Below are 72089 nucleotides of genomic sequence, written 5' to 3'. Positions count from 1 at the left end.
GATATTTTCTGTGAATTAATTCAAGTGAAGACTTACACACATAAACTTCACATGCTGGTGCATGTTATAACTGTGCTAGATCATGTACACGGTAACTTTATTCTGCTATTCGTGGACTAAAAATCTTAGTGAAGTGCTGGGTGGGGTGACACTGCACATTATCTCACCCATTTTTAGTAGAATGGGAGCAGAAGAACGAAAAGCAAGCAGATAAAAATTATGCAACATGCAAAAAAACCCAAACCCACAGACATTTAATTATATCTTCCTTGACCATAACCCTCCTCTAATAAAATCATGACATGTGTACCACAAGCAGCACTTCAGTCCACCTTGACCACAGCTGCAGAGATCTGGCACATAGGTGTTTGTATCTGCTGGATGAGCAGTCACATATCTTTCATGGAGATTACCCTCAGATGCTTCATACTGAAGTGTTTTTGTGCCCACTGGCCCCAATGACCAAAATAAATCCTCTTCCAAATGACTGACAGCAGCAGAGGCAACACTGGCAAGTCCATCCCCCAAAAGAAGCAATAAGAAAGTTTGTGTTCCCTGTAGGAATTGGAGGCAGCTTGTTTGGACTCGAACTACACAAGCAATAGAAACACAATATCTGCTAATACAGCAAGTGAGTGATTCCCAGAGCTCTTGGTGCAGAGGAGAGTCTTAGGAAAGAAAAGTGTCTCAAATTTTTTTGCTACAAATGCTCTCTTCAGCAAATCATGTCAAACCGTACCAAAATATTGCCTTCATTCAGGTATATTATATGACAAGATGTTCATTAGAAATGAAGTACTCATTACGTGGACAATTTTGAAAACTGCAGTATAAAGCTGCCAAGAGCTGCAGTGATCACAGGAGCCATTTCTGCTTACATTGTTCAAGCACTTTTAGAGCATCCTTTAAAGCAGTTAAGAATTTAGGACTGTCTTTTACTGATTTACAGGTGATGCTTAAGCATCTGAAAAGTTCCCTGATCCCACCATATGTGTTTCAAAGTTCCATTACCAATGACGGACAGAGAAACAACACTAATATTGCTAACTGGATTTCATGACATCTCCAAGTTGTTTTCTAAACTATATCACGCAAATAAACCTGGGTAAAAGTCTCTGAAGTCTATAATAGGGCTAAATGGCTTACGTAAAGAAAAACCCCTAAGATCCATTGCTTTAATTATATTATTTCAAAATGCATCAACAAAATGGATGGTGTTCTGCATGCGAGCACCATATAGGCATAGAGTATAAAATATTTTTGTGCCTTTTTCTTTTACTTATGCAGAATTCAAAAGAACATGAATCTCACACAGTCTTACTTTGATTTAATGCCTTGAAACAAGGGAACTGGCCAGTAGCATTCAATAAGTTAAATGGCTGTGAGTCATCAAGGGATATCAGTTGGAGATTTTCTGATCTAGCACACACAATGAAAAAAAACCAACAACCCAACAAATAAGATAAACAGCTTTTATTGGTTTTTTGTTGCTGTTGTTTGTTGGGGTTGCTTGTTTTGTTTTGCTGCTTGTGTGGTTTTTTTTCTTCTTTCTATCCCCCCCCACCCCCGATAAATTAAATACCTCTAAAATTTGGATTTTACTCAGTTTAGTTTGTGTTTTGTTTTGCTGTTTTTGGTGGTGGTGGTGTCTTTTTTGTTTAGTTTATAACTTTTCAGAAAAAGATGGCTAATCACCATGAGCAGCACTCAGTAGTCAAGAAAGTCTGACTCCTAAATCTATGAGAAATTTTCGTGATTAATATTTCAGCATACAGACCATTTACACTGGTTGCCTAAATATGGATCTAACCGCAAAAGTCAACGACACATCTGAAGTTTTGAAAAGGTATTTATGTTTTCTCTGAACTGGAAACCTACACTGAAAATAATGGTATCATTCTGTGAAGCCATTTATAAACACCATTTCAGCAGCTGCAGAATACTGAGCTTAATTTTACTAACGTTGTAACCAGTAGAAAACATGCAAAAGGCATCCTGAACACAACAAGAAATTAAAGCAGCTAGTTTTGCAAAATATCATGATGGGTTTTAAAATAGATTTTTAAGATGCTAAGAAGGAAGAGCTCATAAATGTGTATATTATTCTAATTTGAAATAAAAATTTCCTTTTAAAATTTAATTATTAATAATTGCTCACAACTAACCTGCTGACAGATAAGCTAAATATTTTTTTGCAAATAACTGGTTAAACAAAGCAAGCAGTTATTCTACATGTTACTGCCATACTTACAAACTTTACTTTAAATTCAATGCTGGCTGTATTTCAAATATAGTTAATTCAGGTAAGCAACATTGTCTACTTTGGTTTATGTCTTTGACATCTGTCTTCTCATTCAGAAATAAATATTACATAATCACAAAAATTAAATTGGTTTTTACAGTTAATATTTGCCCCCGTGGGATACTGTAATAGCAGACTCTGTTTATCAATCCATGTCCATCTGAACTGCTGTGACCTACTGTTTTTCAATAAAAATTTTTTGAATGTCCATGGTACCATGATGATGTATCCACAATTTCTCATGAAGGTGTCAGGAGGACAAGTTTCTACTAGAAATGAGAGAGCCTACAGGGAAATAAAAGGAAATTGAACTGATTTTTACACTAAGCTATTCTTGTTTTTTCTGGTTTTACCGTTCATATTTAAAGGTGATTACACAATCTTGCTACTAGATTGATCTCTGTTGTATATTTGAAATCTTTAGAATTCTGATACAGAATTACTGCACAGATGCTGGGCTGTGATGGAAGTTAATAAAAAAGGAAAACACTGCCTGAAACAGATGTTTGGATTTTGAAGCACAAATATAGCTGATACTTGGCAGATAAGCCCAGATTTCACCAAGTCTAAGGGATAAGAAACAAACATTCTTCCTTTAAACTGATTTGGTTTAACCACTAGTATTCAGATAGCTTAAAAGCATAAAAGATCAAGGTCCTATCTTTTGAACGATTAAACAGTGGCTTTTTATTTTCTTCTACAATACTTGGAGCTTCTGTGTATCCAACAGAAGTCAAAGCTCACATCTAATAGGGATCTAGGATTTACTACCAATTGCTTGTTTAAAAAATATGGTGGCTGGCAACAGTTATACTCAAGGTAGTATATGAATGTAACACTAATTCCACCACTGCCTGCATAGGTACACAGTATAGAATAATCACTGTAAGAGTGAACATTCTTCAAAGTCCGCAGATCATAGCGGATCAATAAAAGAGAATACTGCAGTATTTTCAGTATTTTCTATTCTACAGGGGTGTTTTACAGGAAGCAAACCACAGGATTTTACAGGTCATGAATGTAACTATTTCTTACTGATACATTCCAAAATTCATAAGAGAAATAAGGAAGCACAGAAGTTCGTCAAGAGTGAATTTGGTCAGTATATTACAATGATTACAGTTTCCCAGCCTTTGTGCCATCTGTGCACACTACACAGGAAAACTAAAGAACAGCTGCTGGATTGGAGGCTGCAATGGTTTTTAGCTGGTGGGGCTCCCCTCCCGGTGAGGGTTACTGGCAGATGCAGTGTTTGCTTTTTCTTGGATTGTGGTGCTGGCTACTTTCTTGTGAGAGTCTATGAAAAGATACATAGTGAAATCACAGTATATTTTGTGAAATAAATGGAAAGCAAATCCACTGCTGTTGGTATGGAGCAAATAACAGTCAACCACAACTCTACAGTGAATTACTGCAGTGCTTTTGAATAGAACAGAGTCCTGATTTTCTCAAGTATCTGTTCACAAGCTTTTCTTCCCCATTTCTGCTTCTAAGAAGGTGACAAGTATGAAATCAATGTAAAATCGCAATCATTCTCTGTCTGTGGTCTGACCCAAACTCAGCTATAATACCTAGTTGCTGTTGAACGAACTGCTGTGCTTTAATGAGTAGCTGCCTCTCAGCGGGTTTTGCAGCACAAAGAAGGTGTAAAAGCTGGAGTATCCACTCTCATCTATTCTCTGCTCTGCCTGAGATCACCAACCTAAAGGCCAACATCAGGCTTGTAAATGAGTATTTTACCAGTTCACTGATGTCGTGATCTGTTTTGTATCCACTTTATTTATTTAGGTGCCTCTTGCCAGGATTTCTTGTGTCTATCAAGAGCAGATTACTGACAGACAAGGTCAGTGTCTTATACCACACTGCAAATATCAAAGAAAATAATCTCCTAAAAACCTCAGGGTTTCAGGAGCCCACAAAGGCTTTTTAGTCACTTAATGTCCTATAAAAAATGGAAAGGGAAATGTAAAGATAATGTTCAGTCCATTTAAAAAAAAAAAAAAAAGTAGTACAGACAAAACCAGCAAAAGAGCTGATCTAACAAAAGCATGCTAACAGCTTCCCTAATACTGCCCTACTTCAAACAGAGCTGCTGACAGCATAGACCTCAGGCAACCCCAACAATGTACATAGTTTTTTAGCTTGGCCATTACTCTAGCTAGCCTGCTTGTAATCAAGCACTTTTTGTGGATATCACATTTCCGTGTCACTGGCCTTTTTCATTCCTTCAGTTTTTCTTTTACATATGATTTAATGAGGCAGCATTTTTCTCTTTTAAAAACAAACTAGGTGTTAGAAACTAATCATCCACAACACATCTCCCAGTTGTCAATACTTTGACAAGAAACCTTCAGTCCTTATAAACTTTGATATAAAACCTAACAAGAATTTCCAGGATGTGCAGTTCTCTCCTAGTCTGAATTTTGTTCTCATTTGTATTCCTCTAAAGAAGTCTTATGACATAGTTATTGAGAATAAACAGAAGCGTGTGGCTGAGCAACCTCACACACACTCTCTGGTGGTCCCTCCAGATCATCACCATCCCTGCAGGGATGCTCAAGCTGGACTCAGAGGAGTGGGACAGCCCTGCAGCATGGGGATAGGCTGCACAACACTGGCACCCTCAGTGCCTGGATGGCCGCCTGTTCCCTGCATGGCAGGAAGGGCTGACCCAAGCAACTGCATCGACAGAACATCAGCTGTAAGGTGTGTAGCCACCAACCCAGCAAACGCAAGCCCCAGCAGAGAATGAACAGTTTTAGTTACTTAATACACATTGAGCAAGGAAAATGTTTTATTTTTTAGAGTTATGCTAATATATCATCAGCAGGGATAACTAATAGGTATCTAACACTAACAATGTATTAGTGTTCATACACTAGCAATGTATTCACATACTAACAATGTAACCTGTAATTTTTAAACCTAGGAAGATTCCATATATATTTTACCAATCCCCAGTATGTATATATATGATCCACAGAGATTTTGTAAGTAGAATTAATTACACATTTTAATGGAAATTTCAAATGCAAGCTACGTAATCATATGCAAGATATTACATTAAGGTTCTAATTCAAAGAAAGGCCTAAAAAAAAATAAATCTAAGAAGTCATTCTTTCCTTGTATGGATTTTCCACATTAATTGTGAATTTTCATGTGTCTGTTTTTAGAAGAAACTTAATGAGGCATATTACCTAAATGGAGCTTTTGATGTTGTGTTTCCTTCAAAATGTGATTCGCCAAAGAATGTGCAAATATATTTATTTTTCCTATAGTATATTAAGAACAAGCTCTCAAACTGAGTATTTTTCACTGAAACAGTGATACTAAAATAGAAATATTATTTATTTTTGAAATAAATCAGAAAAATTTTTCTTAATTATATTTCAGTATTGGTGGTTTGCATATGATGAGCAGCCTAAAGGCCATATAGAGAAAACAGGTTAAAATCACAAATATAACATCCTAGACAGCCAAGGCCAAAACTATCTTGGCCAGTGTTTAGAATAATGCAAACTATGACAGACAGGTTAGCCAGATTCAGCATAAAGTATTACATAAAACACATGTACATTAGAAATTAACTGCAAGCATATAATCAAGGGTGTTCTGGTTTTGCTTTTCGTTGTCGTTTCATGTCCGGATGCAAACTTTCGTTGTATATTAGTACATTCAGTGATAGCATTACTTATTTTGACTTCCACTTTGAACCTTATATGAGACAAACCATCCTACAAACTGAAGTTAGCCTCAAGTTCACAAGAAAATAAATAATTAATAAACCTTCACTTAGCTGTCAAAGTTAGTCCTAGTTTCCTATTGTAATCCCTGTCTGACGCTAATCTAAACACTTTAGTTACTTGCTCTGTTAATAGCAGCTTACAGGCTCAGAGCAGTGGACTGTACACTCCAGTATGCAATACTTCCTAAATTAGAAAGCGATCCTCTGATCTGCATGAAATTAAATTTTATTTTAATGAAATTTTAACCAAAATATTTCATCAGGGATCTCATACATTGAATGCTTTAACTTCCTTTTCTCTAGCTTTTCCAGCATACTTGCATTTATCTTTGTCTCATAGAAGAAACATGGTTGCTAAATAACACATATCTGACTGTGTCACCTGAGATCATAGAATCATAGAATCATAGAATCGTAAGGGTTGGAAAGGACCTTAAGATCATCTAGTTCCAACCCCCCTGCCATGGGCAGGGACACCTTGCCCTAAACCACGTGGCTCAAGGCTCTGTCCAACCTGGCCTTGAACACCGCCAGGGTTGGAGCATCCACAACCTCCCTGGGCAACCCATTCCAGTGCTTCACCACCCTCACTGTAAAGAACTTCTTCCTTATATCTAATCTAAACTTCCCCTGTTTAAGTTTGAACCCATTACCCCTTGTCCTACCACTACAGTCCCTAAGGAAGAGTCCCTCCCCAGCATCCTTGTAGACCCCCTTCAGATACTGGAAGGCTGCTATGAGGTCACCACGCAGCCTTCTCTTCTCCAGGCTGAACAGCCCCAACTCTCTCAGCCTGTCTTCATACGGGAGGTGCTCCAGCCCTCTTATCATCCTCGTGGCCCTCCTCTGGACTCGCTCCAACAGCTCCATGTCCTTTTTATGTTGAGGACACCAGAACTGTACGCAGTACTCCAAGTGGGGTCTCACAAGAGCAGAGTAGAGGGGCAGGATCACCTCCCTTGACCTGCTGGTCACGCTTCTTTTGATGCAGCCCAGGATGCGGTTGGCTTTCTGGGCTGCAAGCGCACACTGCCGGCTCATGTTAAGCTTCTCGTCAACCAACACCCCCAAGTCCTTTTCTGCAGGGCTGCTCTGAATCTCTTCTCTGCCCAGCCTGTAGCAGTGCCTGGGGTTGCCCCGACCCAGGTGTAGGACCTTGCACTTGGCTTGGTTAAACTTCATAAGGTTGGCATCGGCCCACCTCACAAGCGTGTCAAGGTCCCTCTGGATGGCATCCCTTCCCTCCAGCATATCAACCGAACCACACAGCTTGGTGTCGTTGGCAAACTTGCTGAGGGTGCATTGAATCCCGCTGTCCATGTCACCGACAAAGATGTTGAACAGGACCGGTCCCAACACCGATCCCTGAGGGACACCACTCGTTACAGGTTTCCAACTGGACATCGAGCCATTTACCACAACTCTTTGCGTGCGGCCAGTTTTTTATCCACCGAGTGGTCCATCTATCAAATTGATCTCTCTCCAATTTAGAGACAAGGATGTCATGTGGGACAGTGTCGAATGCTTTGCACAAGTCCAGGTAGATGACATCAACTGCTCTGCCGCTGTCCATCAGTTCCGTGGCTCCATCATAGAAGGCCACCAAATTGGTCAGGCAGGATTTCCCCTTAGTGAAGCCATGTTGGCTGTCACCAACCACCTCGTTGTTTTTCATGTGCCTTAGCATGTTTTCCAGGAGAAACTGTTCCAAGATTTTGCCAGGCACAGAGGTGAGACTGACTGGTCTGTAGTTCCCCGGGTCTTTCACCTTCCCCTTCTTGAAAATGGGGGTTATATTACCCTTCTTCCAGTCATCGGGAACTTCACCTGACTGCCAGGATTTTTCAAATATGATGGACAGTGGCTTAGCAACTTCATTCGCCAGCTCCTTCAGGACCCGTGGATGGATTTCATCAGGTCCCATGGACTTGTGCACGTTCAGGTTCTTAAGATGGTCTCGAGCCTGATCCTCTCCTACAGTGGGCCTAAGGTCTTCGTTCTCACAGTCCCTGCATTTGCTTTCCAAGACTTGGGTGGTGTGGTCAGAGCATTTGCTGGTGAAGACTGAGGCAAAGAAGTCGTTAAGAACCTCAGCCTTCTCCAAATCCATGGTAGCCAGTTCTCCTGATAGCTTCTGGAGAGGGCCTACATTGTCCCTAGTCTGTCTTTTATTTGCTACGTATCTATAGAATCCTTTCCTGTTATCTTTTACATCCCTTGCCAAACTTAATTCTAGCTGGGCCTTAGCTTTCCTAACCTGGTCCCTAGCTTCTCGGGCAATGCTCCTGTATTCTTCCCAGGCCGCCTGTCCTTGCTTCCACCTTCTATAAGCTTCTTTTTTCCCTCTAAGTTTCCTCAGCAGCTCCTTGTCCATCCATGGAGGTCTCCTGGCCCTCCTGCTGCACTTTCTTCTAGTCGGGATGCAACACTCTTGAGCACGTAGCAGGTGATCCTTGAATACCGACCAGCAGTCTTGGGCCCCCCTGCCCCCTAGGACTGTATCCCATGAAACCTTACTAAGGAGGTTCCTGAAGAGGCCAAAGTCTGCTTTCTTGAAGTCCAGGGCAGTGAGCTTGCTGCACGCTCTTCTCACCGTCCTGAGGATCTCAAACTCAACCATCTCGTGATCACTAGAGCCAAGGCTGCCCTGGAGCGTTACATTTCCAACCAGTCCCTCCCTGTTGGTGAGCACAAGGTCCAGCATGGCACCTCTCCTCGTCGGCTCCTCTACTGCTTGAAAGAGGAAGTTGTCTTCCACACAATCGAGGAACCTCCTGGATTGCTTGTGCCGGGCCGTACCGTCCCTCCAACAGATGTCAGGATAGTTGAAGTCCCCCATGAGGACCAGGGCCTGCGAGCGTGAGGCTGCTCCTATCTGTCTGTAGAGTGCTTCATCCACAGAGTCCTCTTGATCAGGCGGCCTGTAACAGATCCCCACCGTAATGTCCCCCATTCCTGTTTTCCCTTTGATCCTGACCCACAAACACTCTGTTACCTCATCACCCATCCCCAGACAGAGTTCCATACTCTCTAGCCTATCACTGACATAGGTAGCAACACCCCCTCCCCGTCTGCCTGGCGTGTCTTTTCTAAACAGCCTGTAACCTTCCATTCCGACATTCCAGTCATAGGAGCCATCCCACCATGTTTCTGTGATACCAATGACATTATATTCCCGTAGCTTTGCACACATCTCTAATTCCTCTTGCTTGTTCCCCATACTACGGGCATTTGTATAGAGGCACCTTAGCTGAGCTCCAAATGAAGCCGACTCAATGGCTGGGGCAGCTGGAACATCTCTACATCGCTCCAAGCACTTATTACAGATGTTAGATATCTCCTTTCTACTTTATCAAAGCCAAAATTACAGTTCTCGTCTTACCAATCTTAATATATTTGCACCTTGCCACTTATGTTTTCTGCCTCTTCCAATTTCAGAATTAGAACTGCTCCCAGCTTCATCTCCGTTCACATTTTTTTTCCCTTTGTGTAACTTCTTGGTAAACTGAGTCCGCTGCATGGAACTGGTTAATCTCTGCTCCTCTAAGTTTCTCTCCAATACAGCCAGTATAAAACCACTGAAATATAGGTGACATTTTATTCTGCTCCTCTCCTTTTTTTTCCTGACTGCAAACATCAGGATTTATTGGATGTTGCCAAACACATTTTAGGTGCTACTGTAAAACAAAATGAGTCATTGGTTCAGCAAACACTTACAGCAAAATTATTTTTCATAGCATTTTTAAATGGCTGTTTCTCCATCAGGGTGAAGGCATACAAAGAAAAACATTGAAAAAACATAAAAAATACTATATATTGTATGTGCATACACATGTACACAGACATTTTATACTTAGAAAAGCACAGACAATTGCATATCCTCATATGACAGGCTACTGAGGAATGCTGATGTATGACAAGGATAAGGGTCTCAGATTCACATTCCTCCAAGATAAGAATCAGCAGGCCATTTAGAGCATTTTCAGGGACATGCATTCCTAGTTCAACAGGATTGCTGGTGATAAAGCAACATTGTGATGTAGATAGAATTGATCTACTAACTAATAAGTGAGCTAGCTGATATTTCCTTGTAGTGATCATCTTTAGTGTATGAAAATACAGACTGAAGAAGCAAAATATGAAGCAGAGAGCTTAAAGACTTATGTTTTAAAATAAAGCCTCTTGTTTCTTCAGCAGTGTTTGGTACACAGTTTGTGCTCGTGTTAACTTCACTTAAGTTAGCTAGTAAATGACTTTGATAATTGCCATCACAGTCCAATACTGCGCAGAGCAAAACAGGACACGTTGCAAGGGGACAGAACAGAGACGGTGAAGAAGATAGGAATGCGAGTCAAAGGTCATACTTCCAGAACACAAGGAAAGCTTTTGTGTGATCGACTGCAATGATGTACAATTATTTAATCACCAGACAAATAGTTAATAATATTTGCTAAACTATTACCCTTTTTTCACACAGTGTACTACCCTGTAGACAAGGTTACCAATCCTGCAATAGAGCTGCAAACCAGAATTTGTCAGGCCACTTAGCTTGTTGCATTTGTCCATCCACTTTTCCTGCAATAACCAGCAGCTGATTTTCTATTTTTGCTAAATCTGGGTTCAGCCTTCTTTGCAGTGAAGAAGCAGAGCTGGGTGAGCCAGCCTGCAGCCAGCCCTGAAGCAGTGCAGGATGAGCACTGGAGGAGCCAAGAAGGGAACTGAAAGTCACTGCTGCTCCATGCCTGTCAATGAATAAGCACAGCAGGTTAGACTTGGTCCTGTTTCCTGAAATTCACTTACTTTCAGTGAAACAGAATCCAGCATTATAGAAACATTTAGTTAGGCAGTCTTATTTTGTGCTGTAATAAATGATAGACTGATTATTTTCAAGTGTTTCAGAGGAGACTGAGTGAACTTAGAGTGAAAACACAATGAGTCCCAAACCCAGTTTATGTGCGCAGGAATATGAACTACATCAAAATGTCTAATTCAAAGCTGATTCCTTCATAATTCAACTGCACAGTCAAAGAGCTGTTAATAAGTGGTTTATTGGTCATAAAACCCTGGCTATTAACATTGCAGTCATAGATGTTATTAAAGTAATAAATATTCCATTTACAATGCTTATGTCTTGCCAAAGTTTAAGACTGTTTCAAAGATCAGATGTCTCATTCTTCACTAAGCTGTTATAGCAGAAACTTTGTTGTTGTTGGAGTTTGATACAGCGATGAAGGAAAACAAATCATGGATGCTGGCTCCAAAACTGTAGCTGAAAGTAAAAAGCTTTCACTTCTTTCTCTTTGGGAAGCTGCTCTTCTATTGCCCAGTTCTGGGACTCTCTGAAAGTAAAATTAAAAGAGAAGAGCACATAAATTTCAGCTGTACATTGAGTGAAATTTTGGCTTCCCATATCTATCATGGACTTGAGAGGGCAACCACGAACATAAAATATTTTTCTCTCTATGAAGCTACGCCACCGCTATCCTTTCATATGTATGTATATGTATACCATAACAGAGCACTGGAGTTCCCAGGCTGTGTGAGACTTGAATTCGGCTCCTTCTCCAGGGAATTGAAGCTCATGTGTGTTGCAACATACACACATACACATATACAAAAAGCCTTTGAAATGGAACCTAAATGCATAATTAGAAGGTGAGTACTAATCCCCTGCCAATGGTGCAAAAGGGATGTCGATGTCCGTGCAAAGGTGCAAGAGGAAGTGATAATTGTCACTGCTTTCAGTGAAGAGCTCTGTTTTAGAAGACTATGGCATGTAACTGCCAAAAATTCCTATTCAAATCTGTCACTTATTGAAAGTTAAGTTGGAATGACTAGTCTTTTTAATTCAGTTTTGCTTACAGTCTGAGATAGCTGTAGCCTGCCCAGAGGTCCCAAGTCTGTAAGCTCTTGCTACACAAAAACACAACTGCGCCTATCCAGAAAAAAAAAAAGAAAAAAGTTACAAATCCAAGTATTGCCAGCACGTGAAGATTGAATCAATTTTAAAAGTGTTGAGGAATGAGATGGCTAAATTCCCATTCACTTATTTCCGGATCTGATTTTAAATACCTGTACAACAGCAGAAATTGTATAGTTTATGGAACACACCATTAAAGATGGGGAAAATGATGTGTGACAAATACCCAAAGCCTGATCATTTGATCTGATGCAATGTATTTCAGTAACCAAATGCAAGTTGCTCAAGCAGCTGTCTTTCCACCACATTAGACGACTGTGGAGTTCATAGTTCCTAATTTTTAAAGTAGATTACACCTGCCACATTGTTAAAACCTTACAATTATATCCAAACAATAAATTTTATTATTAATAGCATGGTTATGGGCTGTGAGTATTAGATATTGTTGTTTGTGATTTCCACTTAAAGAGAGATTTTAATCAAGTTTACCATTCTCAAAAAGTCTGTTTTGCATTTAAATAAGTATCCTTAAAAATTGATCTGTTTTGCTCAATTATACAGTGCCTCATTCTGAAGCCTAGAAGTAATTTATTATATAGACTCTGTGAGCAGGGAAGATGTATTGCATTGTACTTAATCTTATCAAATTTCTGCTGATTTTTTTATAACAATGTCTGTTTATCACAATTATTATAAGTTGTCTGGGTTAATAAAATTTGAAAAACTATGTGGGAATTAAACTAGTATGGAGTGTTAAACTTGGTATGTATGTAAGGCTATCTGATACCATCTATACTTCATGGGTCTATGAAGCCATTTATTTCAGTGTCATTCCTTGTACCTCTGTTGTTAAGTAGTTCAATTATATAAAACTCCAATTTTTTTGTAATGTATAATTTGTGTTAAGAATTCTTTCAGATAAAAATGTTTTAAGATATCATATTGAAAATTTGGTATAATTTTTCTGTCATATTTGATAGAAAATGAGCTGGTCTTCGTCTGCATCATACTGTAACCTTAACATAACAGCTTTTTTGCTTTAGTGCTCACCCTTAGGTATCTCGTTTATAGTGCAAAGGAGCAATTTTGTTCCTTTAGAATCATAATTAGCTTCTACATTGTAAAAAGTATTTATAAGCACTTTCCAGACTGATTCCAACTATACCATCATTTTTAAGAGGCACTTTCTACTGAAAGTACATTCAGTAGGAAATTATTCCAACAACTACCAAGCAAAAAAAGTTTTAAAAAGGTAAATATTGATTTAATATACCTTTCAGAAGATGAAAAATACAAATGACCATTTTTGATTTGGAAAGAATTTAAAGCACTCACTATTTAAGACTACACCAAGGGTCTTTTGCTATCTGAAGTAAAACTCTGTGTTTACCACATTTTTTGGCGCAGAACTATATTGATTTGCCTTAGAATTAAATCTGCAGGCAGTGAGCAAGTTTTCAGTCCAATACGATGGCAATGACACTCCAAAGCAACAAAAATGCCCACAAAACTGTTCCACAGTAATGAAATATGGACAAAATACACACCAAATATTCCAGCAGAAACAATGAAGGCACAGGAAATTCCAAATTAAAAATGGCAATAAAAAGGTTCAAAGAAGGTTGAAAAAACTATTCTATCAGCAGTGTGTTTCCTCTTTGAATACCTGTTTTATTCCTGAACAGGCTATAGTCCTGCTTCTGCCATTTGTGAGGCTAAAAAGTCTGGGATCCTCTCCTTTTGACTCTGTCTCTGATTATTTTGTGACCATTTTCACATCATTCTTCAGTTCTATGTTTATCAATAATAGCACTGGTCACCTTCAGAGTTCAGGGATGAGCTTTAATTTCCAGGATAAGGCAAATGAGCCTTCTGATAATAAATAGAGTGGAAATGCAACACAGTGTTTCTGCTACAAGAATGACTTTGGAGTTAAAGAAGTGAAGAACAAAAACAGTGTTAAGTACATTCATACTAAAGTCATTAAAATGTATAATGTTGTTCTATTTCACAGTTCAATATAATGTAAGCTTTTGTTGCTTAAATAAGAAACTTCATTGATGTTTACAGATAGATAGACTTTATGGCTAATTCATCACCATGAAAGCCTGGATGTGTCTGTCTCACTTTCTGCTCAGGAATGCCTGGACCATACACAGACTTTTTTTCATATCAAGAAGAAGGGGGGGGGGGGGGGGGGGAAAAGGAAGAAAAGGTCTAAAATTCCAGTACCAAAGCAAATTTAACTTGTTAAGATAATTGTCTTGCAATGATTGATCTAGTCTTGTCAAGATAATAAGGTTTTTATGGTCCTGAGGAGGATTTAATCTAATTTTTGGAGAGATTCTGATCTCACTGTTGCTGCTTTATCACTTTTAATCTCAACACTTTTATTTGAATTTGCTCTGCAAAATTCAATATACTTTTAGACGACAGCTGAAGACATTGAATAGTCTTTTCACACTAAGTTTTCCTGTGTTGCAACTGTGCTTTAAATCTTGTTAACATTACTCTGAACAAATCCAATTACGGAGTTATTTTGCTACTTTAGACAGAGAATATCCAGTATAATTTCTCCAACACAATAAAAGTACCTTTTAAACAAAAAGGAGTAACCTGATTTTGAACAGAAGGTGGCTGGCTAATAGTGTCTTTAATTATTTGGTAAAGAATCATTTGTAATTTAAAGAAAATATATCTAAGACTGTGTTGTTCCTCAATACAATCTACTTATAGTTTTATTGATTCAGTTTTCTAACTATATTACAGTAAAATAAAGTCTGTATTTAAAACCAAAAATGTTTAGCATTGTCTTCCTCAAGTCTCAGTTGTTAATAATGAGATGTTTCTTTTTAAAATTCCCTAAGCCAAAATGGACTATTACCACAAATCTGGTTAGTAGATAACTCATAAACATTTATTTGTTTACACTGATCACAGTGCCTTAGGCACCAAAATATGGTGTGGAGAAAAAGAAAAAGCATCACACAGTTGAACTGAGATGGAAATAAAACCACTGTGTCAATTGAAAACAATTTGTGGCGGGTACTGCCAGTGCTGTTACATGTGCCCTGCATGGTTAGTCCCAGTTCACCAACTGGTGTTGTGGGCAGATGCATATAATTATTTAGAGTCCTAGAATGGTTTGGGTTGGAAGGGACCTTAAAGCTCATCCAGTTACAACCTCCTGCCACAGGCAGGGGCACCTTCCACTAGATCAGGTTGCTCCAAGCCTTGTCCAACCTGGCCTTGACCACTGCCAGGGATGGGGCAGCCACAGCTTTGATGGGCAATCTGTGCCAGTGTCTCACCACCCTTGTAGTGAAGAATTTCCTCCTAATATCTAACCTAAATCTACTCCCTTGAAGTTTAAAGCCATTGTCCCTAGTTCTATCCCTATATTCCCTTGCCAAAAGCGCCTCTCCAGCTTTCTCCCACACCCCTTTAGGTACCGGAAGCTGCTCTAAGGTCTCCCCAGAGCCTTCTCTTCTCCAGGCTGACCAATTCTAACTCTTTCAGCTTGTCTCAGTACGAGAGGTGTTCCAGCCCTCTGATCATCTTTGTGGCCTCCTCTGGACTCATTCTAATGGGTATACTAAATAATTAAATACAATCAATCTGCAATTTACCCATTTCCTTTTGCTCCCAAACACAGCCCCATGGACTGATAAGCTGATTCCCAGAGCTTGACACCCTCCCCACAGAAGTGTGCATTCCTGTAGACAGGCTACTTGTGCATGGCTCTGTTAGTCCGTAGATGTTGCGCTGGGTCTGGCAAAGTCCCCCGTGCTCTGCCTGACAACAAGCTGTATCTTCTCCCCTATAAAGAACTTAGTCTACTCTTCTTCTGGGATTATTTGTTGTATTTTCTTTTTGGCTCTATCCTCTTTGATTATTTTTAGTTCTTAATCTTATTACTTCACACTTCTGTACAACTGAGCTGAATAAGCTACTTACCCAGTTTCTAAGCTGAATCTATCCAGATCATTTTGAATTTATTTGCTCTGTTCTTCTGTATTTACTTTATCCTCCTTCCAAATTCTATGTCATTGTCAAATTTAGGTCAGTAAATTATAAAGTAAACAAAAATGTCCCTAATGCTGTGATTTCTGAAATTCCTTTTAACTCCTTCCTGAACTATTTATTTTTGTTACAATATTTGCTCCTTCAACCAAAAGTAATCACTTGGGAATTCATATGCCTTTCTGTAAAGTAATGCTTCCCTTGTATAACAAACACTTCTAAAATCTGCTTTAGAATAAGTACCACATTCCTCTATTTTTCAACACCTAAATATGTATTGTCGTATTCCTCAGAATATAGAAAAAAGCTAGTAGTCACAGAGCACAACATCCTCAGATGAACTCCAACATGGGCGTTGGGTCTCTTTTTGCGCTGGACAAATCACTTAACCTCCCTTGACAATTTCCCAGGAGAGCAATTCACCATGTTGAGGATTATTTTTCACTAAGCACTTGTGAGGTTCTACACACATTTAACATGTCATGCAGAAAAACAGTCTCTGTAGTCTTCAACCTTCAAATGCATTTGTTAATATATTTTTTGATTCCTGATTTCTCAATATGTTCTCATTTTCATTACTTGGTCATCAATATTCCCTGGCTTGCTCCTTACATAAAACGCTCTCCCCTAGGTGATACAAAATGAGCCAGAAGAAAGATGTTCTTATTTGGCTCACTGTGACATGTTTCAGAGCATTGTTTGTGGAATTCTCTGGAATTTTCAAATAATGTTATATAAAAATATTTTTATGTTTTGAGAGTGCAGCTCTCAAAATACATCAAAATACTTGTTCTAAACGAACATTAATTTTGTTTTCAGTTATCAATAGTCTCTTTTATGTACTGATGTTCTTAATTCTGCCTCCTGATACAGGAGTCAGCACTGAATGCATATTTTTGTGTGTGTGAGCAAATACCCATAAGAGGATCAGGTGTGCAGTCTCTGAAAGGAATTTTTTAAGCCTTATTTCTTCCTTCTAGTGTACTCAGACTCCTTGAAGGAGATCCTTGTACTATTCATAATCTGAAACCTCCAGACTGTACAGACTGTTTTTAAGAATCTTGTATACAGCCATACGGCTTTTTGGCCCAGAAACTTCCAATCAGTCAATACTTACCGGCTTATTTATGAACTTTCTTGGGCACCTGCATGTCAGATAAGCAAGACAGAAGGAGTGCTCTAATGAGGGTTATTCTTGTTTCCAAAGTTCATTCTTAAGGGGAGATCAGTGGCCCCTAATCTGTTGTTCCTGTAGAGTAACAGTGTGACACTTGGCTGATACACAGAGAGACCCGGCTGTGTCTCCCGCTATGCACTGGCAGTTCTGCAGAAGGATGTTGTTCACACCAGAAGACGTGGCTGGTACTTACTTTCTTTTCTGCACAACAGGAAATCATGAACTGGTTCGTTGCTGTCAGTTCATGTTAAGATGTCACTCTTTCCTGCATGGAGTGATAGGTAGAATAGCCTCAAATTCCTGTGCAGGAGCACAGGATCAGCTGGACCCTTTGACTCTTACAATGTGGGTCCTCAGTAGGTTCATTTTACAAATAACTCTAGATAACCGACTTTTTCTTTTACAATTAAATAAAGGATATCTTAAAAGCTATTACATATAAATCCATGCTTTGTGCTTTTATACAGGTTACAGGATTAAACAATGGCAACACAAAAAAATCAGGGTTAGAAATATGAGCAGTTTTGAATGTTCAGTGAGAAAGTACATGCAACTACAGTTAGATAATTCACTGTAGTAACTTGACAGTGCTCCCCATTTACTGTATTTATGTGTGTCTAATCCCTGTGAGATTCAGCAGCAGCACAGACTACATATTCATGTAGGCATTAGCAAAAGCCTGCCCCCTTGTTCCTATTTTTTAAATTATAGCAATACCCCCTGTCTGACTTTTATTGTGTGGAGGTCACTCAGGTACTCCTTTTGGAGTACTGGTACATTTAGATGGTGAGAGCTTTCAGGGGTGTGAGTGGCACATGTGAAAACACAATAATCCCAGCTCTAGTTCAAAATGCTCTCAGTGGAGAAAAAGTCTTGAGGATTTGTTGCTTATATGCAGGGGATTTTTTTTTTTTTTTTTTTTTTTGATGAATACAGTGGAAAATATGGTGGAGAACAGAAGAACTGATGAAGATTGGATGGAATAGAGATGACTTTGTGCAGCAGCTGTGGAGATGTTAGATCTTCTTTTGCTGATTTACACAACCAGGGTAGTGATTCCCCTCCACTGCAAGGCTCTGAATCATTCAGTGCAGAGCAAATGAGGGGGTTCACAGTCTTTTCTTGCCATGCTGCAAACCTACATTCCTTTCCTTTAGCTAATGAATCATTTCTCATTACTTCTTATTCAAGGGTCTGGTTTCTCTCCTGAAGCAGCTATGTACATTTTAAGAGGCAGAGCAGACCCTGGACATGGGAGGCTTTTCACACAAATGACAGGGATTTGGTTGGGTTTATCGTAAAGAAAGTGAAGGTATTTGGTACATAGGGAAGTAAGAAACAGACTTCTGATACTTAAAATGAACAAAGACATTTGTCACAACAAACCCAGAGAAATGTTTCTGGTGAAATTGAACTCCCCACCTTGGTTTCCCCTTCAGCCTGGAGCCCTCATGGTAGCTGTCATTTACTGGATAAGCTCAGGGTTCATCCCTGGTGACTTTTGGTGTCCCACAGCCATCTCTCAGCAGGCCCATGCTGCCAGTGGGACGTTCCAGCAACAACTGAAAGATGCCTCATGTCTCCTGTGCCTGCTCTCTCCAGGCACTGGACAGACTGGCAGCAGATAAATGTGTCAGCCTTGGTAACTTCGCTTCTGGGCACAGCACTGGGCACAGGACATCCATCTGAAACTAATATATTGGGTAGAGGAAAAGGGGGGAAAAATACATCACTGCTGAGTCATAGGCACACTGAGGTGTTTCTAGCTGTTCCATGTTTGTAAAAGTGGGTTTGCTTTGATGAGTTCTCTACAGCTTAAATTACTCTCCTGTTAAAGTTATTATTAAAGTTATCGTTAAAGTTATTTTCACTAAAAAAAGTCACAATATCTGAACCTCAAAGAAAGGCAGAGAAACGAGCTTTCTCCCTGAGAAATATTGTGGGTATTTCTCATGTTTTTAAAATATTTAAACATTAAAATACAATTTTTCATTATTTCTTTCTGAAATACTTTTTACAGATTTTTTTCCAAATTAATTTTTAAATCTTTCTTTTACCAATACCTTTAATAATTGTAGTCCAAAGGAAAACTATCTTTTGAGTTTAAAATGAAAACAGTTTCTGAATTATGAAATGCTGGAAGAAATGTTTCAACAAGGAAGTCAGTAGCTGTATGGGATAATGGAGTCATCAAAAGGGACCTAGCTGGGACCAGGAAAACTGCTTTCACTGAGAAACAAGGTACTTCCAGCTATTCCTCTGGTTTCTAGTTTTTCTTTATGCAGACTTCCATTTTTTTAAAACCTTTAATACAAAGGAAAAGCAAAGTAGAATCCAAAAGAAGTGGAGAGGTAGAAAATACCAAAAACCAGAGCCTAGCTTTTGAAAGCTCACTAAGTATTCTCCTCAGTTCTTTATTACGATGAAACCAAAGGATCTTGCATTTGGGAGTTCAGCTTTCCCAATCTGAGCAGTTGAACCATGTGATGTCCAGCATAAAACTGCATGCATCCAGAGGCAGACCATCAGGAGCTCTGCCCCAGGGTGATGTTCAGGAGGAGGGGATGTTCAGAAAAGACAGTAACTGACATGGTTAGTTGAACCACTGGCCCTAGTTTTAGCAGCCCCACACTTAGAACAAGGGACATGAAGGAGAGGAACACTGGCTACAACCCATACGAATTCACTGATTTCTACAGACAACACTAAGCTGAAGTTCTCCAAACTTTCAGACTTACAGATGGAAACCAAGTGGGATCAGCATATGTGTAACATGGTTTTGCTCTTGAGCACCTCTGGCAAAGCCTGTGTGATCTAGCACAACCAGACAACTAAGCCTTTTTCACAGAAAGCCCTGCTTATGGCCGAAGCAATGTGTCTCATGACAGTCCAGAAGTAATTTATTATTAATTTTAATTGTTTATATATAATATCCTATAAATCTCTGTAAAGAACTAATATGTTGGCCAAACCCAAAATGGATTTTAAAAGAAAGCTCCAGGACTGTCATTAATTGGATGATGAACATCTTCCAATATTAGAGAACGAATAGTAGCTATGAACTTGCTACACCACTGAAACAGCACCAGACATGAGAGGCAGGCACTCTGCACTTCTGAACACAGGAATATTTTGTCACACTGTCATCAGATACAATTTCTGATATACAGTTAGATAACCTTTACTTTCATCCCTCCAGTGTAAAAGAAGAAAATCTTTTAAAAGCAAGAGTCCTAAAGAAATGTAAATACAGTGTATTCACTACTGACATTTCAAAAGATTTTGCCCCACCGCTGGAGACAGCTATTCTCTATTATCAGGTTTCCTGCCAGTCATGTTGATTAAAGTTGATAAATACTGCAAGCCACTTGAAGTAGGCTAAAGGATACAAAAGAAACATGTAACTTATTTGAAAAGGGCCATATTTCTTGGGAGATGAAACACTGACCATATTTGCCTGCATTTCTTAACATAAAGAAAAGTGATTTCCCCTATTTATTAATTTATTTATTTTCTTTTTCCTAAAAATAGTACATACTTCTATAATGTAAGTAATGTAATAGTGCATTGCATGGACATATGTTGCTGAAAAGTTAGCACAGTTTATCTGCATTTACACACTGTAATGCTTATTGAACTCGGGCAATAAATGACAATTCACTAGATCAGTTGTTGAAATCTGGGTCCAGTAACAGTTACATCCTAAAGAAACATGAGTCCAAATGCATCAGGAACATTGTGATGTGTTTTGCAAGACTAAGGTGTCAGTCCTGGAAGCAAACTGCTTTTGAAAGCATGCCGTATACTCTTTATAAATTTTTAAAATGCAAAAGACAGATCAGGTTGATATAATTCATAGCGTCAAATCAGTTATAAAAATTCTTCTGTCTGCTATTGCATATTCATTATTTTTAACCCTCTAAAAGTTTTCAGCAGAAGTGGCTATTAATTTCAGAATTAATATTAGAAACACATTGTTTTCTGTTTGCCACCAAGGCAAGGAAAAGAAGCAACACTCCCACAAATTGAACTATGGATAGGAAAAGGGAACTTTTTTCCTTTTTTTATTTTTTTTTTTTTCTTAGTAAAAACAAGCAAAAAATGGTGTGGTAAAATAGTGAAAAAAGCTGGAAGAACAATAAAGCCCGAATCCAGGAACACTTCATCAATTATGACTTTCCTTTAGGCATCGGTAAAGATACTTACATAAATATAGTGGAGCATGTGAATGTCCAGGAGCAGAAGTTTAAATCAGAAAATATTTCCCATGAGTACTGCTCTCCTTATCTTGTCAAATTTTCCAGAGGAATACTTTTTTAACTTGACTCAATATTGTAACTAGACTAGTAGAAGGCATAAGATTACAGAATCCAAGTTGGATTTCTTTGGGGAAAATAAACAACAAGAAGAAAACAAAAAAATCCCCAAACACTTGAAAGAAAGCTGAAACTCCTGTTAGTTGAATTAGTTTTTTTAGTTAAGAAAATATCTTGTGTTTATAATAAATGATTAATTATATTCACTATGCAGCTATAAAAGTATTTGATGACCCACACATTTTTTGGCTAATACCATGAACTCTACTGCCAGTAGAATATACTGATTTAAACTCATAGGGGTTTTTAAAAAGACCTGCAGAACCTTAAAAAAAAAAAAGTGATGTGAGTTTGGAAATTCTGAACTAAGCACAGTTTGCATTAGTATTTTAAGGACATCATGCATCCATTTACCTTTCTGAACTTATTGTTTAGCTGTATATTTCCTACAGCAGCTGTAGTAGTTGAAAATTTAATGCAATAAAACTACATTAAATTTCTGCCAAACCATAAAAGAAAGAAATCCAGTCGCATTCCTATATTTCTTTGGCACAAAGCTGAGTGGTTTTTGTAATGAGATTCTCTTTTAAAGTGCACAGAGTGCCAAAATAAGTGTGCCATTTTAAGAATCTCTCAGTCTACCACTGCAGAAATCTAGATAACTGAGAAAACTAGCATACCTTTATAGCAATTCTGATACTGCTACCTTGGGTCTAGTTATGTCTTTGGATGCTTATCCATCATAAAAATCATAGTGCAGAGAATCAGATTACAAACCCTGATGAGAATTCTACATATGTGGCTAACTATCATTACAATTTAGTCAGAAAGCCATTATGTATTATCAAAGGAAAAGACATTTTTATGAATTCTGGCATTTTCCTCAGGCTTTAAAGAGTTCTCAATAAAGAAACATACTGTGATGCTGCACATAAAAATGGTCAAGATTGTATGTTGCACAAACTTTTCTTTACTCTCTTTTTAAAATACTTAGATTTTTTTAACACAGTGATTTATAGGTTTTAGAGCTTTTCATATCAGAATGTAGTTCGTGAAGTTGTAATGAGAAACACCTGATGACTATCATGAACTGAAAATTGTAATGGCCTTCTTGCAGGCTGTAGGTGAGGCAAACAGGATAACCCTGTTACTCTTTAAATGAATAGATGCCATGGCAGGAAAAGAAATTACTGCAAGCTACTTGAGCCTAGATTATAACTTTTTTTTTTTTTTTTTAATTATATATATAAAATATTGGGAACTATACTAGCAATGGCAACAAGATTTTATTTGCTCAGGACTTCTAGCAGAAACTGGTAGCTTACACAGCTCTTGATGCTTTATTGTTTATTTGGCAAATTCACTTTGTATAAAAGGTACAGGTTTTTTTTCTAGATTAGAATAAGAAAAAGAATACAATGCTGCAAGCTAGTAGTCTACCAAAATAGTTTAAACCATTCATATCACAGAAGCAATATGAAGAGCACCTTAAGTGTTCAGAAGCAATTGTGACAGTGATAACTGCAGGTGTAATGAAGCAAAATGTGAAAAATTTATCTTCATGTACAGTTTTCTACATAAAAGAATGGCCTCCATTTATCTTACTTCTTTTTCTGTTAGAGTGGCTTCAGAAGCAAAACATGAATGAGCTGACAAATTGTTCCCTTTGACTTTTGCATAGTCCAAGAGTAAATACCAGATTTAACATTTAGTCATTTCAACCAGCTGACGTGGCTACAAGTTAAGATGTGAATAGATTAACCCAAATGTGCTGTCAGAACACAGAAAAGAGTCTTACTTTTTACGTATACTTTAAATGCGTTGCGAGGATAAACAGGTGTCAGCACCTTAATTTTATCCTACATATGACCTCACTAAAACACAGGGAAAAGACAGGAATCCATTTGTTGTTTAACATTAGAAAACAGAGAATTTTAAGGAAGAAAGGAAAACCTCTATGTATGGGGCATAGTAAATGTAAAAATAAAAGCCCACACCTGTGCTCTCTTTATCTTTACCTCCACTAACCTACAACCACTCATATGGATTTTTAAAATACTTAGCCTATCATCACCTGCCTTTATTTTTAAGAACAATCTCTTTCTAGGTTGTCTGCAGACTCTGTGTTTACGTCTATTAGTCATATCTCTGGAAAGAGAAGTTCAAATAAATCCTGTTTATGTCAACAGAAAAATAAATGTCATTGCCTCATGCTGATACCTGACAAGTAGTGGCTGCATCACTTAACATAAAAATCATTAAAAAGGAGCCAGAGTTTGCCAAAGATGGTTTTTGGGAGTTCATGTAATTCATGACAGCTTTAATGGCAGTCTAATTTGTATGTGTTTAATTTTGAGACATCTCAAAAGACCCTATCAGGTAGGGCTCCTAGAAATTCAGATTTTTTCACCAATAGTCTCAAATACAAAGATGTTCAAAATCCTTTCTAGCTTATGAAGATCTTTACCTTTTGTCTAAAGTTATGATACACAGTTTTATAGGCTGCGACGTTTCTCTTGATTTTTTGCGTGTGTTTCAGACATAGAATTGTGTATACTATTATACATCTAAACGTTTTTTGCTTTCCAGCTTTTGACCACAATTTTCAACCTTCTAATTGGTCAGTTGGACATCAAAGATGAACACCTCCTTCCACATGCAGTCTTCAGGAGGTATGAATCCTTAAGTTTGGCGTTGTCTCATAATTTCGGTAGTCTTTCTAATACACCCAAACTACATTTGACTGAATTTCATGGTAGGTTTTATTAGCATATACTCTGATATCCAGATGCTTGGTGACACAGTTCTTTATACATCACCCCTACCACCTGTACTACTGAAGAGTTAAACCTTCTATGACTCATTTCCTGGCTTGCTATGAATTTTTTAAAACAGGTTTTGGTTGCAACCTTATTCCTTCAATCCCTCATGCATTGTCAAAAGAGCTATTAAAAATCTGTTACTGTTATAGAAATCTGTAAGCTATCCTGGAATGCTCTGGAGCTATGCCTTGAATTTAACTTACAAAAGATATGTTCTGGTTTGATTGCTCCAGACTGAGGTTTTCTGTATCATAAACTGAAAATTTTGTTTTTGTTTTAGACATTTTAATCTTGGCTCCTCCAAGAGCACTGGAAACTGGGCTGACCATACAGATATTTTCCAGGCCTGTTAATTTCTTTCCAATGTATCCTGCCTGCCCAACTGCTTCACTTTTAGATATCTTGTTATTTTGATTTACTTCCCTGAAATCCCTTTCCTTGACATTTTTAGTTTCTATAATCTGATATTAAAAAAAAGTGAAACCTGTCTCATGTCTGCTTGTACATATTTGTATATGTATATAAATACATGTGTACAGACCTCTCATTTCCAAGAGGTTCAAAGGGAAACTCTTCAAGAGGCAGTGAGGTCCAGAGGCCACCCACTCAACATGGGGAGAAAGAGGTCGGGGCTCCATTCCATCTGACCTACCCGTCATGTGACCTCTACAAGATGATTTTGTATCCCTCTGACTTCACATGCCTGTCTTGAGAATATTTTTTTGTAAATCTTTAGGGACCTGCACTGTTTGCTTTTTTCCCTTCTCACTTAGAGTTTGTACATTGCTTAGCACAGAGAGCCTATGATCTCAGTTAAGGCCTGTAAGTGTTACTGGGCTGCAGCACTGAGGGAACTATATTGAGGAATACTTTTGTTCCAAGAATGTACCTAATCCAGGTCATATTTTTTCACAAATGATATCTAGTTGAAAAAGTTTATACAACATTACCTCTGGAATAATATCCTCAAAAGAAGGATATTTCAACAAATATGCATGTACGTGTGTTCAAAATATTATTTTTTTTTTCCCTGCTCCCGCCGTTTTTTGTTGTTTTTTTTTTTTTTTTAATTTTAATGAGGGCCTCAGTTTATGCAGATCAGCTTTTTCTTCTGGACTCTACACCACAGCATAAGAAAATTGATTTGCAGGACAGACAGAAATAGATTTCTGTGGAACCCTGAATTCAGCTTCCTGCATTGCCAGCCACTGCCACTGCCACTGCACTCAAGAAGGATACAAGTTCTGTTCACGCACAGGAGACAGCTGTGCTGGAGACCTACTGTAGCAACAAGAGCCTACCATTAGGAGATGACAAAAATACACAGACAGGTGGTGTGGGTAAAACGCAACTGCATCCCGTTCTCCTTTTCCCTCCCTATTTCCCTGTATTTGTGACGAAGTTCCGGGTTATGCCCTCCGCAATATTGATTAAGCATGACATACTAAACTATACTTAACATACATGAGATTCCTACAGCCTATATTTTCACCATAAAAAGCAGACACTTCCATACATATACTGCTATCTCAAACTTCCCCATGAGCTGAACAAGCTCACTACTCTTAAAAACAAGATCACTCTGACAGCTGAGAGACTGGTTGCCTAAATGAAAGCGTAAGTTTAAGTGCAAGATATTTTGTCATATTTGTATATACTTCCAAATTTGTATCTGGAAAGATATACTGCTGACACTATTTGAATAACTCACACTCACTAATGAATTGGCTTGTACTTTGAACTGATTCAGTAAATAACGATGATGATTACAGAGCAAGGGCTGTGTTTATCATACTTTTCCAACGACAGACTCTAATTCAGTCAACAACTGCATTAAGGTCAAACTCAAAAGCCTTCACCACTAAGTTATGCTACTCATAGTGAAGATGCCAAATGAAGTTAAAAGAACAACCAAATAATATACTGTTGGGAGAAGAAAAAGGTTGATTAAAGTAAATTTTTGCATTTTGAGGGAAGTTTTGATGTTTTGAGGGGAAAAAAAAAAAAATCATCCACCCTGACATATGAACCTATCTTGTGTAAGAAACAATCTTCTGTAAGAACTAATCTTTTATACAATCAATGAGGAAATGCCATTCATACTAAATTTTACATCAAAAGATTGATATCATCATAGCTGCTACAAGTTAGGGTTTTTTAATTGTTTCACAAAAATAAACTCAAGTTTTACTGCATAAATTTATTTTCTTATATCAAAATTACTTTTTCTTTGTGCTGCTACAAAACAATTTTATACTTATGTTGTAAATGCAAAAAAAATACTAATTAAACCAAAATATATTCATTTAGGAAATAATCTTTTTTAAATGAGACACTTTAAAGTTACATTTTTCAGTAATTTTTAATCTTTTCAGCGTTTTATAATTCAATGAAATTATGCAAAGAACCATAAAGAAAAGTGACCAAGTACTTTAAATTCATCTGTCCGTAAACAAAAAGTAAGTGCACATTTAAACTTAAGTGTAAATAACTCTTAACACTTAAAAGTTTGGTAATGTACATATTTCTTTACAAATATCAGAAATAATAAGAAAAAGTTTTCCAGCCCACAGCTGTTTGTTTGACATTTTCCAAAAGGAATATGTCATATTTTACATCAGTACAGCTGGTATGTACCTTGATAATGATATTGGCTGAGAGCTTTTCTTCACTCACCCAGGCTCCTATTTAATAAGCATCAGAGATCATACAAATTTCATTTTACAATGCAATAGATTATCAAACCAATATACCTTTACAGCAGAGACTCATGTGGTAAAAAAATGAATAAGAATGCAGTGTAATGGAGAAGCAGAAATTTCATACACACTAAGAATGCATACGAGTAATGTCTTTAGTATGATCTTACATTCATGGATAATGAGGGGGAAAAAAAAAATACATTTTCCAGAGAGGCTTAAGATAATAATTTCCTTGAGAATTCTAAATTTATCTTTAACCTTTTTTTTCCAATTACACTCATTGATGTGAATTGGAAAAATTGAGCAATCCTCAGATTAGCTTTTACAGCATTTCTGTGGTCCCAAGCTAAGAAAAGTAAGGCAGGATCCTTTCTTCTTTATTCCAAAATTAAGAAAATATATAAATAATGTATAATGTATATAATAAATACTCTGATTATGAATATATTAGAATTGTAGAATCAGAATAGTTAGGGTTGGAAAAGACCTTAAGGTCATCTAGTTCCAACCCCCTACCACGCGCAGGGACACCTCACACTAAACCATGTCGCCCAAGGCTCTGTCCAACCTGCCTTGAACACTGCCAGGGATGGAGCATTCACAACTTCCTTGGGCAACCCCTTCCAGTGTCTCACCATCCTCACAGTAAAGAACTTCTTCCTTATATCTAATCTAAACTTCCCCTGTTTAAGCTTGAACCCGTTAGCCCTTGTCCTACCACTACAGTCCCTAATGAAGAGTCCCTCCCCAGCATCCTTGTAGGCCCCCTTCAGATACTGGAAGGTTGCTATGAGGTGTTCACACAGCCTTCTCTTCTCCAGGCTGAACAGCCCCAACTTTCGCAGCCTGTCTTCTAGCCCTCTTATCATCCTCGTGGCCCTCCCCTGACTCGCTCCAACAGCTCCATGTCCTTTTTATGTTGAGGACACCAGAACTGTACGCAGTACTCCAACTGAGGTCTCACAAGAGCAGAGTAGAGGGGCAGGATCACCTCCTTTCACCTGCTGGTCACGCTTCTTTTTATGCAGCCCAGGACACGGTTGGCTTTCTGGGCTGCAAGCGCACACTGCTGGCTCATATTAAGTTTCTCATCAACCAACACCCCCAAGTCCTTCTCTGCAGGGCTGCTCTGAATCTCCTCTCTGCCTAACCTGTAGCAGTGCCTGGGGTTGCCCTGACCCAGGTGTAGGATGTGGCGCTTGGCTTGGTTAAATTTCATAAGGCTGGCATTGGCCCACCTCACAAGCATGTCAAGGTCCCTCTGGATGGCATCCTTTCCCTCCAGCATATTAACCGAACCACATAGCTTGGTGTCATCGGCAAACTTGCTGAGGGCACATTCAATCCCACTGTCTATGTTGCCAACAAAGGTGTTGAACATATTTGTGAAGACATGGAAAGTCAATGCTGAAATGAACCCATGTTCTGTGAGAAATAATGGTATGATGAATGTGTAGAAATTAGGAAAGCAGAAGAAGAAATTTTTAACATGCTGATTGCTTTGCTCCTTTCAAGAGCCAATGAACCTTATCAACTTCATAGCTTAAAGCCACGCTAAACCCTTCATCTCTTTACTGTAAAAGCACATGTAGATGTCTTGTGGCAACCCAGCATGCCTGATCATTTGGGTATGAGGAAAATCTTTTCCTGACAAATCTCCCCTGCAACTTACCGAGACTGTAGTTCCAGCCACAGCTCTTCCACCTGCAGCCCTCCAGTTCCTCTCCAGAGCTAGTTTCCAAAGGAAACCTTTTCCATATTCCTGTGAAAAATAGAAAAACAGAAAAAAGAACACCAAAATGTGTAAATGAGAATAGTCATCCAAAGGAAGAAGCAAAGAATGGGTAGATTTAGTACCATTTCTTCTTAAAAAGGAAAGAGAATGCAATGTTGTGAAGAATATTATTAAGATGACCTGTAAAGAAGTGTTCTGTAGTCAATCAAATTTACATGGTATGTCACAGAGGGGAGATGGAGATTTTTCATAGGTCAGGCTTGTTAAAGACAACAACACTAATATCAAAACAGTTTTCTAGGTATTGGACTATGCTGGACTTCAACTATATTAAATCAAAGCTGATCAGCAACAGGAATACATCTTAGATCTAAGGAATAATGAGGAAGGTGTAGGAATTAGCAAAGCAGAAGAAAAACATTAAGAATGAAAATACAGTTACCTCAACTCCAAATTCAAGAATATTAAAATATAATAGAAATACATTATTCTATATATTGTAAAGCAAATTCCAGCTTAACTAGGAAACAGCACTAAAGGAGACTGCTCTGTTATATGCCCTTTAGGGTGTAAGAGAAAAATGAATGCTGATTTGTGTGCAATTAGGCAAATCAATGAGCTATACCTATGAAATAACACAAGGTCATCATATAGATTCTTTCTTTTTTGTTGAAGAAAAATGTTTTCAATATTGTGACAACAATAAGTTCTATGTCCTGAAGGCACACCTGAGCAGTGGTGTACGTAGACAGTATGTCTGCTCACAGTGGAGAATGGATGAAAGAGTTGTTCTGGAGGCACAGCCAACAGTCCAGCCTTCAAACCACATAACAAATGCTGGATAGCATGTGCTTTACTATAGTTTAAAGGACATTCACATGGCCACTTTCAAGAAGCTCAAAGAATAAGCCATGTCAAGTCCTGTATTCCCACTGGAGATCGCTTTAGTCATAGTGCTATCTGCAAAACAGGCACAAAAGGAGTTCTCATGAGGCAGCACAATTAAACAATATTTGAAGGAATATTGACATCACCCTGCTGAGGTGCTTACATTGCTGTCAGATAGATATGCAAAGTCGCTGACAGTAGGTGGATTGAAGTCCTTTCTAAACATTTGTTTCTTCTTAGTAGCAGCTGAACATCCTGTTGACATACCACCAAGGTTAATAATTATTGCTTTTTATAAGTTCTTTCACTGCTAGCCTTCTACCCCTATATTTTCCCCATTCTGGCAGTAAAATAGAACACAGATGGAACAAAAAGTGATGCAAACTAATTTTATTTTTAAGTGGGCATTTTACAACACATTTCAGAATATCTAGGATTTAATATCCAAGCAAATATGGGACACATTTTTTAAAATTAATTAAAGCCTGTCTTTCTAATGAATCAACTTTAAAACACTTGAAAAGATGGAATTGTGCCTTGCTTTCTTAATGAAAAGATGGCCAACGTTAAAGTAATGTCTCAGTAAAAAAGTTCTTTTGCCTTTAATTTCTTCCAGATCGTTGAAAAGTAACTCAAAGCCTACAAGATCTCTCTGGCCTTAAAAGAGATGCAAAAGTTCAGCATTAACAAGGCAACAGGGTAGTCTACTTGAGAGGACCTTTTAAGACAGCAAGCTGGTTATTTTAGAAATTCTCATCTACATAGTCTTCTGCAAGAACTCAGTTTTCAAAATGAAAATGAATATAGGATGATCAAATGTTTGTACATGCATAAAATCACACTGAACTTCTGCTAACAGGATTTCGTTCATATAATACAATGACTTATTGTCTCCCGTGTTGAATGTGTGCTCCAAAACAGGGACTGTGTTTGCAAAAAAAAAAATTCTGGCTCCCAATATGGCAAATATTTTGTAGCTGTGTGCCTATTTTTGACTATATAAAAATGTCACACCAAATAATCAAATTTGTGGCTCAAGTAATTTAATGCATTCTTTTAAAGCAATATTAATTTTAGCAACTTTTTTTCTTTTTCAAAACATATGCAGTGACTAAAAAGAAAACTATCCTCTAGGAATGACATAATGTTATAATGGAAATCTTAACACTTGGGAAACAAATGGCTATAGAAATAGATCCAACCTGAATCAAGTATTTCACAGCAGAACTCCTATTATTGATTCTAAAGAGCAAGCTTATCAGTTGCAAATTAAAAGAAAATTGTTCATCCACAATCTAGTAATTCAAACAAACAAATAGCAGTTTTGATCATTGTTCCAGCTGGCTTAATGCATCATATTAATAGGCATACTCTACACTGTTAACCTGGAACAAAACCGGGGCTCTAATCTGTTAGGGCCATACAAATAACCAATACACCATAATAACCTACAATATTCTCTAAGCCCAAAATAATTATCTTGAAGCATCAAGACTTAGAACACTGAGTTTTACTTCTTTTATCACGTGGAATGAAAATGTCAATCCCAAATTAGTTAATTTTGGTGGTGATCAATAACAAAATTTCAAAACAAGTTTACTTCAACCAGTCAAAAAAGAAAGTTGTCATTTAACTTTTCTATGCCCCAGAATGAAATTAAATTTCTCAGTTTCAAATAAAAGCATACTTGCTCATAAGCATCTAACTCTTTATGTATTACTGCTGGACAGCCTTAGGGCCATTAGCTTATTGCTCATGTGCAGTTTCATTGGTCTATGTGATACACTACAACATTATATTTTAAGTATCATGCAGTCTGAATCTAAAATCTTATTCCTTCAAGAGTATGTAATTATGGAGCATGATTAAATTAGTTGGTAATTTATTAGAGGACTTATAGAGCCAACAAGCACTGAAATTATATTACACCAGCATTCTTAGTAAGCTGTGCATTTTCCGTTTTCTCCCAATGCAAATCTATATGTACATAAACCCCAATATTTTTTATAGTTTAAAAAGTATTTTTATTAAGTGATTGATATTTTATTAATGCTACAATACAATTACAGATTATTTATTTGTATGAAATATAGTTAGAACTGAACCAAAACTCCCCAGGCTCCTATTCTGTTGCTATACTCTTTTAAAACACTCTGGCAACACAGATTCAGGTGAACAGAACTTTCTTATCACTCTTGGCAGACTTTAATTCACAGCATGAGATAAGAAAAAAGGATCTATATTATAAGTGTTTCAAACTGTGATTTATATTAACTCACTCACCTAATTCTATTTACCCTATTGCCAGATTAAAAAGTGAGTAGACTGTAAATAAATCTGAATTGTGCTGTTCTGATTTGTCAACTCAGTTTCTTAAACACATGATACAATAACAAATGAAATATGAATTTGTATTCCTTTACCATTTCTGTTTTGCTCAAATTAATCTACCTAAAAATAAAGTAGAATTTAGATCTAATTTCTACATGCCGCTACACCTCCCATGTGTATAACAGATTTGATTAATGCAAGCACCCTGTATCAGCCAAGTACACTCGATTCAGCACAGGATTCCTATTCTCACAAGTAAGAATATCTGGGGACTTCTTTGGTTTTACCTTGTTTTGGGTTTTTGTTTTTGTTTGTTGTTTTGTTAGGCTGGTTTTCTTTTTTTTTTCCTGAAAAATGTTACAATATTAAAAGGAAATAAGAGCAAGAAAAGAAAAAAAAAAGAGGAAATTTAAAGTGTATAAATGAGAACTAGACAGCTGTCATTTCCTCAGGGTAGAACTTTCAAAAGCTTAAATATCTTTTCCTTTAAATAAGTAAGTGTTGGTCCTGTCTGGTGCTAAATGCATAAGGATTTAAATAGATATAGAAGATAGTGTTATCTTGTGTCAAAAGTATGAGAATTTATCCATATAAATATTGACTTCAGGAAGCCTTCAAGCAGATTAATAACTTCAAAAATTTATTGTTGACCCACTTTTGTACTCAAGCAGGAGCTTAAATACTTGCCCAATTTTTTTAAATTATGTCTGTAAAAATGTAAACAAGAATCAAAGACAGACTGGTGGTGCAAGTCCATATTTTCTATATCTGGATAACTGAAATGCCACCATCTGTTGCTTTCCCTAAAACAATCCAAAGGTAATAAAGATACCCTGACTATTCTGATTATATGATTCGTATTTTGGGGAAATAACAGAGAAATGTGAGCAACAGCAATGTGTCAGTTGTAATGGGTCTTCCCTATAACAACTTCTTTCAAAGTGAATATGAAACTCATTCATAAGTTTTTTAAACTCAGGGATACAAATAAGCAGAGACCAAGAGGTTAATCATACTTGCAGTCTTGTCCTTCAAACTGAACTGGTTTGAATTAGTCCAAATAATGTGTTTTAACCAAATATGTTTCTTTTGCTGTACTTTTACATTTTAGTTCGCACTTTTCAAAATATCTGAATATTTGGAGTTCTTAAATAATTTCTAAAGACAGGACTTTTCTTTATGCGATCATTTTGATACGATGAGTTTCTGGTTTATTCTTCTACCTTGTTCTGTGCTGTAGTTAGAGTTTTAAAGAACAGCTTTAGCATAGATATATTAGTTGAAGGAAGGGAAGCTATCTTGAACTCTGAACAAGACCTTAAAAGTGAAGCACACACAGTGTTTCAAACATCCCAGAAGACTATTTTCTCATTCCAGTTTCTCCAGCACTACTTGTTTATATTAAACAAACATTACAGGCTTCTGTATTTGTTTCAGTGTGAGTTCTTTCACCAGATAAGAAACATCCCAGGAGTCTAGAAGGTAAAAAGCAGAAGTTAGGGCAGTAAATTTTTTCAAAGCAGTTGTCCCTGTTAATTGGAGACGGGTGGAACTACAGATATCTCACTGCTTCCTGCTTCTTCAAAAACTCTCGACTTTATAAACCTAACAGGCCTAATTGGTTTTAATGCTCTGTCTTCCTTTTTGGCTGCTGCTGAACAGGAAGCAATCCACCGTTACTTCACATCTTTTTCACATTTCAAGTTAGAAAAAGTAGAGCCCAGCACTTTGAATTTACTAATTCATGCACTGCAGATGGCTTTTGCTTTTTCCATTGTAATTTGTCTGCTTCCTCCTTTCTCATCCCTCCTGCTTCTCTGTTTTTCAAAGATGGAATATACATATGCTCAAATCTCAGGAAGTAATGTCTAGATCCACCCTAAATCTCATAAGCCCTTCTCCCATCACATATACTGCACATTTTAATTCAACAGGCTAAAAGGTTGCCTATGATGTACAGAATGTATTTTTAACCAGTTAAATATTTGAAGATTATGATATAATGTTGTCTCTATACCCCTTGTCAGAATAAAAAGTATAAATGCAAGCTATACTCATTTCAGTTAAACTACTTAATTCGGACATACAAAAAGTGTAAATGATTAAATATTAGTATGTGCACTTTGAGAGGCCTCTAAGGGATGTTACAGTCTCCAGGCTTCCTTCTTGTCCTGTCTAAAATAGGATTTAGAAGTTTTTAAATAGAATTTAGATGGGTTTAAAATCTCCGTATATGAGTTGTACTTTTACTGATTTATTGCATGAATTTCCTGTTGAATTTTTATGTGACACTTGATCTCCCCTGAGGGACTTGTTCAGTTCTGATTGGATAATGTAAATTTCCAATGGAGATTAAACACAAATGAGTATGAAATTGATTTATTATAATAAGTGAAATTGAGGCCTGAGGTCCTGCTTCTCTTTTCTTTTCTCCCCCAACTAACTGAAAACTGCCAGATGAAGGGTGTTTTGTAATATTTTGCCAACAAAGAACAAAGTAAATTAAGAGCACATTTCTCAATTACACATTGGAAATTAGATGAAATATTGTTCCAAACTTGTTTGATTTCATGTGCACAAGAGAGTTGTTGGAATAGTTTAACACAGTTATAATTACATCGCTGTGGAGCCAACATATTGTCTTACATGATCTCTTCAGAACTCAAAGTCACTATCAATTTAATAGAGGGAATGGGAAACAACGTTTGCAAAATCTTGTGTTCATATCCCCACACTGGAATACTAATTCTAAATATGTTATGCAGTGCACCATTATACATGTAGATGGATTGACTACAGTAAAGAATTTTTGGTATCACTTTCAAATGCAGCCTCATTGGCACGCAGGGTTAAGTTCATTCACAAAACATCAGTCCTAGCTTCCCATTCTGAAGCAATTCAGAGAATCTGTAGTCTCCAGTGACAATGCTCCTGGAGGCACACACAAAAGCTGCCTCTGCAGATACTGAGCTTCTGTACAGACTAAATTACGTCTCCTGCCTGAATTTATGCATCACAAAATACTAGAGAACTGTGATTTGCCCAAAAAGCAATTATGCATAGAGAATCATTGTCAGCTGTACTGTGCAATCCCAGCTGATGAAAGATCACTTCCAGAATGGTAGGATCATTCAATGTCTGAACCATACTCTTTCTTGATCTCACAACAAAGGTCGAAAAAAATATTTTCTGAGTATATTCCATCACAAATGCAGATGCATGTGCGTAAAGTTATGCACTCTGAAACAACTGCTAGTATTGAAGCTTGTAACAGTGGCAATACATTTTCTAAAATACTTGGAAATACTATATTTCTGTTGGAGAGGTTTAAGCAGAAATTCTGTCAGTATCACAGCATTCAGCATATACTTTACTGTCAGCTGAAGTGAACTAACAATATGAAACACTCAGTCACGACCATGGCTGGTCTTCTAAGCTGCTGTGTTAGAAGACGTTATTCAGCCCAGAAGCCTCTAACTTCAGTGGACTAACACAGTGGATGACCCACAAGCCTAAGCTATTTATATATAAACCGAGCTTACTCGGAGTCACTGCTGTAATTTTAGGAAAAAGCTTCCATATTGTATTCAATAAAACCAAAAGGAAAAAGATACAACTTGCACAGAAAGCCAGTGTATGAAATCTATATTTGATTTAACCAATATATTTTTTTCCTTGGTTTAAATCCATTCATTTGATCATTAATAGGCCACTGGTAAGTAGAATGATGAAGATTCCCATCCCTCTGAGTTCTATCTGCACAAACTGGAGAAGGTTGCATAAGTACCATAAAGTAAAATAGCTTTCTCTGAAAAATTTCTGTCAAATCTTTGTAGTTAACTCCCTTGTCTACTATTTGAATAAAAACCTACTGTTTGGAAATGTTGAGTTTTAAACAGCAGCTACACAATAGGCACAATATTTATGCTTTTTGTAACATCATGAAATCAATACCATCATTTTTAAATGCATAAGACTTGTATTGAAAGAGAGATGAGAATGCAAGTGCAAGCACCCCAGAACACAGCCCTTGATCTCCCAGGTGAGTTTTAAAAGAGTTTCAGATTCTTTCTTGAAACATTCACCAAAGTTAGGCCAGAAGAAGTCAAAGTAATTTAGATCCAATCTCTTTTAAAAAATGAAATCAACAGAAGTTTTATTAAAAGGAAATGAAGAGGAAATTGAACTTTCATATTTCATGGTGCAATTGTGATGACAGAAAACAATACTCGTAGATAGAAAGTTTAGAAGATAGATATTTATATGTCTATGCTACTGTACTATGGGAGTCGTTTCACAACAGAGGGCAGGTAATTTTTAAAAATATAATGAAGCTGTAGTAGAATTGCCAACAAGAATACTTGTTCATTATTACACACAAGGTCATCGTATAAAACTTTTTACATTTTTATGATTAAGAATCAGAAGTATTAATTGAAATGTGTACTTTATGAAGAATTTTAACTGGAGATGGTTATGGGTAATGCAATACTGTGTAACGCTTTATCTCTAGGACATGGAAAACTAAATCACCTAAACTGAAATCTTTGGGCTGAAAAAGATTGGTAATATAATGGAAATGTCATAATTCTGGCATGCAGAACAGCCAAAATGAAAAGGAGAAAACATATAGCCAGACACAGAGGGGTGAATCACAGCATGTCCCCACAGAAGAAAATCAGAAATATTTGCATTTAGTCCTTAAAGTTCATGGTTCCATAGTTAATCTAATGATAGGCAAAGCAATGCCTGAAGATGACTTTTAGTCAAGGGCTGTTCCTTATGACTGTGAACTACATGCCCTCCTCTGACTCAGCACACAGTTAAATCACCTGCCATTTATATGCTTTCTACAAGAAACTGCTGTAAATGATCTTTCATAGACACTGTAGTGGATGTTTAGGAATAAATTTTCATCAATGTCCAATAATTTTGATCCCTAGCACTTCAGGCTACTTACTGAAGTATTATTAAATGTAGTACATCCAGGTAAGGTTCTTATGAACAAGTGTTATGGATGACTCTATTTGGGCCTCTTCAAAGCAAACTCCTGAAAAGATTTTCAACATGCAGATAAATGTAAGACATTATTTTTTTTTCCTCTAACTGCAATGTAGCACAGCCAAAAAATATTCATCTATGACAGGTGAAAGGAATGAAATTTCGTTTTTACACTTTTCTGCACTGTGTATGCAGATAAAGCACTCAGCTTAAAAAATAAAAAATTAATTTTAAAGTTGCCTAGTTTTGGAAAAAAATAAAAGTTAAAAGCTAAACCTTTTTCATAGTCTTAATACTGTGACATTGCTTAAGAAAATTAATCAAAATATTCTTTGATGAGAAAAGAGACAAACTATTCCGACTCCCACAATTCAACATAAAATAATGTACTTTCCCTAATACACATTTATAACATCATTACAGCTAATAGAGAAAAAGAATTATCTATATGCAATCAAGATTTACTATTGCAACCAGATGTTCTTCTGTGTGTACTTTGAAAGTGTTCTTTGTATTTATCAGATTTTTCAAATGCATGCAATATTTCTAGTATGTTTGTGTTGAAAAGAAATAGCTATCTGCTTCAAATTGTTCCAACTCATACAATAGTGTGTGGTACCTGAGAGTCAGTGGTGAATGATGGCAAGAAAGAGTTGCATTTTGATGCAGTTTTTTGTTATGATAATATAGACAAAAATGCTATGTAATGTTATTAACATTCCTTGAGATAACTGTGGGTTAATTACCATCCATGAGCACTGTGAAAATGTTGGAAACCAGTGCATTACTTGTCACGCTGATTTGTCCATTTAGCAGTTGATCTTTCCCAAGTAGAGGACATTAAGGGTCATATAAAAAGTTAAAATTAAGCAAAGACTTGCAGAGTAGGCAATGTAGACAGATGGGAGCATGAAGGCAGCTGAAAATCATCAGACTGACACTGATTGATAAATATATAACAAAAATTAAGCGACAGGGAAATGAACCTGCAGAAGAAGAAGTACTTTTAAAACAAATTATTTTTTAACTAATGAGAAGAGCAAGAATAGATTTCCCAGTTCTTTCAAATATGGAAGAATCTTGTATATAGCCTGTTCAGACATTTTAAAAATATCAAGTAATATCAGTCAATTGCAGTTTTTAAAGGCATCTGCAAATATTCCAGGATGGAATGGGTTTTTATATACTGCTCTATACTATCACTGTGACCACAGCCAGCTTATTATAAGAATATTTTTAAAATTAATTTCATCCACATGTGAGCACCCTGTGTGCTCACCCTGAGTTTATTTAGCAAGAATGTACATTATATTCCCATTGAATCTTTAAGAAATATTATCTTTCTTGAACAGAGGCATAGGATGTAATTTAAGGAGATGTAGGAATTGTGACCAGAATGAGGATAACTGTGTGATAAATGTTTGTCCAGCAGTGGTTGGGCACTGAACAAATTCGAAATGATCACATAGCCTCTGTGAAATGGCAGAAGTCCTTACTAAGTCTCTTTTGCATACAAAGCTTCCAGAATAATCACACATACACTCAGAAGCGGAAAGTAAAAATACAAGCATACAATAGATTTAACAAGGATTTAATCACTCTCTGTGTCATGGAGAAAGATGTTGCATTCTAAGTTCCCTTAATATGAAATTAATTCCAAGCATGAGGAATGTCTCTAACATCTCAGCCATAGTTTTTCTATTTGTAAATTATGAGGTGTTCTCTACTCTCTGGGGATTGAGCTTTTAATCACATAGATGTCCATTATAAATAAATCCTCTGTTTGCTTAGTAGGATAATAGGTGAACTCACAGCATCTTGGAGCTATCATAAATCTCCAGCCTCAGACAGAATGCTCATGATTACCTTCTAAATTCTTTCAAGGTCATTCTACATGATTTCATGCTACATAACATCCTTTCTCAGTCCATTTCCCACTGAGAAAAGTTCATGATAAACATTGACTTTTCCCTGCTGGTATACCTGAATTTCACTGCATCACCCCACCACACATACACATGCACACTCTGATACACCACCTTTTAGTCATTTGATTCTAAGCTATTGTGTAGAACTTGAAAATTCAAAACCGAAATATGCTACGAGAGAAAAAACCTGTATTTAGTGCAATTATTCAAAGACTAGACTGAAAAAATGAGGAGAAATAGTGTTTCTTCTAGTGGGAAAAACGTCACTCAAAGTAGAGAAAGAAACTCTCCACAAAGTTACCCAATAACAACCCAGGAAACGAAACAGTAAAACATGTGTGGTTAAAAGTCCTCTGAACAAAGGCTTATTTAAAATATGTTCCAAGTCCAAAGATTACAAATACACACACAAACACACTTCAGATTGTTACAGACTTTGAATATTAAAACAAATACCCAAATTTAGACTGAAATTTGTTTGTTTGACATGGTTTGATTAGCAAATGCTCTTCATGAATTACCATCAAAAAACCAGACATGAATGTCTGCAAGCGCACATGGTCCCAGCCCTAGATGTGGTTCCTCAAGCATTCTGACACAAAAGGAGTGCAGAAAGTGCTAATAATACTTCTCTCAAGAGGAAGAGATAAGATTCCTGAAAGAAATATTCACAGGCACAGACAAAAATTAGCTACTTGGTTTCTACTGAATCTTATTGCCTCAGGTGACTCATTATCTCAATGACTTCCTGTCTATGCAGAGATTTAAGACTAATGGAATAAATTCCCTAAATTCTTGGTGAATTTATTAGCTAATATGATATTGCTGTTTGCCATTTGATTAAAAATTGTTAAAAGTTCTCTTCATTCTTTTATAAAAAATAGAATTATCTTCTTTTAGTACAAACAACTGTTTCTCACTGCCTCGGGAATAACCGGGACAATATCAGCTCCCCAGCAAACAGCCTCTCATGTGCCTCTGATTTATCTAGTTCCTTTCTCTAAGGACAACTGAAGTGTGGGTTTTCTATCTAGAAATCCTGTTTGAGCAGAACTTAAAACCCCCAGAGCAGTGAAGATACAGCGAATGGTTTTCACCAGCAGCAGGTAACATTCATATCACACTTTTCCCACTGCACAATGTTGCCCCTCTCTAGCTGAACAATGATTAATACAATTGCTGTTAATCAAGAAAGATATTGCTTCAATTTGCGAAAATGTGGCATATTTATGTGAATAATATTTATCCATTTACTTCTACCTCATGGTATGGTTGTACTCATATAACAGTCCTACCATGTAAGAAACAACTCCCCTTAGATGTGCTCTCCTAATGTGTTATTGCCATCATTCCCAAAAAGGCAAATGTTTGTAAAACTGCTGTGGTAAAATTGTAATTATTTCACTTTTCACAGGACCACTTTAGGAATAGGGCTTTACTGCTAGTGTCATACTACTATTACACACAGAGTTTTACTTAGTTCTTGCCATACCTAAGTAAAACCCACTATATTAGACTTGTTTACGGAACGCTTATCTGTGTAAGTGAAGAAACTTTCCTTCTTACCTCCCAAGAAACCAATCCTTTCACAACATATTCCTCAGCTCCAATGACAGTTTTAGGAACTCTCTGAACTGGCACTTGATTGTAAATCATCATGTTCAGTAGCCACCAAGATTTTGCTAATCTCTTTTTGGAATGTATTTATACTTTCAGTCCCCATAGTTCTTATGACAATAAATTTCGCAACTTAACAACATACTGTGGAAAAGGTAGCTCTTTTTATTTGCTTTAAACCTGAAGCTATATTTTGGATAGTCTATAGTTTTTCACCTGATATTTAAAGACAGATCATCAATAGCTTTACAATATGTCAGATAAACAATGTTTTACCTAAATGAATAACAGAAATCAATTCTTCGGTGACTTGCAAATGACAATTCCAGTATGCCAGATCAAACACTTAACTATCAAAACTTACATTGGTGTCTCCTTCAGCACAAGGGTGTGTTCTGAATAAAAAAGGGTACATATTCTATTGACTTTTACAGCCCCAAAAAGTTTTTTTCATAAATTCTAAGTTAAAGACAACACACCAGAACAGACAGATATGGGCCTTTGTTATCACAAGTCTTTACAATGACAGCATGAAGTCATAATGCTAGCCACATGCTAAAATTTAACTCAGCATATTAAAGGCTTCAGAGAGCTGAGGTCCAAGAGGGCTCTGGGTGCTTAGGACAACAGCACCAAGTGGGCTGACATGTACAAAGGATACCCCCTGGCTTCCAGTGGAACGCCATGAATTTGGCTTCAGCAACCCCAGATGACCTGTGTCTTCCCCTGTCTGGATCACCCAGAAACCTCTACACTAGTCATACTGGTTTCCATATTAATAAAGAAAAGATTACAAAGAAGAAATTATTTCATTCTGAACCATCTTCTCCAGAGAGTTGTTCTTCATATTTTAAAGTAGATCAAAGAAACAATAGTAGACCTACAGTAGAGGGAAACTTTACGTTCACAGGGTGGCAGATGATCTAACAAGCAATGCCCACTTTATTATCTAGAGACATCATGCACCCATTTTTAAAAATATGAACATTTGGGCTAAAACTATGACTGAAGAAAACAGGGTGATGCAAATGGGTCAAGGTAAAAGAATACTCATTTATTTTGAAAATCAAAAGTAATTTTGATCTAGTAATTAGCGGGATCCATTATGTTCTTTACTGGGAATATTCCTTAGAGTCATGCTAAGATTAAAGTGTGACTTACAAGGGCATTTGCAGGACAAGCATATTCACTGACTGATGAGAGATCACAGCTGAATGACAATTACTAGCCCTGAAAATTGTGTGTGTGGTAAAAAAGATGTACTTTATAATTATGCCTTTGGCATTTTCTGTTGTTCTTGGGTTTGATCTTGGAAGGGAGAAATGCTTTGCAAGTGCAGCACTCAGAAGGTTATTTTTTCTGAATTTTGTCAGCTTCTTTGAGCTGGAATTATGCGAGTGATTTCTGTTGCTGTAGAAATGAAAACGAAGACATGCACAATATACATACAGAGAAATCTATACTGAATATGTTATTAATCTACATTCAAAGTCAATATCAGAAATAGACTTCTAACATGGAAGAGATACATTATATATCTTATACTAAAATTAAATGTCAGAATAGGTACATTTTGAGATATAGTTCTGAACACACAAACCGACAGGCACACGCTATTCTGTTTAGAGCCTGATTGTTCATTCTTCACCCTATCAAATCTCCCACTGAACACAATTGTCTTAATCTGATTTACACCTTGGCACTACTACTAATGCATGCAGAGCCCACCAAATAGCACAGATTCTTCCTTGCATAAAGACAGCTTTGTGCTAAATATCTCTAGAGTGACTCTAACTTGCCAGGAAGGAATGTCCCGTGAGCATTCTCCATTTATGCTGTAGGTCCTGTGCTACCACACAGGCACCTGCTGCAACTGAGAAGAGGAGCCATTATGACAGTGGAAGCAGGATTAAACCTAATTCCTTTTTTACAATAAGGACTCTACAGTTTTATGAAGCAGAAGATTTGCAAGCTGTGGATGAGAGACCCCACTTGGCAAGGAAAAAAAATAATTTCCTCCCCAACCAGGAATGTATCCACAAGCAGAAAAGGATCCTGAGTGAGGCAATTACTGCTGAGAAGTGGAATACAACCATTCCTGAGCGGTACAGTTAAAGCAGGAGATTCTGGGATTCTTTGGAAGGAGCTTGGAAAGAGATAATGAAACATGTAAAGAGCAAAAGGTTTTAACTAACACATCTATATATTCTGACACATTGATTCACATACTAATGTTATGCAATTTTTCCCCCAGATTTGAAAAAGTGTGCTCTTAGTAGGTGAACATTTCAGACTCTTGAATTTTGTGCACTGAAAGGCAAATACAGGTGGCCTCATGAGGCAGTAAAGGTGGGGTCTGCAAAATTAAACCTTGTCCTAACAACTTTAGCTCAGTTAAACCTTTCATAATAATATGAGTCTCTGAAAGTTTTAAGGGCTAAAAAAATTAAATAGTTCCCATGAGGATTAATTCAGCAAATAGCAAGTAATAAGATCACCAGCCCCAGGGAAATTCAGCAAGTTTCTAATGTTCAGAGACTTAACAACCCCCTGCACAGAGCACACAAAGAATAGGATGTAATTTTCTAAACCTACAGTGAAATTCAAAGTGAAAACTCAACAACATTAAAAACCACGAAGCAGTTCATGGTAAGATTTCTGACTTTATACCTTGCAAAGAAGCAGCTATCACTTTAAATGGCTTTGAGAAAGTGAGTAAAAATGTATTGCTAAAGGCTGTCCTTAGCCATGAACAGATGTAACACCCCCACATTACTTGGTGATTTCTGCTAAATGTCTGCAAGATATACAATTTGAACAATTTTCACGTAACTCTGATGACATCTGAATACATTCAGAAAATATACCAATGCCTGAAGCAATTCTTTCCCATTCTGCTCAGTGTCATCTCTGTGCCAGTCTAATATCTGTTCCAGTCTCCTTCTAAGACTGGTCTCCCAAGTGCTTATCAGAACACACTCTACCATTTGGAACATTCATTTCTCTCAGTTATGTCTTGTTTTAAAATTAAATATCTGTGGCTTTCTCTCTACAGAGCCCACTTCAGCAAGCAGATCACACTGATGCTATGACAACATAAAAATGAGTATTACTAGTAATACATCTTTGCTTATACATTAAAGCATGTTCTCTAGCATCAGCTTGAGCATGGGTAGAAAGCATCACAGGTGTAACATGATGTCGGATACAATGACAACTGCTCACTGAAGCATCTGTGGTCAGTTATCAGTGTTATCATTTCTGTAAGAAACAATTTTGCAGTGATACAGTGAACAATTTTCTGCAACTGTGAGAGTTTTTCTGATTTCTAAAGGAAGGAAGGTGCACGAAAAGAATTTTTATCTGTATTAGTGCTTCAAACAGCATAACGTTTGAAGATATTGTAGTCAGGCAACAAGATACAGTATAGAAATATTTAGCTGTAAAATTTGGCTCCAGATGACCATCTAGGTTTATAGCAATGTCCAGTTTTGCGGGATAGCAGTATAGATGCAGAACCTGCTTGGATCCTTGCTTGTTTTACTTCTCAGAGTTAAGAAGAATTGTAACGTTATATAAATGACACCTCTTTGGCTCTTAAATCATTTTGCTGTCTATAATGGATGTAATAAATGTTTCCTATTCCAGTACTACAAAAAATGGTCTAGGCGGTTTTATCCATTCAGCAGTGGAACTCACTTGACCATGATGTATGGCACACTTGTTATTTATTTGCAGAGGCTAGAAGGCAAATGTGCTATACAAGAATAGTTCTTTAATGTAAAACATTAAATTAAAAGCTCACCCTCAGGACTTTGACTGCCAATAGTAGTAAATGGATTCCCAAGATAACACAGGAGCTGTTACTATTGAAAAATATGCCATTTGATATTAAACTTTTTTATTTAACAGCAGATTTCCAGCCTGTCCACCCTCTTTCAGCACTATAGACTAAATACTTTCCATGCAGGTTTACATAGGTGTTGGGAATAACACTACTCTCATTCTACAGATATACATTGGAATATATTATTTAATCTTTTTGCAATTTTTTGTAATTTTTTTATGATTTTGTAATTTCAATATTTCTAGCTCAGGTGTTTCAATGGAATATTTGTAATTCATACAATTTAAAATTATCTCGCCCATGAGAGTAGTACTGTTATTCCCCACATACGGAGTGCAGCTGAAGCACAGAAAAGTAAAGGTTCCAATTTTTAAAGACTGCTTTGCTCATCCTGTAGTTCAATGACTACTCCAACTTTGAATATTTTTTTCCAGGAACAACTCGAACTTGACATACTATGGCAGGTTGTTTAGGAGTGACACCTGAACTAAAAGGCTTCCCATCGCAGCTGACAACTAACAGTAATCTGCTCCACCCAAGTTATATCAGAGCCAAGATCAGACCCAAATGTTCTCAGCTCATGAATCATAGCAAAAGTTTTACTTCCATTCCCATCTTATAAAGTGTCAAATAATTTTTTAATCAGTGTTTTTTTGTAACATTTATGTAGGGCTTTTAAAGTTTGTCAAAGATTCCAGCAAGTAGCAAATCAGAATGTAGTATTGTAGAAAGAACTATATGTAAACAAACAAAAAAAATTCAGACAAACAAAACCCCACAATTTCCAACATCTATAGATTGTTCTGGAACAGCAAAAATCAATACTTTACTGTCTTGCAGGTTAGGATGAAACTGTTGAAATAAACAGTTATGATATTAGATAGAGCAAATACATTCCCAAGATCAGAATCCTGCCCTCATTTTGTGTTCTTTCAAAGCAGTTTTCAAGCTACAGAATTAAAAACACCCCCCCCCAAAACATGCAAGTAATCAAAATGTTTTTATAATTTCATTTGTCATCTTACTAATTTGTTAAAAAAACCCAAACCAGTAGACATATTGTACAGCGGCATATTTATAAAGTCAGTTATCTGCTCTTGCTATCATCTAACATTTATCACCAGGCAGTGTTCAAGTGCTCCAGATGTGATTCTGATGCAAGTCTACCCAGCAATTATCACTCTGCTATTAAAATATATGTATATTAAAAGGAAACCTGAAACATTAACATAATGCCATTATCCTCCAATACCTGTCATCTGAGCAAGCTGCAACAAAATATAAATATTTTCAAGTTTCTGTTCAGAAAGAATGGCTGCAGAAAGTTTGGCTCTTTCAATTTATTCTACATTGGAAGTATATCTACTGAATGTTAAAGCAAGACTGGTTTTGAGACTTGTCTGTGTTGGTGCAGATGTTGTAGAAGTTTTCTACTGTCATCTAAATGCCTGACTACACTTGGAAACAGAGAAAAAATATGACATTAACTAAGGAAATTTTCCAGAAAAAGGAAAAAAAAAACCCTGACCAAACCTCCCCCCCCAGATATTACAGGCATCTACCCCTTATAGGCTCAATTTTGTCACCAATTATAATAATTCAGTGAGTGATAGAAACTTGAGGAAGATTTGAAGTGAGGAGATAATTTTCTACAAGGCCAAGTTTCAAAATTCCCAGGAAGAAGAGCAGATGACACCACAGATTGAAATCCTTGAGGAATTATTTTTGTCCTAATAGAAGATCAGACCACAGAGATAAATGAATGCAAACACATTTGTTCCACTTGGGGACTGAAATGAAGAAAAACACTTTTGTTCCACTTGGAGACTGAAATGAAGACTCAATATTTAAATTTCACAGCATTGTCTTGCTCCTAATTTTCTTATCTCAGGGCTACTGACAAACCAAAGGATGATCCACAGAGACAGAATCCTGGCACTCTCTGATGCTGGGCATCTGTGTACCACAGTGTGGGGTCTGGGGAGAAGGAGGTGGAGGGGCTCGGGTATAATCCCAGAACCAGAAGCAAATGAGGAACTGAAGATATATTAGGTCTCCTGGACACGACACAAATCTCACCAAAGACACAACAATGCAAACCCATACTGACAGTAACAGAGGGGATGACAGCTGCAGGCACTGTAGGAGCTATTGAGGCAATAAATCAGGCAAAACCCAGAACACTAAGAACAGAAAAGAAAGCAACCAGTGATCATAGTGATCAGTGGTCTGGAACCTCTACTACCTGTCAGTGAAAGATCTAACGTGGATCAGAGTTTGCCTTGCTGAGGGTTCGCTGCTCTTACAGATTAACTCGTTCTGAGCTTGTGGGTGAATTTCTCAACTGAACTTCAACTGAACATAAAGAAAATGTTGTTCAGCAACTGTTAGAGGGCACAGTTAAATGGCACAAATCACCAGCATAGCAACCAAAAGGGAACTCAAATATTTATCATAGAAAAATCATTAAAACCATCAGCTTGCTCAATCATCTCAGAGCAGCAAAAGGCAACAGGATGCTGTATCACCTTGGAGGATGGACAGAAGGAATACAAAGCTGATATATGTTCCTGAAGAAGTCCTCAGTTGTAGATTATGCAGCATATTAACTTAAACCAGACCACTATACCAAGAATAGCTCCCGAACTTTAATCAACAGCTTTTTTTATACTTCTTCAAAAGAAAGTTTTGATTCTTTTTTTTCTAATAATAATAATAATAAAATAATTCTCTTGTTTTAGTTTGTCAGGAAACATAACATATGAAACATACCATAACATACCATTACTTAAAGTATTTTACTTCTCCATTTATTTTCAGAAAGGATGGAAAGGTGCTGATGATATTCAGGATAGATTAGGATAAGATTAGGTTAAAATCTGAATCATGGTTTGATTTCAGTAGTGCAATAATTCCTCAAGCAGTTCCCACACAGATACTTCAAAATTACCACTCACTGGTAATCACATTACTTAAATCCATATCTAATAACATTTCTGCTGCAAATAATGGAAAAATGAAGTTAGAAAGCAGTTGATCTTGTAATACATCATCCAAATTGAATGACAGAAATCTTGTGGGAAGTTGGGTATTCTCATGAATTTCTGCAAACTTCTCATTTTGTAAATGGACTGTAAAACAGTCTGAGATTTAGGGTCCCAGCCAGACCCAGCCAGAGTTGAATTTAGGGATGAAACCCCAATACTTACAGTTTATTAGTCTTCCATTTATTTGTGTGTTACTCCTTTAAATTTCTATGATCTTAATATAGCTGAATAGAATATATACACAATGGAGATTCTTCTGCTATGCTTTCTGTCATAAATGGTTCATATTCTTTCTTTAATATCAATTAAAAGGTGGTGCAGAACAAAAATGATTTTCCTCTCCAGGTAAAGAGAACAGGATAGAGACAATAAGCGAAGAAAGGGCAAGAGTCCTGCCTCAATGAAGGTTCAGTTCTGCCTATATTTTAGGAGAAAACCCCTTAATCCAATTTTCAGACATCAGCTTAGACAGGTTTGCTGATTCAACCAAACAGGGCAAGTAGACAGCATCTCTGCTCCTGTTTTTAGCACAGGAGGAGGTGCCAAGAGTTATATTCCTGCCATCTCTTGTTGCTGTAGGAGTAGGAGTGGGGGAGAAAACTAATTACTTCAAGTGCATTAGGTACATTAGAAGGTTAAATTAAAGTTTAATTTAAAAAATGTTAGCAACTACATGGGATTCTTAATGAAGAACCTTAAAACCACTTCAAAATCAGAAAGGAAAAGGGAGGAATGTAAGAGAAACTTAGCTTCTTTCCTAGCAATTCCATTATATTACACTTCAGTGCACTGCTAAACACTGCATTCACCTTCTTCTTTAACACTGGCAAATTGTTAAAAAAATTGAGGGGTCTTGTGTGAAATAGGCTGTTTCATCCAAGATGGTTTAAGCTAGTCTAAAGAGCAACAAGAGAATACAGTGAGCAGCCAGTGCTACTGAGAGCATACCATTTTTATAGACTAAAGGTTGAGCAATGAATTTCACTTACAGAGTGTCAGGATGCTCAAATGCAGGTACGTGATAACAAGACTGAAACACCAAGCTTTTGCAGATTTCTTCTTTAGAATTTCAATAAAGCCTTTTAGTCTTTAGCACTGTTGGTTTTTCTTTTTTCCTTATGTTTATTTTTTAACCCTGAAGCCACTAGATGTAATCTTTTATGAGTAACTCCATCTTTGCTTCCCTTCAAGAAAAATTGTGTTCAAGGTAAATGAAGAATAAATATGAAAGGTGGACAGTTATGCAATAAAAATAAAGCAAAAAAAAGAAAAAAGATGCCCAAAGTCCTTGCTTCATTTGGGCCTGATCCCAATGAGTATCTTTATTTCCTTTGCGTTTAATGTAGCATCTTTTAAAATATATTTTTAGTTAAAAGTAGTAGCTCTTATGTAGATTTTGTTCATTTAGAGCAAATGCCGTCATTCTCACCACATATATTTAATGCAATCACAAATAGATGGAATTACAAGTATTTAAAATTTTCGGTCTTGGCCTTGTAAAACTTTTGCACCCTCTTCTGAAAGTTTTCAATTGTATCAGTCCTTCCCTTTACAATTCTATCACTCAGTTTCCCAGACTTAAAGAGAACTAATTCTCTATCTAAGTCTACTTAACTTTTTTTTCAAATACATAATTTATGCTTTGTTCTTTTGCCTTGACCTTATGTTAAATGATTACTCATTGGTATTTGGTTACTATTTTTAATTACTTACCTTTCTCAATTTATTTTTCTAAATATTCCAATTTTATATTTGGAGATAATTTCTTACTTGTAATTCAATATTTTCAATAGGCCAATCTGATGAAACTTCGAATTTATATCACATTTTTAAAAAAAGATCTTGTTCCATAAAAACATTAACACTGTCTGAAATTAGGGAAATTTATCAGAATTTCATTTCAAGGTGTCCCTCCCCAATGTACATTTTCTATTTCAGACTATATTTAATTTTCACTATGTTCTGATGACAATAAAAAAAAAAAAAAGAAAACCAAAACATCCTTTATTCATCTGAGGCAACTTATTCAAGGTTTTCCTTTGCAGACCCTTGTTCCTTCCTAATCCAGGTGCAGAAAAACCTTTCTAAACAGTTCCTGACAAAGAGTAGTCATATCAGCTAATCCTGGGCACGTAATATAGATGCATAAAATAGGAACATAGATTTTCACTGGGGAGATGTACTCATAATTTGTCGTCCTGGGGAGATTACCTCGTCTCACTGACTATTCTGGAAACCTATACTTTTAAAATGGGAAATTTACTGAAGGCAGGCAGTATGAATAACCCACACAATGTAAATCTCAAACACGGAGAACCACCACTTCACCACATGGATATGAGGAAATGTTTTCAGAAGAGCATTACACAAATTGTACAAAATATTAATTAGAGTCTTCCTTTAAAAATAATTATTTTAAATGATCTTAAAAGGTGAAATACCTACAAAAGACATCTGCTGATCCAAGTTAACTTAGGGAGGTGGGAAAAAGTTGTTTGTCATTATACATGCTATTCTAGTCTTCTGGAAAACTAGGCTAAATTTCTATATTTCCAACTAATGAGGATAATACACTTAAAGAAACACTGATGACAAATGCAGTCATGGGTTCAGGTTAAGCCTGTTTCATAACACAATCATTTTTTGCACATAAATGAAAAGCTTCATGTCCATTTTGTGTTTCCAACAGTATGAAACCAAGTAAATATATCTCACCGTAAGTGATGTGAAGTGTACTTATAATCAATTTTTAAATTGCATTTGGTGGAGAGCCAAGCGTCGAGTTTCATAAAAGCCTTTCTGTAAGAAATCTCTCCAATAACAGGAAAACGCACTGTAATGATGTACTTACTTTAATTCTAGTTTAACAATAGTAACATGTCCCAAACAGCAAAAAAATGAAATTTAATATCAACAATAAAAATAACACAAGTCTCACCTACCATGATGGGATCTGAGTCACCAGAGCACTGAAAAAGATATTCAAGACCCATCCTGACTCACTCCTCCTCAAGGAAACTAGAAAGCTTTTACATTTAAATGTAGTTAACATCTAGTCTAATAGCAATAAGAAAACCATAATATTTGAAAATAAACTCACAACAGAGAATGAACAGAGAGCAAAAAGTAACCCTTCCCACCTGCTCTGTCCTTGAAGGCATGTCACCAACTCCATGGTTGCTTGCAATTAAGATCTATCTGAACTGCAATAAATTTATCTATCAATCATCAGAAAGACAAGGAATCATGAAGAAAAGTAGACACCAAAATAAAATAAATTACACATACCTTCATTCTTTGAGGCCTTCTGACAACATTATATAACTCAACAATGCATTGGCAGAACTGAGATAAAATGGCTTACACGCTTGATAAAGAATTTAATTCAAATTAGGTATAAATTGTCCTATACACTGCATGTCAACAACAGTAATTTAGAGCAAGGTGGAATCACTTTGCAGTAGTGATATGCTATGATGAGAAATTCCAGATAAAATATAAATTTGGTAATAGAAGGTGTAGTTACCCTGAAATGATGTAAGTAGTGAAGGAACGTGGCAAGTTCGTACATTATATAAGACATCAGCTTTCCTTTCCATTTGCATTTAAGTTCAAAGATATCAACTAATTAAATTGGTAGAAAAATTGATATCCTAACCAATACCTTATTTTGATCACTTGGAATTTAAATTTACCAACTAAAATAAACATGATATTCGAATACATGTGAAGAAGAGTGCAATACTGTCTTTGTGCTTACTTTTTTGAATGAATGATCAGTGTAATAATTAATTCCCCTTATATTTAATGAGATAGATACACTTAAATGCTAAATAGTACCTCAGATTCTTCAAAGAGTGGGTAAGTGTTACCTGTCTTTGGCTCATCCTTTAGTATGGCTCTGAACGTGAGATTCAGATCATGTTCTGTCTTTTAGTATAGAACTGAAATGAGAAATTAAAAGGTCCCAATTGTTACATTCCACATTTGTTGCTACCTGACCACATGGGTGACAGCTTAGAAGGTAAAGTGTTTGCTCCTATCCAACATTATACCTATTATTTAATAGATAAAAAATCATTGCTCCTTACCTGGAGATCTAGGGAGGGAAATAGCTCATAATCAAAAATTCAGATCCACATCCAGACTCTTCCTCTGGTCCCATAAGTGGAACTCATAAATTAGTCTACTTCTCGTCGCTTACCTAACAAATTCTGAATAAGCTGTTTCTGAACTATCCCATAGTCATTCACAGTTACCTTGCTGCAACTTTGCTAATGACAGGGATTTAAATGGGGATAAGAGGGCACAAAATAATTTGGTGAGAGGAACTTCATTAACCATTACATTAATAAGATAAGTCAGAGATAACTCTTGGTCCATCTACCAAAGTTATCTGGCTTCTGCAGGATGAACAACAGCAAAATAAAATTATTTAGCTTCATGACAAATGAAGGCAAATAGAACTGAATCATTCTGGAAACTGATCTGCTACAGAATCATTCCTTACTGTAGTACCACACATTGTCACATCAAGCCATCAATACAACTCTATCACAAAGAGCCTCCCATACTGATAATACTTATCGCATGCTTGCAACTGTTTATATTACTTGATGAATATTTATTTTGCATAGTCCAAGAAGAAGTCTTTGGGGTTATTCACACAATGCACTTCATTTTATTTGTTTGATTAGAAAAGAATTTATTCTCCTCTGAACAACTGTTCCACATAGTTCTCAATTAAAATCCAATACTTCTTGAGTAACATTAAGATTAAAATATTTCCTTCACTGCTTTACAAAGGTAACAGGTTCTGATTGTGAGATGAATACATAATATGGCAAGAACACCCCCCGTCCATCTCTGAATTAAAAGCAAGAAACAAATGTCTATTTCAATTATCTATTTAGAGTGATAAACTTTTAAACTAGAAACCTGAATACCCACAATTACTATAAGACCTGTAGTGGAATAATTAACTCTTTGCATACTGTATTGCACATTTAAAATGTAAACTGAATTGTACAACAAAATTATGAAAAAACCCCCCCACTTTAATATAGGGGACTCACATGACTGTAATCTCAAAATATTAGTGAATTAAACAGTCATTTACTGTGATTTCTCTGCCCACATGAGCAGCAAAACTGAACATCTGAATGCTCCAAAATAGAAAGTAAAATCAAACAGCATCTATCATGGTCTGACCACTACCTCATTAAAATCAATAAATAACCATAATCTACATATTTTATTGCCAAGTGTCCTATAAACCTAAAACCAGTAGAAACTCCATGACCCTTTCTACCAGTTTTCATTTTTCTACAGTACAGCAGTAGACAGGAGCCTACAATGCTTTATACCAGGATATAGATCTCTTTATTGTTCTGGATGTGCAGATATTCAGAGGTGGATTTCCCTCCCTCCTCTCTTTCCCAAGCAGAGTAATTGTTGTAATTATATTTCACATGAGACCTCATTTTTTGGACATCCACATTAATACCAACTCTGAAAGATACATATCTTCAGTAAAAAAAATATGCAGGAATATTATCATGATCCACCACACCAAACACTAGGGGCACTTGTTGCCCTAGTGCAGGATGTTAGAGGGTATTGCTGTCCAGTACCAATGCAGAGCAGCACTGAGGAATTCTCAGTGCTGGCTGATATAAAATTCCTAAAATCTTTGTCTTTTCAGCGGGTTTAGGCCTCCTGAGAATAAGTATTCCCATTGACATCCATATTCATAGAAGTAAACTGATTTGACAGGTATCCCTTGAATGAGAAATGAGTTTGTAGTCAACTCATTTCTCAAATGAAAATACCTGCTGTATAAAGAATGGAAATATAAAGAGCTGTTGCCATTTGGCTTTTTATAGTATTTCCAGAAAGTAGCTACTATGCTTTTAACATTTTAATTCAATTATACATGCTGAAAAAGTTAGCCAAGTAATTATGTTGTCACTAAGGTGAAAGCTCCATTTTCAAGTACTGTAAATAGTAATTTAGAGAAGGATGCAAGGTGCACTTAAATTCAGTATGACACTTCCTGTTTCAGAAACTGCACACAATAGTTTTCCAGACACCATAGTGAAAAACTAAGGAGCTGATTCTTCAGTCCATTAAGTATAGTGTAAAAATGTTTCCTTAGTCTTAGAAGACAAATACATATTAATAAAACCTGTTTTCATTCTACCTGAAACTAGGTGTGATATAGTTACCTGGCAGATGTTTGGAAAAATAAAATAATGGCATAGGAAAACAGTCCCACTTTGTCACAGGAAGACTTGTCCAAAATTCTCAGCTGGATTTTGTCTAGGGTTTTGAATGACAGTATATGTTATTTTTTCATTACATCATGAACAAGTAGATGCTTTCTTGCCCAAAGAAGGAACTACCACATTATCTCAGCTGCAGTGGTATTTCAGTTTCTCCATTACTTCATTCTGTGTGAACTTTTCCTATATCTCTTGAGAACTTATTTCTGAAATACAAAATGAAAATATGCTTATGAAAAAACTCAATGAACCAGTAAGTAGTTTTGAAGATCATAATACTTAAAATAGCACAATCAGTTTATTTGTGAATTGTACGCTTGCCCTTACACAGCTGAAGAGATTAGGGAATTCATTTCAACAGGACTCCAGAAATAACAACAACAACAATAATAATTTAAAATTTCCACAATTAGACAGGCTACTTGCAATATGCGCCCTGTAACATTGGTGTATATAACTTTTAAATAAATAAAATAAACAAAGCTAGGTTCCCATTTCATCCCTCCTTTCTCAAAAAAACATTTTGAGTTCTGCAGTCAAGAGAGACATATAGTACTGGGAAGAAAATCAGAATTCATAGAATTAAGGTAAAAAAACCCCACAAACCCCAAAACAACAAAACAACAAAATGAGGCTGGATAGGACCTCGAGACATATACTAATCCTCTTCTACCTCCAAAATAAACCACAACTATGTCATTCCCAGTAGGTACTTGCTAATTTCACTCTGAACTATTCCTACATTTGGAGACTCTATAAACTCCTCAGGCATTCTATTCCAGCAATAGCCTACCCAACCACTAGAGTATTTTCTCTCATTATGTCTAACCTAAACCATGCTTGTTAATACCATTATTCTTAACTTCTCCATGATGGACATAATGGAGTAACATATACCTAATTCATTTAAAATATCAAGTTTTGAATAATAAAACTAAAACTGTCCTGGTTTTAGTGTTCTTTCTCTTAGGCTAAACAGCCTTAATTATTTTTTTTTTACTATTGTTATTATTTAAAAGATATGCTCTGATATCTTTTGAAGCTGTCTCAGTAGCTTTCTTCAAATGGACTACAAGCATATGTCCTTCTTGAAGTGCTATGCCCCAGACAGGACACATTACTTCAGATTGGTCTCACTAATGCTAAACAGATTTGAAATATTACTTCCCATCTTACCCTGAGTCCATGTAATGATATGAATTTATATCTCAGTGAAGCCAAGATGGGAAATAAACAGATGAAATAACTGTTCTGAGTTACAGACTTACCTGCTGTTTTGCAGAGGTGTATGTCTTTGATTCCGAAGATCAAAAGATACTGTCTTTTTCTCAGATCTAGAACTGTTTGGGATTTGTAAGAAAATGGCTTTTTATCAGCTTGATAGAATGTGAATGACACTTTTGTCTGTTTCTTAATTCTGCTTAAAAAGGATATGAAAATGATTGGATGAAGAAATTTCATTTATGACCTACTAGATCAATATGAAATGCCCTCTTAACAAAAACATAATCCGACATTTGTCTTTTTTCTACTTTGTTATTTTTGTATGAAACACTTATTTTGCCCACAAATTTAAAATCAGTACTTTTTTTATTCCTAATAATTTATAAAAATAATCACTGGAATTGTTACAAATATATTAAAAGTAATTTTGTACAGCCTGCTGTCCACAGAAGTAATACAAAATATGTTGCATTTTAAACCTATGTTTTAGAATTTCAAAAGCTGTGAGACTAAAATCATAGAATAGTTAGGGTTGGAAAAGACCTTAAGATCATCTAGTTCCAACCCCCTTACCAAGCGCAGGGACACCTCGCACTAAACCATGTCGCCCAAGGCCCTGTCCAACCTGGCTGTGAACATTGTCAGGGATGGAGCATTCACAACCTCCTTGGGCAACCCATTCCAGTGTCTCACCACCCTCACAGTAAAGAACTTCTTCCTTATATCTAATCTAAACTCCTCCTGTTTAAGTTTGAACCCGTTAGCCCTCGTCCTACCACTACAATCCCTAATGAAGAATCCCTCCCCAGCATCCTTATAGGCCCCCTTCAGATACTGGAAGGCTGGTATGAGGTGTTCACACAGCTTTCTCTTTTCCAGGCTGAACAGCCCCAACTTTCGCAGCCTGTCTTCATATGGGAGGTGCTCTAGCCCTCTTATCATCCTCGTGGCCCTCCCCTGACTTGCTCCAACAGCTCCATGTCCTTTTTATGTTGAGGACACCAGAACTGTACACAGTACTCCAACTGAGGTCTCACAAGAGCAGAGTAGAGGGGTGGATCACCTCCTTTGACCTGCTGGTCACACTTCTTTTGATGCAACCCAGGATACGGTTGGCTTTCTGGGCTGCAAGCGTACACTGCTGGCTCATGTTAAGCTTCTCGTCAACCAACACCCCCAAGTCCTTTTCTGCAGGGCTGCTCTGAATCTCTTCTCTGCCCAACCTGCAGCTGTGCCTGGGGTTGCCCTGACCCAGGTGTAGGACCTTACACTTGGCTTGGTTAAACTTCATAAGGTTGGCATCGGCCCGCCTCACAAGCGTGTCAAGGTCCCTCTGGATGGCATCCCTTCCCTCTAGCGTATCAACCGAACCACATAGCTTGGTGTCATCGGCAAACTTGCTGAAGACACACTCAATCCCACTGTCCATGTCACCGACAAAGATGTTGAACAGGACTGGTCCTAACACCAATCCCTGAGGGACATCACTCGGTACAGGTTTCCAACTGGACATAGAGCTGTTAACCACGACTCTTTGCGTGTGGCCATCCAGCCAGTTCTTTATCCACTGAGCGGTCCATCTATCAAATTGATGTCTCTCCAATTTAGAGATAAGGATGTCATGAGGGAGAGTGCTGAACACTTTGCGCAAGTCCAGGTAGATGATGTCAACTGCTCTGCCACTGTCCAGCAGTTCCATAGCCCCATCATAGAAGGCCACAAGATTGGTCAGGCTGGATCTGACTTTAGTGAAGCCATGTTGGCTGTCACCAACCACCTCACTGTTTTTCATGTGCCTTAGTATGCTTTCCAGGAGAATCTGCTCCAAGATTTTGCCAGCACAGAGGTAAGATTGACTGGTCTGTAGTCCCCTGGGTCTTCCATTTTCCCCTTCTTGAAAATGGGGGTTATATTTCCCTTTTTCCAGTTGTTGGGAACTTCATCTGACTGCCATAATGTTTCAAATATGATGGACAATGACTTAGCAACTTCATTTGCCAGCTCCTTCAGCACCCGTGGATGGATTTCATCAGGTCCCATGGACTTGTGCACGTTCAGGTTCTTAAGATGGTCTCGAACCTGGTCCTCTCCTACAGTGAGCCTAAGTTCTCACAGTCTCTGCATCTGCCTTCCAAGACGTGGGTGGTATGGTCAGAGCACTTGCTAGTGAAGTCTGAAGCAAGAAGTCATTAAGAACCTCAGCCTTCTCCAAATCCAGGGTAGCCATTTCTCCCGATAGCTTCCGGAGAGGGCCCACATTGTCCCTAGTCTGTCTTTTACTTGCTACCTACCTATAGAAGCCTTTCCTGTTATCTTTCACATCCCTTGCCAGATTTAGTTCTAACTGGGCCTTAGCTTTCCCAACCTGGTTCCTAGCTTCCAGGACAATGTTCCTGTATTCTTCCCAGGCCGCCTGTCCTCGCTTCTACCTTCTCTAAGCTTCTTTTTCCTCTCTAAGTTTCCTCATCAGCTCCTTACCCATCTGTGGAGGTCTCCTGGCCCTCCTGCCTCACTTCCTTCTAGTTGGGACGCAACACTCCTGAGCATGTAGCAGGTGATCCTTGAATATCAACCAGCAGTCCTGGGCTTCCCTGCCCTCTAGGACGTTCAAATAACAAAAGCACATTAACAGAAATTATTTTTTTTACCCATTTCCTAGGGAATTTATGCCCATAGAATTTTGGGGCTTGGGTATTACTTAAAAGTGTATAGAAAACAAAAAGTGTACCAGGAATCATTACAGTGACTTGAATAATTGTTAATGACTTCATACATCTTCTGGTTATAAGCTCAGAGTAGACCAGACAGGAAATACAAATAGAGTTGAAGCAACATTGATTATTCTGCACTTACATACTTGATATTTTCGTGTAAAATATCTGTTTTATTCTGGATGTTATTCTCTAAAGGAACACCACTATGAGGTCTAGAGCTGATCCAAAATGCCTATTCTTGCTGAAGATAAATACAACCAATAATCCTAATTTCTTAAAATCTGTTACTCTTAAAAAAAAAAAATAAAAAAGTGATATGACATACTTGTGAAAAATCAGAACACAAATCTTATCTGGAGCACTGTAAAAGGAGTTCAAATGCCTTTTTCCAGGTTAATGTTATATATTACTTATGATGATCTCAGATATTCCCACTGGTGAGCAGGGATGGTAACATAGTGGAAATATGCTTTCTATCAGCTTGAAGCATAGGAAGAGATAGTCACAAGCAATGGTCAAGCCAACAGAGTGCTGTTTCTCAAGTGAGTTACTCATAAAGGAGTATAGTAAGAGTATGATTATATAATAAGAGTACATATAGTACAATATATACTACTGCACAATATGTTAATACATAATAATTTAACTTCTTTCACAATGCCATTAATGCTACATACTTCTATTAGTAACTGCTATGTTACTGGTAGGCAGGAAGCACACCACAGTTTCAGGTCCTCATATTGCACATCATAACAAAGGTTAAAAATTTTGGTTTGGAACCACATTGAGGTTTTCCACCACTTCTTTTTTATTTTTTTGAGGTCACAATAGTTTCAACTCTTCTCATGTGGCACCTGACAGAAAAATAAACACCAATGATTCTGTGGTACAGGTATTTTTATTTCTAACTTTTCTGAGAACTATGATATACATTGAAAGACATTGGATATTCTTCAAAGCCCAAAGACAGTAAATGGGAGTCTTGCCACATGTCTCAAAATGTCTCATTTGGACTAAATCATAGCTCTTTGTGCAGAACACATTTAGCAGATTTTTGGAACAGACCTGTGAGATGCCTAATTTTTCCCTAAGTTGTCTTCAGTGAGCAGAGCATCACAGCAGTAACAGTTCCATGGTATGCAGCCGCATAGAGGCCAACCCATTCCCAGCCACAGACCCTTTACCAAGGTCTTTATTTGTGTCTAGCCTTTCTCAGATCAGAGAAGGGGCTGCAGAGCTAGTATATTTTCTTAAGAAATGCATGTAGTCCACCATGTGGAGAGACATGTTTTCTCACTTTTCACATGCGTGTGTGCGAAAAATTGCACACATTGACATTTGTGCATTTTCATATCTTCATGTAAAGCAGTGCCATACTTTTTAGATATGACATCAGGGTAAATCAGAAACAACTTGAACCTGCCAGTGTGCCCTGTACTCATAAACTGACATGCGTGAACTCAAACTCCCCCAACACGAAACTATGAAACAGCCGAGTTCATCACAGTGTGTTGGAGATGCTGAGGATCGAGAAAACTAACTAGAAAAGTTGCCTCAAATGTACACTGAAAGTAGTCATAGGTAACGAATTTCTCCAAGTTCTGTAGCAGATATTACATTGCCCTTGAGAGTTCACCTGTGGCACTAGAAGATGATAGACATTCAATTTTAGTGTTGCTGCTTTTAATCAAAAGTTGTCAATCACATCATATTATTTCAACCAAAATTCAACAGAGGCTTGCCCATGTCAGCAAATGCTCTCTGTTATTGGACAAGTGTTTCATATGTTGTTTTATTTGCATTTAAGTCCAAGATTTCATAAAAATACCCTGGGGCTTTAGGATTTTTACTAACTTCAGTTATTATTTCCAAAGTGCATCATATCATAATGGAAGAATTTATGAAGTTAATATGCTGCTGACTTTAAACCAAAAGATTTTCTTTGTTTCTGGAAGTTCGGAGTGAAAAATAAATATAAAAAAGAAGAGTCAGATAGAAATGAGCTTTATGAAAGTTCAGAGAAGGTGAAAACAATACTTTTAGGGGATAGTTCCGGGTTTTAAGAGAAAAAATAAAATTTAAATTAATTTGGGATGCAGTAGTCTACTTGAGGTTCATGAATGTGTATACATGAAATTCACTATTTCACTCAATTGGCTTAAAAAGCCTTTATTCTCTACACTGACCGTAAGCCACAAATAGTGAGTTCCCAGAAAACTGTTTTCACAAGCTGAGAGCATGCCAGGGCTGCATGATCATGAGCAAAGCCCACATGGGTCAGTCCTGAGGATTCCTGAAAAAGTTCACTTTATTTCTACTTTCCTGAGAGTCTTACTTACTGAAATACTAATTTAGTTTAGGTTCCAGTTGGAAACCTGTAACGAGTGGTGTCCCTCAGGGATCGGTGTTGGGACCGGTCCTGTTCAACATCTTTGTCGGCGACATGGACAGTGGGATTGAGTGCGCCCTCAGCAAGTTTGCCGACGACACCAAGCTGTGTAGTTCGGTTGATACGCTGGAGGGAAGGGACGCCATTCAGAGGGACATTGACACGCTTGTGAGGTGGGCCGATGCCAACCTTATGAAGTTTAACCAAGCCAAGTGTAAGGTCCTACACCTGGGTAGGGGCAATCCCAGGCACTGCTACAGGCTGGGCAGAGAAGAGATTCAGAGCAGCCCTGCAGAAAAGGACTTGGGGGTGTTGGTTGACGAGAAGCTTAACATGAGCCAGCAGTGTACGCTTGCAGCCCAGAAAGCCAACCGTATCCTGGGTTGCATCAAAAGAAGCGTGACCAGCAGGTCGAAGGAGGTGATCCTGCCCCTCTACTCTGCTCTTGTGAGACCTCACTTGGAGTACTGTGTACAGTTCTGGTGTCCACAACATAAAAAGGACATGGAGCTGTTGGAACGAGTCCAGAGGAGGGCCACGAGTATGGTAAGGGGGCTGGAGCACCTCCCGTATGAAGACAGGCTGAGAGAGTTGGGGCTGTTCAGCCTGGAGAAGAGAAGGCTGCGTGGTGACCTCATAGCAGCCTTCCAGTATCTGAAGGGGGTCTACAAGGATGCTGGGGAGGGACTCTTCCTTAGGGACTGTAGTGGTAGGACAAGGGGTAATGGGTTCAAACTTAAACAGGGGAAGTTTAGACTAGATATAAGGAAGAAGTTCTTTACAGTGAGGGTGGTGAAGCATTGGAATGGGTTGCCCAAGGAGGTTGTGGATGCTCCAACCCTGGCGGTGTTCAAGGCCAGGTTGGACAGAGCCTTGAGCCACGTGGTTTAGGGCAAGGTGTCCCTGCCGATGGCAGGGGGGTTGGAACTAGATGATCTTAAGGTCCTTTCCAACCCTTATGATTCTATGATTCTATGATTCTATTCTATGATCATAATCTTTAAATGTACATCTCAAAACATACAAGGGTACAACAGACTTTAATGAGAAAGGCAAAGTAAGCAAGGTGAACACCACTACATTCAAGTAAAAAAAAAAAACAAATCAGCTTAAGCTGAAGCTTATTTCACTTGTTTCTTCTATTCAGTGTTATCCAGTTTATGTACAAACTAAATAATACAAACCTTCTAATGGTCTCATTAACTTTTGATTAGTTACACTATCATAAAGTTATCTGTATCTTAAATAATAGACAACAAAGCCTACCCTTTGTTTTAAAACTTCTATGGCTATTCAGGTATCTGAAATTCTCCAGCTCAAAGGTATTAATTAAAATGTTTTTCCTCTTTCAGTAGCATCTGTTTCCAATTAGGTGATGACCATTTAAAAAATCAACAAAAAAAATCATGTTTTTACTATAGCAAGAATAAAATAGCCCACTGTATGACTATAAAAAAGAAAAGTGCTCACACTGCAATAATCTGAAAGGGAGAATTAGGCTGTAGACTGTAGTTATTAAAGGAAGTCATGCAGAAACATGCCCTTTAGCATGATAATTATTCTAAATAATATTACTCTTCTAAGTGCTTATTTTACCATCTAAATCTTTAAATTAAAAATGAGGCAGTTTTAGGTAGTTTTTGGAAGAGCTTGTTTTCATCTCCTTAACCTGTAACCTTTTATCAAAGAAGATCAGCCAAGTTCCCTAACCACCTATGCAAAACAGTTCTGTTTGCAATCCATCACCTCTGCTCTTACTTATTTTTCCTTCTTTCCTCTAAACCTCAGGTTGTTTCCTGCACATTTAGAAATCTATACAGTACAACCCCAAGAGATCAAGATAAATGGGAGGAAAATGTGATAGGTTCTGAGCTGGTATGCTGTGCTGTAGCTAAGCCTGACCAAGGGTTATATGTAGTTATTCTGCTTCAGCTGCTTCACAGTTGTAGCAATGCAGGACTTCTTTGGTTTAGTTTTAAAGGTTCAGTTTTGCTGAACAAGGAGAGGCTGCATGAAGTTCAGTGTGATTATTATCATATTAAGTATCAATCTGGAAATTGATATAGTTAGGAATATGCACAAAACGTAAGATGACCATGGAGCAAACATTCACAGGGACGTATCTGCAAAAATTTCACTTAATATATTTGATTATTGGTCCAGATTTATCCCATGCAACTGGAGATTAAAACACTTTTACTAACACATGGTAAATCACTTCCTGGGAGTGTCTGAATTCCCTGAACACTGAGTAAGCTGAAAGGAAGCAAACTATTTAAGTGTAGTAGTAGCCTAAAAGCCTCTTGCATCAATCTGGATGCTTAAATACAGGCATGAAGCTGTGAGTTGGCCTATGTATACATTTATTTCTGCTCTGAAAAGCAAAGAAGATGGGAAAAGTGTAGCATGACCAGAGGCTTAATTCAACTGGCCGTTTCAGTCAGAACATCAGTCTGCATGTGTGTATGCATATAGGCTGGAAAAAAATTAACACTATGCAGAAATGCAAGAAGAAGGTGCAACAACAAATCGTGCTGGATATATTCTGCAGGTAACTGCAAGGTAGAGAATGTCTTTCTATTTTAATGATGCTTAAGTCTGAATCCAGTCCTATCCCACTACTTTGGTTCAACATGGCTATGGGATCAATACTACTTCTTCCTATGTCCCTGGACTCTCACGCTATTTGGAGCAGGGACTGTGCCACCTCATGTTTTTTATTTGCAAAGCATTTATCACAGTAGGGCTCTGTCTCCGATTTGAGCCCCTGGTACTATTGCAATCGAAACATAAAATAAGAACAACAATATAACCACAGGAAAAATCAGGGGAGTTAAATGAAATGAAGACTTAAAACACACCACATCTTAGCAATTCCCCCTAACCACACAGTTCATAAGAGGTCATTTCATCTAGAGTGGTTTGATTACTGGGTTGTAATAGATAAAGCTATAGTTCACCCTCAAGGATAAAAAAAGGAAGGTCAGCTTTTCATTAATCAAAAAAAAAAAAAAAAGTAGTTATTTAAATTTTTTTATATGTTAGACCAGTAACAGTGAGATCATAAGCACAGTTAAGTAGGCAAGAAATAAGTTACTATCAGGACGTAGGACAGTAAAACGTCATGGAGTGATTTAACCTATCTCTAATTAATAAAAATTCTGGATCTGTTTTACATTATACAATTTATGGTTTCCTCTTGACTATTTGTTTTTCCTCATTCCTTAAACTTTGAGGTTGCACATCTTTTGAGACTGGTACATTATTAACTAAGATAACTGTCATTTGATAATAAACCCAAGTGATAAATTCATTCTTACCTTTTTGGTAGCCTTATGTTGAAATTTATTATGTCCTTCTTACACCAGGATTTTTTTATAAATCCAAATATAGCTTCTTCTTTATGTTTTTCTTAAAAAAAGAAATCCAACCGACCAACCAACCAAAAAAAACCCAAACAAAACCTCAGACACTTAGACTATCGGCCAGAAGCAAAGCTGCTTTTTCTTTTATTGCAACACGGCAGTAAATCTCCTGCTGCCTAAAGAGCTAAAATACAACCAGAAACTGTCTTGTTACCTTAGTGTCTAAAATTCTCAATGACTGCTTTGTGCTTACATTTTCTTGCCACCAGCCATCCTTTACTTGGAAGTAGAAGAAATATGGGGTTTTTTGCTTATGAAGAAATTTATAATCATATAACTGTGATTTCCTGCAAACTCAAATCACCTATTGTACCAACATTAGGTCTAAATCTTCCCGCTTTGTCTGCACCATTTTACTATGTGTCTTAGACAGAATAAATATGAGAATATATAAACTTTAAAAAAAAAAATAAAAAATCACGAAACTCCTGTGAAGCAGTAAAATTATTTACTGACAAATAAGAAGAACTACAGACTGAAGAAGTCCGGATCATGCAATCACAATGAGAAAGGACTAAAAAAATCCTGCTGTAATTCTTGCAAGAGGAATCTCCAACCCAGCTACTTCAATTTTCACTTTACTTGTATTTTTATATATTAGCCAAAGTGGGTGTTAATTATAAGTGAATAAGAGAAAGTGCCACAACCAGATCTGCATCATCATGCAAGTCATGTAAAAAATGAAATACACAAACCTACAACTTAGATGCCTATGATGCATCATCTCTGAATGTTAACTGAAAGGAGGGAGGAAATTCTTTTAGAGATGTACATGGGTAGCTTGGGTTTTTCGTTGAAATTAGAAGTAACAGTTGAATTGAAATACTTACTTTGTATTGTTAATGTTACTGAAAATTATATGTGATATATTTTTCTTTCTCTTATGCTTTAGGGATTCCTGGATTGAGATAGACAGGAAAAATAAATTTTATGGAAATATTTGCAAGTCTAGTCCCAGCTTCTTTTCAATTAAAGGAAAGGATGTATTTTTCTAAATTCCATAGACGGAATACATATGTCCTACTAACATAAAGTTACACACAATAGCTTGATAAATCTGGAGAGGTTTAAAAATAAAAATAAGAATAAAATATTACTAAAAATATTATTGAAATACTGAAATAGTGTATCTAAGTACAATTTTTAATTAGATACTTGAATGGGCACAATCTCTTCACTTTTTCAGACCAGACAGCAAAATTAGAACAGAGATGTATTAGGTTTGGTAGACCAAAAAACCAAAAACCTCTTATTTTCTTCTTTCAGCACAAGGCAGCCAGTCAGATACCTGAATTTTTCAATCAAACTTAAAAAAAATATCACCAACAAACTTCAAATATTACGAAAATATACTTTGACATAAGCTTCACAATGAGAGATTCAGAATGCCTAAAATGCAGTTGTGTAAATGATACTTCTATAATAATATGGAAGGTATTTGTCATTTCAATGCAACTCATGAATGATATAAAGTGTATTGGATAATAGGAATTAATTGCTGGTCAGAAGGTTTAAGACAAAGATCATAATACGTCTGAAAAAAGAATTACTAATCATGCAATGATTGTTCTTTCTTTCCATTAAAGACATTTAAAATACATAGTTATTGCATGATGCAGAATTTAGGACAATCTAGATTTATCATTTACATGATGGGCTTCATAGATCTAACAATAATCACAGTGTTTCAATATAGCATATGCAAGATTCTCTTGTTACAGTCATTATAGGAATTTCACCCTGGTAGTGTTTCAGCAAATTGCACTAATCTAGGTAATTATAATCAGTGCAAGCTATCAAAGAGGACAGGGTTAGAGTAGAGATCATGAGTTTCCAATTGCCTCATCAGACTTAGTCAAGGCTTATTTAAGGCAAGTATCTGAAAGAAATCATGTGTGCAGATTATAAAAGAAACAGATTCTTGTTTTAACATCAGCAAAACCAGGTTAACTCTTTTAAGTGGGGTGTTCTTCTCTCCATCTCTCCTAAGCATGCAATATGCCTCCTGTGCTGGTATCAGCCCTCAGGCCCACCAGCCAACATTTGAAACATTTCAGTTCATTCAGTGGACTATTAGCAGTGTTGCCTCTTGGACTTCTGCAATACACTAGCTCGCTATATAGTAATTCTCATTGGCAGATGCATATCCTCATTAAACAAATAAATAAATATTCAAAAGAAATTTTTACATCTCTTCTCGCTCCTCCATCAATACAAATGATACATCAAAGTGCTAACTTACCAAGTGGTGTGACTAAAAATGTACCTATGCATAAGTAGCAATACTAACAAATATAAAGCTTTTTTCCTTTTTTTCAGTCTGTACGTTCTTGTCATGCTTCATTCAAAGCAAAGTCACATAACTATTGTTTCAGAAATTGCTTGACTTCTGAAAGAAAAATTTACATCCTTTCTCACTTACTATTTTCTAACAACAGCTTTTATGTTACCATTGCTACAGTATTGGCCCAGTTAGTTCAGGAAAGACAGCTCCACAACTGAAAGCAGAAAAAAAGAACTGTTACATCCATAAAATGGAAGGGGTCTTTGCTACAATCTTAGTAGGAACCTCTGGATAACTTCACTTTCACACTCTGATTCATTCTGTGCTCTTCACTTTCATCTGATATCTGCTGTCCCGGAGGACTCATAGGGCAATGAGGCTTCCAAGCGGGATCTGCTTCCTTCCAATATAGGAGTACCTACTGAAATATCTCCACTTTGGTGAAAATGAAGATCCTTCTCTACCAAACCAACAGAGCGCAGACACTTTCCTCTATTTGTTCAACACAGCAAAGCTTTTAAACAAATACTTAACTTGCAACTCAGGAGCAAGTCCAACAAGTCATGTAACCATGTACCCAGTTTTCTGTGTCTTCAGTTATACCTAGTATACTTGGTATACCAGTTAAGCAAATGCTTAGCATGCGTTTATGTATGAAATACTTGAGGGATAGCAACAAATGCAACTCACACACATAAAACTGAATGTATAAGGTAAAGCTTCCTTAAGGCAAAGTAATCTCAGTAACCAGAACTTGTATTCAAAAACTTTGGACCCTTCTGGTGTATACAATTTTTAGGGACTTGGAAATTCATTGGATGGGCAATGCAACACCAAAACCAATGCCAATCAATTAAGAAACATGAATAAGGCTATTGTCTTGCATGACCTCGTTGCCCCAGAAACTGAGAGTCAGAGAAAAAAATCTTCAGTCAAACTAGCTTAAGATCAACAAACATTGAGTAACTCCCCTGGAAAAATATGATGAATCATTTCAGTTCTTTAGACAGACCCCAGTAGATGGCATCAGATGGCCAGTAAAGTCATACACGCATCTCTTCATGTATGAAACTATGGAATGAGGAGGCACTTTTCAACAAGATAATTTTCACTACCATAACAAAAAAGTTAGTCATTGAAGGACAACTGCAGGTTTCCATTAGTTTGGTTCTTTTGAGATAAAGAAATAGATCATTGCTGCAGACAAGCTATGTCCTGCACACAAAATCTTATTTTTATATATTTCATAACATTTTAAAGTATGACAACGCTTGATTTATTGCAAGTGGGGGTATTTCTCCCAGATATGGGATGTATCCCACATAGTATATCCCACACCTGGCACAAATGAGATTCCAATTCATGACATAGGATATAGGTGCTACTATAATACAAATAGTGTTACTTATTAGTAGTAGCTTAGTAGAAGATGAAATACAGTTTAAAGAAATTTTATAAAGATTATGTCCAGATCATTAACAACTACCACATTTGCCTCTCATCATTGGAATATATAAAAAAACTTAAGGTCCATTTGATTTAAGATGAAAAAAATATTCTAAACAAAATCAACCAGAAGCTGATCTTCCTTGGTGAATAGGAGGTCTGCTTTTTACACCTTTGCAATAATTGAAAATGACAGAGGTAGATGCCACATATTGTTCACTGAATAGAGTTTACTCTCTCATGCTAATTTTCAAAACTGGCTGTAGAGTTTTTTTCTTGCACTTTGGATTAGTTAAAATACTTCTAGCACCAAATAATCTCTTGATTAAATTCTTTTACACCTGCAGCAAATAATTAAAAGGTACCTAAAGGCAGCTTTCAATTTTCTCACCACTTTATCCATTTTCTCAAAAGCCAGAGGCTTTATAACGAAAAGTTGAAGTCAGCTATAGTGGATGAGTAACAAAATGCTGTTGTTCACAGTACATATATTTGTAACTTTTATCAATGACTTGTGCTTTCACTTTAAAGAAAGAGTGTGATTTAGTCATTCACCTAAGAATGAGCTTAATATTAACCAAATGAGTGATGCTGTTAATATGTTTTATAAGTAGACAAATTTCTTAGAATGTATTGGACCTAAACAGCATTTAGGTCACTGAGGCAGAAACAAGCACAATGGAATTGCTAAGGTTCTATCACAAATTTTGTGTTATGGTTGATAGGATTTTAAGACTCTGACAGGGAGTGAAGCGTGGTTGGGGCTTGCTTTCCTGCCCTGATAGCAGAATCTGCCACTGTTACTGAGCTGCTTCCTTCAATTCCTTTTCCTCCCAGAAGGGAGAAGCATTTCCACCCCTGAAAACATTGCACTCACCAGACCCAGGGCAAAGACGCTGCTTAGCAGAATTAAACCAGCCCTTGTCGCTCAGTTGCGCGGTTAGGGAGGAGGAGGGCAAGTCCAAAATGCTAGCTCTCCACACTTATTACTTATGCAGCCATGGGACACTCTCTCAAAGCGGTGTTTGGCTGGATAAACTTCCTGCCACAGCAGCTGCTACATGGATCAGACATTAACCCTCCTCCAAATTAAATGGAAATTTGAGAATTCCAGAAACAATGTCCTCTCTACATACCCACGGATTACCAGGCATAGCATGGTATTCCTCCTTATTTCTTCACATAATAGTAACTTTGGCAGCCCAAAGCAGACAGTGGTAACGCACAGGAGGAAAGCTCCGTGAAACAAAATGCCTGATGTTATTTAATCCCATTTTATGAAGATATTTTTTAACTCACTAGTGCATTCAGCATTCTCTTCCAGGTACCTGTTAAGTGCATCTAAGTTTCAAAGTGCTGTGTTTTGGGGCTTTTTTTACAATATAAGTAGTGAATAAAAATGTGCTAGACACAATGAAAGTTGGATGTGTCTGCTTTTTGTCCATGTATCTGGCTCCAATTGATTTCTTATTTTAATACACCATTATGCTATGTAAATTTTCTTTTACAGGTGAACTCAATGATATCATAATGTTGAAGGAAATGAGATCTTTTGAATCAACAGTATTAACTTCTATTTATGGAACTAGCTGAACATGTGGTTCACTTACCACTATTTGATAACATTTTTTCCTTTATTGATTTATTTCATATATGATGAAGCAAACCTCAGATTTGGCATTCCTCCATGCATTTTTTAAGCCTCTTCCATGCAAAGATTTCATAGCACCTTACAGATAAACATATGAATAGTTTCTTTCCCTCTTGCAAAATTATCTATATTGCTTGCTACTGCTCCAATTGTGATATAACAAACTAGTATTTTCAGATCTATTTTTATAATATCTACTGTTATAATAAACTCCATCTTTTAATTTTAATCAAAAGATTTTGAATGCTGTCCGGTAGATGACTGACTGTTTGATTTACTTTGCTGGAGACAAGCTGAGATATTTTACTACCAGGAAGGGAGGGGTTTTATTTCACTGTCTGTTAAGAAAGGATTCAACAAATTAGCCCATGAAATGGGAAAAGCACTGGAAGAACGAGATACAGAGATCTTTCATTCATGCCATACTTTCACTTTGTAAAATAAGCAAGCCCACAGGCTGTTACAAGTATAAAGGGGTATGGCTAACAGCTAGTCCAGATGTTGGTGGTCAAAAGTTTTGCATCAAACATCTTTCAAAGAAGTTTTTATCACACCATCTTGTACACTTTCAGGGATGTGTTTGTGAAGCGTTTTCTGCATGGTGTATGGTACATAGGTACAAAGTGATTTTAGAGCATTCTGACAGCAAGCATTTGCATCTCTACACACAGGGGCATAATCATAGAATCATAGAATAATAGAATAGTTAGGGTTGTAAAGGACTTTAGGATTATCTAGTTCCAACCCCTCTGCCATAACGTAATTATCTTACAGGTAACCTTTGTGTGGGCAGCTATTACAGGGCATTTTGATAGATTCTTCCCTTCCTTGGGCATTTATTTGAAACAGATTGTTTTCTAGCATATGGTCTGGGTGTCATGGGTAGAGAGAAGAAGCAGAAGACTGTAAAACAGGGAGCGTATTTGCCTTTACTCACAAGTGGCAACTGAAATATTATGCCTTTTCTCCAGGTGTTTCTCAATGAGATGGGCTCATACCCTCACTGCACTAGCTTTCTCAGGCAATGGAAAACCATTCATAACTTCTAAATAGTATCATTCACATTTTGCATCTTGTCTGACTTCCTCAGACAAGAAGACTACCAACTACAAGTAGACTACCAACTACAAGAATGCTGTGGAGCAAAATATTAGACATAGAAAAGTGTTTCTGTTTCATAGTTAAAAAAAAATAAAAATAAAAAAGACACTATCAGATTGTTCTGTTATGTACAAGCACTATTCATGGTGAAGCTATTTTGTAGATATAAGTAATTGTTTCTTATAAATTACTTCCATTTAGTTCCAGAGAACTCATTTTAATTTCTCTGATCATTCTCCATTTTTCTATTTCTCCTAGTTGGCCTGTTCAGATAATGTATTATGACAGTCATTAAAGGATAAGAACAGCAGATTATAGTAAAAAAACCACCAAAACCCAAGACTAAAACCCACAAAATCACCATCTTCCTATTTGCTTGCCAAAATTGGTAAATATCTCGTTAGTGATAGAAATGGTAACCCACAGAAGTTTGAGGGTCATGCACTCAACTTGAACTTTAGGGTTGATAGATTCTTCCTTTTCCCTCCACTTTCAAATACACTTTAAAGACACATGAATACAGACTCAGAAACAGATTGCCTGCTATGGGATACTTCACTGAATCATTTTGACTTATAGCGGAGAAATTGCCCCTGGCCTGCTAAAAATTGGACTTATATCATGTGATTCTAGTCTTATGAAACAGTAAAAAATTACAGGTCTTCTCATTCCACAAGGCTGAAATAGGAAGAGCTGCTTCTGACCAAACCTAATCATCATGTAGGAACATTTAATTAAAAAATGCAATTATGGTACAGGAAAGCAAATTACTGTGGTCAGTACTGTGATGTTCTTCAATAAAGAAATTAGACATATATTCTTATTAACTCATTTATATTAAGCATTTTCCTGCAAGAGCTTTTATTACTAATGGAAAAAAAAAAAAAAACCAACACCTCAGCTCTTATTGCTTTATATTTGTTTATGTTTTAGATGTACACAGAATTCCTCACCTCTTCACAACGTCAACATGTTTTATGCATTCACAGTATGTCTCATGTATATCTGACTGTGTGAGGGCTCTGTACCTGTGCAAAGTCAGAACATTAATTTAAGCCACAGATGGACCAAAATGCAAGAAAACACAATCAAGCTGTGATTTACCTTGTGCAACCTGTTCAGAAAAATTAGTTTCTCAGACAGGCAAGTTTGAGCCTGAGGAATGCAGAGTGACCTGGGGCAGAGCATTGAGGATCCACAGTGGTTTGCAGTGAATGTACTAGATTGGTTTCCAGGCAAACCAAATCCATCCTTCCTCAGTCTACATATATGTCTGTTCCTATGTTTAATCCTATGTAGAAATTGGAGTTGAACTCTGGATCATTGTCTAATGCTAGACAGTATTCAGGCTGAAAATGGAAGTATATTTAGTGCCAAATTCAAACAGGTGTTATCCTTGTATCAAGAGCCTCTAAGATTTATACGCAAAACCAATTTTTTCACAACTATTCAACTTTGAATATTTAGGATGAAACTTCTTACACTGTCCCCAGTCTTTGACTGGAATGTTTTATGTAATTATATATGAAGCAGCACATGATTTTTCAGCTGTATCATTCTTTTAAATAGCTACCTAGAATCAATTTATGTTTAAATCTCTTTCCATATCTGTAAGAATTTCTGTTAAATTTCTCTCAAAAGTTGCCAAAACATTCTATATAATTGAAGTTGAAATCTCCATTTATTTCTAATTTTAGATGGAGATTTTGTTGTTCCATATTTGAAACGTTTATACGAAATGAATGTCAGCTTTTTAGTACGCTGTACTATATTATTTCAAGCAAACATAAAAGTGTAAAGCGTTTCTGCGTTGTAAGCCTTCATTTACATTTAAAGGGTAATTTTCAGATAATAGGATTTTGAGGACAGAATTTAGCCATGGACTAGCTGTTTGCCAAGAACTGTTCGGTTTCCTAAGCAGGCAAGGCTGCAGCCTCTTGGTAAGAATTTTATTTAATTCTGTAAAGATGACTACAACAGAGTCATAATGTGAAAATAAATGTGACACTGAAATTTAGTAGAAAGATAAGAAATGCAATAATAAAAAGAAACATGCACTGCCTATGAAATTAAAGTGATAGGACTGAGCTGGTAAACTACTTTATTCAATCCGGAAAGACAGTCTTTCTGTGCAAAGAATCTCTTTTATTGGCAGTTCAGTAGTTTCTCA

The sequence above is a fragment of the Strigops habroptila genome, chromosome Z (assembly GCF_004027225.2).
Source record: "Strigops habroptila isolate Jane chromosome Z, bStrHab1.2.pri, whole genome shotgun sequence".
In the NCBI taxonomy this organism is placed as follows: Eukaryota; Metazoa; Chordata; class Aves; order Psittaciformes; family Psittacidae; genus Strigops; species Strigops habroptila.
Note: the sequence above shows the minus strand (reverse complement) of the source record.